This window comes from Hippoglossus hippoglossus, chromosome 14 (genome assembly GCF_009819705.1).
Source record: "Hippoglossus hippoglossus isolate fHipHip1 chromosome 14, fHipHip1.pri, whole genome shotgun sequence".
Lineage (NCBI taxonomy): Eukaryota > Metazoa > Chordata > Actinopteri > Pleuronectiformes > Pleuronectidae > Hippoglossus > Hippoglossus hippoglossus.
Genome location: NC_047164.1, coordinates 20,961,729 through 21,015,137, shown reverse-complemented (window position 1 = coordinate 21,015,137; position 53,409 = coordinate 20,961,729). Strand labels below are relative to the sequence as shown.

The 53,409-nt window shown below is 40.8% G+C and overlaps 2 protein-coding genes across 3 annotated transcripts; one reads left to right on the top strand and one right to left on the bottom strand.

Moving 5' to 3' along the window:
• The first annotated feature begins 16,122 nt into the window (after window positions 1-16,122).
• On the top strand, window positions 16,123-41,838 carry LOC117774236 (galactosylgalactosylxylosylprotein 3-beta-glucuronosyltransferase 1). Its single transcript, XM_034606479.1, has 8 exons — window positions 16,123-16,388; window positions 28,109-28,372; window positions 35,149-35,227; window positions 37,453-37,595; window positions 37,779-38,290; window positions 38,485-38,781; window positions 39,076-39,181; window positions 40,469-41,838. Exons 4-7 carry the CDS (start codon window positions 37,484-37,486, stop codon window positions 39,160-39,162), a joined length of 1,008 nt encoding a protein of 335 aa, XP_034462370.1. The 5' UTR covers window positions 16,123-16,388; window positions 28,109-28,372; window positions 35,149-35,227; window positions 37,453-37,483; the 3' UTR covers window positions 39,163-39,181; window positions 40,469-41,838.
• Window positions 41,065-50,073, bottom strand: LOC117774234 (beta-galactosidase-1-like protein 2). Of its 2 annotated transcripts, XM_034606475.1 has the most exons (19): window positions 49,808-50,073; window positions 49,086-49,271; window positions 48,939-49,007; window positions 48,420-48,515; window positions 47,821-47,929; window positions 47,636-47,728; window positions 47,415-47,496; window positions 47,241-47,305; window positions 47,034-47,118; window positions 46,283-46,420; window positions 46,014-46,094; window positions 45,825-45,934; window positions 45,581-45,727; window positions 44,742-44,813; window positions 44,530-44,608; window positions 44,338-44,425; window positions 44,140-44,251; window positions 43,925-44,041; window positions 41,065-42,107 (listed from the first exon to the last, which is right to left on the bottom strand). In XM_034606475.1, exons 1-19 carry the CDS (start codon window positions 49,915-49,917, stop codon window positions 42,021-42,023), a joined length of 1,926 nt encoding a protein of 641 aa, XP_034462366.1. In that variant the 5' UTR covers window positions 49,918-50,073; the 3' UTR covers window positions 41,065-42,020. The 2 variants fall into 2 exon arrangements, with proteins under 2 accessions (XP_034462366.1, XP_034462367.1); XM_034606476.1 differs by lacking the exons at window positions 41,065-42,107; window positions 44,338-44,425 and having other exon boundaries at window positions 43,923-44,041.
• Window positions 50,074-53,409: the final 3,336 nt, after the last annotated feature.

Genomic DNA, 53,409 nt, shown 5'->3' with positions numbered 1-53,409 from the left:
AGGAGAGAGAGACATGAGGAGAGACATGAGGAGACATGAGGAGACACATGAGGAGAGATATGAGGAAAGACATGAGGAGAGAGACATGAGGAGAGAGACACATGAGGAGAGATATGAGGAGAGAGACACATGAGGAGAGATATGAGGAGACACATGAGGAGAGATATGAGGAGAGAGACACATGAGGAGAGACATGAGGAGAGACACATGAGGAGAGACATGAGGAGAGAGACACATGAGGAGAGACATGAGGAGACATGAGGAGACACATGAGGAGAGATATGATGAGAGAGACACATGAGGAGAGATATGAGGAGAGACATGAGGAGATAGACACATGAGGAGAGACATGAGGAGACACATGAGGAGAGACATGAGGAGAGACATGAGGAGAGACACATGAGGAGAGACATGAGGAGAGACATGAGGAGATAGACACATGAGGAGAGACATGAGGAGACACATGAGGAGAGACATGAGGAGAGACATGAGGAGAGATATGAGGAGAGACATAAGGAGAGATATGAGGAGAGACATGAGGAGAGAGACATGAGGAGAGAGACACATGAGGAGAGATATGAGGAGAGAGACACATGAGGAGAGATATGAGGAGAGAGACACATGAGGAGAGATATGAGGAGACACATGAGGAGAGATATGAGGAGAGAGACACATGAGGAGAGACATGAGGAGAGACACATGAGGAGAGACATGAGGAGAGAGACACATGAGGAGAGACATGAGGAGACATGAGGAGACACATGAGGAGAGATATGATGAGAGAGACACATGAGGAGAGATATGAGGAGAGACATGAGGAGATAGACACATGAGGAGAGACATGAGGAGACACATGAGGAGAGACATGAGGAGAGACATGAGGAGAGACACATGAGGAGAGACATGAGGAGAGACATGAGGAGATAGACACATGAGGAGAGACATGAGGAGACACATGAGGAGAGACATGAGGAGAGACATAAGGAGAGATATGAGGAGAGATATGAGGAGAGACATGAGGAGATAGACACATGAGGAGAGACATGAGGAGACACATGAGGAGAGACATGAGGAGAGACATGAGGAGAGATATGAGGAGAGACATGAGGAGAGACATGAGGAGAGATATGAGGAGAGACATGAGGAGATAGACACATGAGGAGAGACATGAGGAGACACATGAGGAGAGACATGAGGAGAGACATGAGGAGAGACACATGAGGAGAGACATGAGGAGAGACATGAGGAGATAGACACATGAGGAGAGACATGAGGAGACACATGAGGAGAGACATGAGGAGAGACATGAGGAGAGACACATGAGGAGAGACATCAGGAGAGACATGAGAGGAGACACATGAGGAGAGATATGAGGAGACACATGAGGAGAGACATGAGGAGAGACATGAGGAGAGACATGAGGAGATAGACACATGAGGAGACACATGAGGAGAGACATGAGGAGAGACATCAGGAGAGACATGAGAGGAGACACATGAGGAGAGATATGAGGAGACACATGAGGAGAGACATGAGGAGAGACACATGAGGAGAGACATGAGGAGAGATATGAGGAGAGACATAAGGAGAGATATGAGGAGAGACATGAGGAGAGAGACATGAGGAGAGAGACACATGAGGAGAGATATGAGGAGAGAGACACATGAGGAGAGATATGAGGAGAGAGACACATGAGGAGAGATATGAGGAGACACATGAGGAGAGATATGAGGAGAGAGACACATGAGGAGAGACATGAGGAGAGACACATGAGGAGAGACATGAGGAGAGAGACACATGAGGAGAGACATGAGGAGACATGAGGAGACACATGAGGAGAGATATGATGAGAGAGACACATGAGGAGAGATATGAGGAGAGACATGAGGAGATAGACACATGAGGAGAGACATGAGGAGACACATGAGGAGAGACATGAGGAGAGACATGAGGAGAGACACATGAGGAGAGACATGAGGAGAGACATGAGGAGATAGACACATGAGGAGAGACATGAGGAGACACATGAGGAGAGACATGAGGAGAGACATGAGGAGAGATATGAGGAGAGACATAAGGAGAGATATGAGGAGAGATATGAGGAGAGACATGAGGAGATAGACACATGAGGAGAGACATGAGGAGACACATGAGGAGAGACATGAGGAGAGACATGAGGAGAGACATGAGGAGAGACATGAGGAGAGATATGAGGAGAGACATGAGGAGATAGACACATGAGGAGAGACATGAGGAGACACATGAGGAGAGACATGAGGAGAGACATGAGGAGAGACACATGAGGAGAGACATGAGGAGAGACATGAGGAGATAGACACATGAGGAGAGACATGAGGAGACACATGAGGAGAGACATGAGGAGAGACATGAGGAGAGACACATGAGGAGAGACATCAGGAGAGACATGAGAGGAGACACATGAGGAGAGATATGAGGAGACACATGAGGAGAGACATGAGGAGAGACATGAGGAGAGACATGAGGAGATAGACACATGAGGAGACACATGAGGAGAGACATGAGGAGAGACATCAGGAGAGACATGAGAGGAGACACATGAGGAGAGATATGAGGAGACACATGAGGAGAGACATGAGGAGAGACACATGAGGAGAGACATGAGGAGAGACACATGAGGAGAGACATGAGGAGGGGGGGGGGGGGGGTAATAGTTGTCACAGCAGCTGTCTGTTGTCAAGCTGCCGATGTGAGTCCTGTCCGCTTCTCTGGTTCTTGTGTTTCATTCCACTGATTACACTTCACTTTGAAATCACTCAGCACAGCGAGCTTGTTTGTATTAGAGACATCGTTTTCTCAAATTAAAAGAGGCTCAGAGCTCAAATTGGAGGTGATTGTTTCAACACAATGACTCACAACAACATGATTGTTGCTTGAATCATACAAACCAATGAGTGGATGTTACTGAAAAGACAGAGCAGTGTGAGCTGTGCATGAGGCTCCACATCCTCACCACTTTCCAGGAATGGCAGCTGATAAATGTTGTGTGTGTTCCAGCAGAAAGCCACATGCAGGAGGAGGAAAAGATCAGGTTGAGTCTGTTTCCACCATCGACAGCAGAGTGGTTTATGAAACAGCAGGGGATGTTTGTCCTGTCGAAAAGAACCTGCTTCTCAACAGCTGATTTCAAACCACGTCCTGTCAAAATACTGCAGCCTTTTGGTGTAGACTGTACAAGTTAAAGATTAAATGCTCAGAAGAGAAATATATCATGTACGTTACGGACCTGTTTCTCTGAAGTGCTTTTTTACCTTTGCCAAGGAAGTGATGTTTTGCGCAGGCATTTGTTTGTTTGTTTGTTTGTTTGTCTGTTAGGAGGATTAACCAAACACTACTCAACCGATTTCCATTTAATTTGGAGGAGGCGTGGAAGAACCCATTGGTGTGGCTCTGTTCTGCCTCCTTCCTGAGACGTTCTGCCTATGCATGATGAAGTACTGGTGCTGCTCTAATCTTTGTCTGCTCAGGGTAGTGGATTCACTGCTGATGCTGACTATCATGAGGTTTCTTTTCCTCCCTGCTACCATGTTTTCACCCCTGTTCATTTGTCTGTGATAACAAAAACAACTGGGCTGATTTTTACAAAACTCGATGGAAGGATGGGACATGGGATGAGGAACATGAGAGAGTGAGTGTTATTCAACATTGTGCTTGATTTCTCAGACAATAGTTCATGGATTGTGATTGAAAATATCAGGCCTGTTTAGTGGACTGATGTTTGTGAGTGTGTCCAATTTGGTGCAGATCCAACTCAAATTCTGGTTCCAGTGAATTTAAATGTGTTTTCATAATGGGATGGTTGTGTTTTGGCAGATATGGGTTCTACAAAAACTATGACACGAATTAACATGAAACTTGGTGGAAGGATGTGAGTCAGGGAGGAACCGGCTTCTTATCACTTTCTTTGACATTACGAGATAGGAGAACTCTATGGATCACATTTAGGAGACTATAATGTATGCAACTTGGTGCAGCTTAATTGAATTTAAGGGGACTGTTGGCCCTTGGCGGAGGTATGCGCTCTAGTGATATTCTAGTTGAGCATGTGGGCAGGTGTTATTAAAACAAACAAGGAAAACAAAACTCTTATTGAATCCTCCTCATTCAGGGGCCCTGCGGCTGTGCACTGCAGTTTCTCATTGCAAAGGGCCCGGACGACGGTGTAAACCTGTCTGAGGTAATATACTTTCGGCTCTGCATGTGGGAAGTAACTGTATGAGCTGTCAGAGCGTAATGATCACACCTCCCTTTCTTTTTGCTCGTGTTCATAAATTATCAAGGCATAGTGATTTACTGCGGGCTGTCACAGTGGCACCAAGTGTGCAGCGGCAACCGCTGGAACAAATGCTCTTCATGCAGATTAACACGTTGCAAAGTTACAGCACTAAATGATCGGTTATGATCCCACAGTGACGACCGATCTGTTTCTTTTTTCATGCTAATGATTAAAGTGATCAGAATGTAAAGAATGCATTCTTTGTGGGTGACTTGCATCTGTATTTGGACCCTTCACTGCATGAAGAGCAGTGCAGTCGCAGCTCTCGGGTTAAAAAACAGTTTCCTGTTCCCCGATGTGTGAGCAAGCATGTCAAACCAGGCAGCAGTGTCAATTTAGGCAGAGGAGGAGGTGGCGCATGTGGCGCTGGAATGACTGTGGGGGTTCTCGGGAGGTCTCAGTGAGGAGTAACGCTCAGCTAATTACTGCCATTATTTCTGCAGTCTCCTCCAGAGATAAAGGTCTTCTCGCTCGGGCTCGCATTATTAAAAACAAGGTTGTTTGTCTCCTCATGTTGTGGGAGGACGTGGAAATAAAGGCAGAGGGTCTGATTAGATGTGGTGCTTCTTCACTTTGTGTGCGTAACCCAGGACAGTTAAGGAGTTGAGCCTGGATACTGGATGTAGTGGCCGTTTTACTTCGTAAAGTGTTTTTTAAGTCTAACTCGTGTCCAACATATATACCTTGCCTTGTTGTGAAAACCGAAAGTCGACACACTTCTAGGAGGCAGGTAAATCTTGAAAAGGGTTTATTTTCCAGTTCCAGCACAATTTACAGACACACCTTATATCGATCCTTTACCGAATTGGCGATGCTGTCTTTTCACGATGTCACGACGTCTTTTAACGCTGTCACGGTCAAAAACTTATTGCGATCCACTCCTCAGACTTCGCACTCACCACAATGTTCATGTGGTCAATAACAACAACACGCATGTCCACTGAACTGCATTATGGCATCCTCAACTGTCGCAAACAACACCCAAAACAGAATATAATTAAATACAGCAGACACACTATACAAAATATATTTGAACTGTATAAAAATAAAACTACAAACCTGGATAATTTAAGAACATATCAAACCAACATTAATATTTATTTACACACACGCAGGCTGCATGGTGGCTCTTACACTGGATGTTTGATGCTGACATCAAAGTTCACATTGGCCGAGGTTGTTGGATGTGGATCCTGTTGTGTAGTGATGATTTTTGAGATTTTGTTGGGGTCTATATGGAAATGAGCTCTTAGCTAAATTTGTAACTATTGTATCTTGTATTTTCCCCATTTTTTTAATCACCTTATGTTCTGCGCAAAAAGTTTTCACATCAGACATTATATAGGCAGACACCCTTATATCTGTGACAGGCTGACAAAGACTGGTGGACAGGCGCTTGCACGGTGTGTATGTTTTTGTTGACTGGTAACAAAGGGTGACACGAGGCTGGTGCACTAAAGCTGCAATGTAAGCAGATTTAAACACAACTACACTATTGTCAAACTGCCTGTGAAAGAAATTGTGTATAAAAATTAAATTATGATGAAAAACAATTAATGCTGCCTGTTCTCTCATGGTCCCTGCACAGTCTGTCATGTTTTAGGGATAGAGTTTACATCAACCTTTAAAAAACCCAATAACAAAATAAGTTGAAATGAGGTGATGCCTTTAGAGGAGTGTAGGAGGTGTAAATTGTTATGTGTTATAACTCAAATTTTGCATCAATCACGCCGGGTGATGCGAACCTTGCGAAGGCTGTGAACATGGATGTGAAATTCGTGTAATTCCCTTCACTCGTTCAAGTTGAAATATTTTAACTCACAAAAACTTTGAAATGGAGAATGCAGGTCATCAAACCGGCCACTGGTCAGCCTGGCACTGGAAACGATAGTCATCCAGAAGCACCTCCTGGAGACGACTGGGGAATTCCCAGAGCTCCTCCAGCGTTTGCACAACATTTACAACTCAGCAATTGTAGTCACTTCACTCAGTAGTCCTCCTCTCCTCTGTCGGGGAGAACAGGTGAATAGTCGTGAATTGTAATTACTTGCATTGCCCGTGCGAGCACCACAAGTAAACACAAATACGGCCAGACTTGCATGAGGAACACAATGTGAACATTGCTTCACGTTTGGTGTGAATGCAGCAGTAGAGTGATCACCCTTGAAGTAAAAAAAATTCAGCAGATGTGAAATGTAACGTGTGCTACAGTATCCTGTATGTCCTGTATTTTAATGCAGTACTCATGTTTTATAATTTATTTATTTCATCTTTCTGCACTTGTATATCATTAACATACCATCCATGTATATTTTCACACAGCATATTGTCAGTTGCGTGATTTATGTGATACAATTACTTTTAAACTGTGGCCAACAACATGAAGTAATACAGTCTCTAAGTAGTTCTATTCTGGAGGAGTTCCACGCAGAGTTTCTGCCCATGTGACTAAGCCTGTCGCTGTTAGCTCGATTATTCTAAGCTACATATGGCACAAGTGTAATCCATCATGTGGAGAAGCAATGATTGGACCTGATTTCTGCTGGTTTCATACACGTCAGAGTAGGAATGTGGGGGACTGATGCAAGTCAAGTCGGTTCGTTTTTACAAAGCTCCAACTGCTTTACAATCTGTGCACCGTTTGTCATCATGTGTCGTTACACCCGTGGCCTGAAAAGGACAAACCACCAACAAACTGAGACAGACAGAGATAATAAGTAAAAACGCTCAGGGTGGAGGTGTAAAAACAAGGAAACAGAGTTGAAACATGGACTGACACACAGAGAATTCACAAACTTACATTATACATGTTCACGTTTAAGAAAGGTGTGTGAGTGTGATTTCACATACATAAGTGTGACCTTTTAAATTGTTTCAGTCACACGTTCCATTTAAATGCAGTTTTTCAAAGTTCAGTGTGAGCGAGAGGTTCAGTGAATGTTAAAAGGTCCTGGGACCTGACTTTGTAAGTTGTGTATTTAAAAGTAACCAGAGAACAGAGGTTACATGTGCAGACTTTGCAGAACAGCCATATAAATAATCATCTCATCTCAATGCTGCTCCCTAGAGTTTGTTATGGACCATCCAACATTTTCATCTGAGAGGAAATGGTGAGAAAAGTATTACCTGTGATGAAGTGCAGTGCACTGGGATGCTGATCTTAGGACTACACTCTTCTGGAATGAGATCTCACATGTTGTTACTGGAATCTGCTGGAGACGAGGTTTGGTTCCCAGTCAGGGCGTGACAAGTTCAGTGTGGACTAAAGGTCAATAGGGGCTCGGTCACACATAGGGGCTCGGTAACACATGCCCAAATATACCAGTGGTGAACCTTCGCCTCCCGTTGTCTTCCAAGGAGGAGGCATATGTGTATACTAGCAGCCTTCCTCAGGCATGAGTGTAACGGTGAATAGGAGAGTCATACCTGCTCAAACATTGTACGGGACAATAAGGTCCCGTTAGGTAACCCGGTGGAAAAGTGGGCCACTGGAATAGGAATATATGGACTAGCATGGAGAAGATTTGGTTTCATTGTAACCTTGGTTCCCAGAGTGAAGGACTATCTCTCCATTCTTGTACATTAAGAATATACCTAATGGAGTGGAGAGATAGTCCTGATAGGATAGACAATGGAATATATATATATATATATGGTTTATTTTGTATGCCCTGAGGTCATGTGTAATAGTAAAGGTTAAACTGGTTTTGTTTGCTCATGTATGAGATTGCATTTGCTGAATCCAGCACCAACCAAGATATCTTGAAGAATGTGTCGGACTTCAATGCACACAAAAGTCTCCATGTCTGCAGGAAAAGAAATGTAATACGTGTTTACAGTGAAGTTATGTCACATTTATGCCGACAAACAAAAACTGACGGACAGTATTTTCATTGCTTATTTTCAGATTAAAATTTTTAAGTCAGATCTAGTAGATATACTGCATTTCACTGGGTCACTTATCTGTCAGGAAAGTGTAATCCAGTGTATTTTGTATTATCCAGAAGAAGGAGTAGAACTACAGGTTGTTGATTTTACAGCAACTCAGCATTTTGTGGAAATGGAACAATCACAACAAAAGATTTGTAGCTTCATTAAAACCTTTTTCAAAACGTATGACCAATGACAGGGATCTGAGGGGAAGGTAGTGAGGTTCACGGGCTGCACAACATCAAGTATTTATGACGTTCATGCAAAGCAGTGACAACACCTCTCTTCGGTATTCTTTATATTTAAAGCCTGTATATTTCACATGTATTATTGAGGAGATTTTAGTGTATAATTCATAGTAGGTGCATTCATAAAATGCAAGGCATGCAAAAGTGAAGTACAAAAAAGTGTTTCTGATGGGAAAATAATTAACTTTGGTGTTTGTGCACTCTCTCAAATGTGCCCACACTATATGGAAACACAGGATGATGAGATTTATATTGCAAGTTACTAAGGTAATTCAGGTGTATAGGTCTATAAAGATCCATATAAATAGCTCATATATATATTGTGTAAAAGTCTGATGTAAAATCAAGCATGCATTGAAATGTGGAGATCTGTATATAGACATTTATTTAATCTGTATTTGCAGGCTCCATGTTCCTCCACACTCCCAGTGATGTCCTGTGATATGACACATATAAATAACAGTAATGACATTGTGATGCAACATTTCAAACAAAACGCTCAACTGGATGAGACAGAGCTGAGCCTCATGTACAGGATGCCCCCAGAACAAAGAACAGCTATAAATGAATACTGAACAAGAGTTTTCTTTAGAGAAGTCAACAGAAAATGATTTGACTTATGACCCTCATCCAGTATATTTGTATTGATCATTGCACAAAGGTGTATTTGTGTGATGAGATTTGCTATTTGGCACTAAACACAAAGTACAGCTCAGTCTGATGGGACTGTAGTTTACAAAGAAGTGGATCAGCCAACCAAGAAACACTGCTGTACCTGCAAACTAACGAAACCGGTGGAAATCTGAAGGTTAACAACAGAACATGCACCAAGGATTTCATGAATATGTTAATTTCTCCTCTCAGTCCAAACCTATGGGCAGCGAATGAGAACAGAGGGCACACAGGGTGCATTGCACAAATACCTGTTTTATGAACTGGTTCACATTAGGTTTAGTGTACTTTTTGGCTACTTGCAAAAAGTCAAACATCACTTGTACTATTCAATGATAAACAAAACACAATAGTCAAAGGTTAACGTTAATCTCTCCCTGACACTAAGTGTGGATGACTCTCATAATTAATGACCAGAGAGAGGAAACTGGAGTTTGCAGAAAGAAACAATCACCATTAACACCAGCAGGACACATAGAGAGCAGCTTCTATCATGTATCTGTACTTTACTTAAGTAGATTTATATTCAGGTACTTTTCACTTTTACTCCACTACATAGATCAACAAACTCTACTTAGTCCACTACATTTTTTAAATGTTCACATTTTTTTCATACATTTAAAAAAAGTAATCAATAACAATCCAGTCAGAGTGGGCAGGTAGACCCCACTTCCTTCAACTGGAGCAACGCAGGTCTGCAGCAGCAGCATCACTGGTGAAGAAAACTGATTCTGAGGAGGCCTCGATGATGTAATAGAGCATTGAGGCTGCTGTATATTACAGGATAATCAGGCTTTTAGACCCAATTTGCACAATTGCGGGGGCGTTCCAAACTGAATGTCAATCTGTGCCAATTTTCTGACCAAATAATCCTGAAGTGTGGGGAGTTTACAAAATATTAAAATAATTAAATGATAATGCTACTGATTGAGTCGGACCCTCCCCGATCTCGAATCGTAAATATCAAACATAATCGGCTCCGACAGAAACCCGCAGAGAGAGAGAGAGAGCGAGAGCTGACTGGGAAGCAAAACCTGATGTTGCGTACTTGTACAGCTGTGACTAAAACCAACAATACATTTCCTACTCACCTCCAGCTCGTGCTACAAAATGTATACGCCTTATCAGCCATGACTATATCCATAGTTTTTGGGGGGGTTTTCGCTGCAAAACAGAACACGATGTCAGTCCTCCTCCATGTTTGTTTCTCTTCTGAAGTCACCTTTAATCATGCGAGTGTTCCACATTCCATTTCAGAAGGTGGCGGTAATGTACCTAAAAATTTATTCCGTAAATAAACTGAAGAAGAAGAAGATATCACGAGTTTCTGTGAGATTTCAAGTCTGTGGAAATCACCACTGTGAAATCGTTTCCTACAAACGCAGAGTGTGTAGTCTGACGTTCTGGCCAAATCTGTCAAGAGTTGAAAATCCTCTAGTGTGCAGCAGCCCTTCGGGAATAGGATACACTCAGCAAGTACTTTCACTTTTGATTAAGTACATTTCGAAGCAAGTAGTTACTTTCACTCAAGAAGGAAAGTTAACGTGGTGCATTTACTTTTACTTACCAAAATGTTTTCTTTTAATTTGTACTTTTACTTTAGTACAATGATGAGGACTTCCTCCACCACTGGCGTTTAGAGACACATAGTTGCAAACATACTGTAAATCAGAACAGGAAAACTCAGAAATGACACTACAACAGATTTCCAACCAGCAGGAACATGATCTGATGATGGTGACAAAGAATGAACTGTTTATTTTAGTAAAAGATAAGAATTCAGATTGTGTGTGAGTCTAATTTTTAAGTCTTCATTAATACATCAACTGTTTTTGATGGATTTTAAAATTGGACCCCCACCCGTCATCATATTTTCATTATACTTCATGATGATAGATTTATTGTCAGGACATCAAATGTATCATTGCTTCACATTTTCACTTGAAGCAGAACAATAAATGGTCAAGTTTAATGAAATGAGTTCTTTTGCTGAAGGGAAATCAGTAATCTTTAAAATTTATAAAACCAATGATCACATGAATTCGAAAATACAGATTGCAAACTAAACAGGATTCACAATAAAAAGCAATGTTCTCTCTTCGTTTTTTTCCTTCAGTTAAATATTGATTGTCTCCAGTGACGGCTCTTACTAGATTCTTCCAGAACCCTAAAACCACGACGCATCAACTGAGACAAGACACTTGTCCTGCGCCCTTTGTTATTGAATAATGAAGCAAGGCCATTTGGTTCATTAATAATTCATACTACACTGTGAAATAACCTTGAGCCAAGCCTTGGCTCAACATATGAAAATAAAGAAACATCTGAATGCTGGAATATGGTTTTACAAATGTGAAGTTTGATTAAGTTGCCCAGATTTTTCATTTTTATATATATATATATATATGTATCTTTTGTGAGAGTTTATTTGAAGAATCCAGTTTAGCTTGCTTGGCTGTTGCAGACATATTTTAAAATAAAGTGCAATTCTTTCTCAACAGTGCAAAGAAATTCAGAGACCATAAGACAAGATACCCACTTGCAGAGTTTAATTTCTCTTTAACATTTCAATAATTTCATAATTCCCTAACATCTAACGCTTGATGTCCTTGTATACTGGATCTAAGTGAAAATATGTGTCAGTGTTTCTGTGATTGTGTACGCATCATAGCTGCCTTACTTATTTTGCATCTGTTAAGTACATTGGTTAAGCACGTCCTCAGAAATTAACACTACAAGTCCACAAGATGCAATACACACACGAGCAGTCGGCAGTGTAGAGGCAAATATTTGCCATTGTCAGGATGTGGTTGATTTAAGTTTCTCTCATGCAATCTACAATGGATCCATCAATTGCTTAATCTTACATGGTCTCAGAAGAAACCACAGGCGAACCTCCTCCAATGTCGCCACTTTTTCTTATTATAGAATGCAAATTTGCATGTCCTGAGATCTGTGGTGTTTCCTCACATGTGTAAAACAGGCGAGTACAGAGCAAGAATGCGAAGAAGCTCAGAAAGCATCTTGTTTTCTACGTGAACGTGTGGCTTCAAAGTATATATCTGACTCAACTCCTCGTCGTCACATGTCCAAGGTGATCAAGAAATTCTGATTTGTGATTTATGACCAAACACATTGCTTCTGCTTTGTTATTGTCCTTGTCCTGACACCACACCACTGTCTAAACCCTGGATGGCACTCTAAATATTAATCCTGGTCCCTGAGGACAGGTTGTGTGCTCTGTGCGTCTGCCATTCAACCCCTGGTGACTGCTGCGGTTAAATCAAGGAGGGCTCCCTTCATTGTTCATGTTTTATTGTGTTATTGTTTTTGTATTATTTTGACGTTACATGTGTGTATCTTGTTTTTGTATTATTTTGCCTGCCTCAAATTGAATTGCCTTAATAAAATTGTATTGTATTGTTTTGTGCCAATGAACTAAATCCAGCCACTAACCACTTTCCCTACAAACCCTACTCTTGCTGTATTGCTGGGGGAGACAAGGTTGTTCACAATGCATATAGGTATAAAAAGTCACCTCTCAGTAAGTGAAGTACACCTACAACTTCAATCTGTTTGTTATTCCATGTGTTCATTTCACAACACAAAGACTGGAGAATCAGCCTTAGAATACCAATTGAGCCGGGGAAGTGATTTGTTTGCTGGTTTGGGAAAGCCTCGCTCCAAGGCTCTTTGTGAAGAATGAATTAACACACATTGTAGGCCGCCCATTGAGACACCCGGAGACAAAGCCCCCGACCATTCAGCTCGGCTGAGCCGTTTTATTTCATGCGACTTCCTCTTCCTTGTTCTCCCTCCCTCAGCCACCATTGCTAAGGTTTGTGCAGCTGTTGTCTGGAAACAGTGGCAGTGAAAAGGTAGATGATGGTTTCCCATGAGACATCAGCTGCTGTAACTCTACTGTGCTTGAGACAACCTATAAACCAAATAAAGTTGAAATCCTCTCATGAAAACATCAGACTCCTTACCCCATCTATATATCAAGCTCTCCTTTTATTATACACTATATACACCATTTCATATTTACAGTATTCATGTCTTATTAATATATGATGTGTGTTATATACTGTATATACTGTATACATTCATATTCCCAGTTTTCACATGCAGTAGCTGCAGGAAGGAGACGACTGTGAAGGCTTTGCCCTAAATATTGCCTCCGCCCCTCTGGAGACTAACTTCCAGGAGATCTGGAAGTCTGTCAAAAGGCGTACAGGGTCCCCAGGCACATTGACCTACTTGTTTCTTTTGCAAGGCAAACAGTGGAGACGTAGAGCAACAGAAAACTGTTCGCAACTGTAAAGCATCCAAACATCACCGCCAACACTCGGATGAAACAGAGCGATGCAACGGGGTGTTATCTAGCCAAAAACTTCCCACAGCACATAGATGTATTGCGTAATGTGGGTTACATGCCCACAGATGTACCATTTGGAATTAAGAGACCATCATATGTACAGTCCCTGTTCTAATAACACCTGACCTGTGCTCTCTGTATATGTTTGTAGTTTTTACCCTTCGAATTTCATGCTGATTGAGAATCTCACAGACAATTCTGGTTATATATTGATTTACATTTACTTCTGCTTTATTAGGAACATCTATACACCTGCTAATTAATGCAATTATCCCATAGTTGTACAATATATACAGTAAAATCACACTGCTACAGTTCAAGAGCTGATGTTCACATTAAACATTTGAATGGAGACAATAGATACCAGAGGGTTGGTCTCTGTTGCAGATCATCATCATCATCATCTTTGTTAGTTTCTTACTTCCTTCGTTGTTTCACAACATGAAATCTGATGTGGTTTGTGAAATACTGTCATGACTGTAACATTGATCCTATAGTTCAAACATTCATGTGTTTTCTGTTTTGTAATGTCACTGTCAGAAGTTCGTTTGCTGAGACGTAGCCTGTCATTCTCGGCTCTGCTCAGGACTTCTGAAATATGAATCTTTTAATTCCGAAGAGTCTGTCTGGCATCTTGTTACCAAGTTTAAAAACACTGACACGGATGAAGAAGCAGTTTGATATATGAAGACGTCTCACTCCTGAGTGATTCAGGTGGAATGGAAGATACTTATCTGTCACACCAGCAGGAAGTGTATTCATCTCATCATTAAAAATAACCATTTAAAAAAGCTCATCTAAAAAAAATAATAATATACAGAAAACATTTCATCAATACAACTTGTTCAGAGAGCATGCCAAGTGTTAACATGGTGTTCCTAATAAACTGCTCAGAAAACAGACAACATTGTTTTGCCTGGTAATTCCAATAACTTTAAATAACAATATTGACATTATACCGTGTATATTTTGGACAATTAACTTGGACAAGTTTCTGATATTTGGCAAAAATCTAAATTTAATAGAAACTTTGTTTTGTATGATTAATTCATTTAGTATTTGATTTATTGATTGAGATGAGACATGATGCAATCATTTCACTTTCCAGCTACAAAACAAGGAAAGGCGTAATAAAAGTTTCACTTACTTTTTCTTTCTTCACAATTTGCAACCTTTCTCTGAAAATAAACAAATAAAAGACACCGCTCACATCCAGCCCTACCTATAAATTACTGTTATGGGGGACAACATTTAAAGGTCACCATTTAAACTTTGAAAGGCCACAGCTGCAGCACCTTCGGGTCTCGTCTTGATGAAGGTAGGAGGGAGAACGCATCTCGTCGCTCACTGGCTCGAGGGAGGACTGCAGCATGAAGCATATCAACACAAAAACATGTTTATTTACACATAATAATCTGCTTACACAAGCAGGCACTGATCTTTCCAGTGCATCTGACATGCAATCTGCTATATACCTTTTTATAAGCATTTGCTTTGTGCTTTTATGATGGACGATACTTAATATAATGACATGGGCTCTTAAAGAGACGGGTATAAAGCACTTCCACCCTGTGGTGTGGAGGAACGTCGTGAAACAACTGGAGCGGAAAGATTCAAAGTATGATTGATGGCTTCAGGAGGTGGTTTCACTTCATCACTACTTGGCTGAGTTGCACGTCTGACTTAAAACAACACTGTTTTCTTACTATTAATCAGTGTAGTGCATTATGGAGTCTCCTAATGTGCACACATACTGTGGCTCTACTACTGCTGAGGTTTTTCATGTATGTTTCTAATTACTGAAGTGTCACATGATGCGTATAGCCACAATCCATTATTTAGTAAAGGTTAGGTGCAAGTGTTGTGTGTCGCCCTCAGTAGCTTAGCGCTTCTGCTAAATGTCACACCTTTCAAAAACAGGAAAAGTAGCACTTAATGGTTCCTGAGGGGTGATCACTCAGCGTCATAAACTATAATTACATCCCCACTTGTTTGGACGGCAATTGTGTGCTTATTTAAATCAGTGGCTTTTCCATTTGGCCCGCTGCATATAGACATTTGATCATCTCTCCTTAATCTATGTGCGTGCGTGCGCGCGCACGAGAGAGAGAGAGAGAGAGAGAGAGAGAGAGAGAGAGAGAGAGAGAGAGAGAGAGAGAGAGAGAGAGAGAAAGTCAGACACATGCTAAAATCTTTCCTCCTCATCCTTTTGTACCATGTAGGTTGCCAATCCCTCTCCAGTACGGGCCAGTGGCTGCTTGTTTCACAGAGGATGGGGGTTGGTCCTGTCCTCAAAGGCAGAGACTCCCTCAGTCCCATATAAATACACTCAGAGTGTCTCTCCCTCACACACAAACACACACACACACTCCTGCTGGAATCAGACAATTAATACAAACAGCAGGCAGGAGGAAGTCGATGGAACTCGTTTGGTGCAAGAGCCGAACAGCAGCAGAAAAAAAGGTTTAAGTGGAATAAAAGGAGAGAAAGAGTGACAGAGAGAGGAAGAGGGGAGGGAGGAGAGTAGAATAGAGGGAGGGATGGAGGGAGGGTTTAGTGCCAAATAAGCTGCCCCCTCTTCTCCCACATCTCAGTCCGTGAGCACTGGAGCAGAGCCCGAGCTCTGGCGTGCATTCCGGACATGTACACCTGTAAGCTCTATTCATTCATTCATTCATTCAGGGACGCAGCGTTCACATGTGAGTGGCAGCCACACCATTGAGACGTTGACGGCAGCAGAGAGCATTTTACATGTGTTTATGAGATCAGACTGAGCTCGGAGGCAGAGGCAGCAGAGGAAGAGGAGGAGGAGGAGGCGTCGTGCACAGTCTACATCACAATTAAGGTCTGAACCTTTTCCTCTTCTTTCTGTCAGCACATTGGAAGATTCAGGAGAGACAGACATGACACATACTCTGCTTGACTGTTTGTTGCTTTGCTGGGTTTGACATCATACTGTAGTGCACGTTGACTAAAACTCAAGCTACAACAGGGATGAGTTTGTCCAACCAGCTCTCTGCGGCTCAACTACACAGAACTTTGATGCTGATTTATAGAAAGCTAGGATCGTGGGTTTTTCAGATATGTTTAGCATCTTTTTAAGCATGAAATCTGGTCTCGTTTGTGAAATGCCTTTGTTCCCTGTCATTCTTGGCTCTGCTGAGCACTATATATGAACACGAAAAATGTAATTAGACTTTGGACGATCTTCAAGAGTCTGTCTGGCATCTTGATACCAACTTGCTACACAAATACATCTCACTAGCGAGTGATGAATGGAATAAACCTAATTGTCACCGTAGCAGGAAGTGTATTAGTAGAATTAAAATGTTTGCTTTTTGTCTTAGGTCAGGTTTTTTATTCAATTAAGTTTAATATATATTTTTTTAATAACATTTGACTATTCGTTGACTATTTGCACAGCTTACTCAGACAAATGCTTTACATCAGTAATTTCAATCACAATATGTGAAGTGTTGGTTTAAGGTTATGTCTCTCTTCACTAAAGTTCAGTATTTCTAAATATATATATTAATTGACAATTTGTTGACTATTTGCACAGCCTCCATAGAAACACACTTGAGCTATGCACAATATGTTTGGATTTTAATTGGGCTCTATCTATCTATCTATCTATCTATCTATCTATCTATCTGTCTGTCTGTCTGTCTGTCTGTCTGTCTATCTATCTATCCATCCATCCATCCATCCATCCATCCATCCATCCATCCATCCATCCATCAATCTGAAACAACAAAGCACTAAAACAATGTTGTTTCAGTGGTATTGATACAATCGCAAACTCAATGACTACTGGATTATTTACAAAATACAATTTTCGGACTTTAAGAGCAACATTCATTCAACTGCTGAATCCACGTCTCTTTAAATGCTCTATAAGTCTCACTGTTCACTTGCATATGGAGTATACTACACTCAAACCTCCCCCAGAGTGTCCAAGTGAGTCAGTAGAGCTAGATGTTTTCCATACAAAGCACGGCATAAACTGTGGGGAGCCACAAGCAGGATAGACAGTGAGTGGATGTCTTACTTTTATGTGCAGAGTATGTTTCAAAAAACAAATATTCTGTTCAGAGTCTGTGCGGAAGTCACCTCAGTGTTTGTCAGATAAATAATCTTTGACTGCAACAGGATTAGATCATAGCTAAATTATATTTTATAGATTGTTAAGTCTAAAGGAGTTGTTTGGTAATATGTTGCTCATAAGTGCTTCCTGTTGAATAGTTTGATCTAGAAGGAAAACCTGTCTGGAGATTCATCAGATGAGAATTTCATGGAGAATTTGAAATCCTTTCCAAACATTTGGATTCTGCATCAGTTCCTATGGAAACCAAATCAAATGCATCATAAGCTCAGAAGGAGGTTCAAGAAAAAATCATTACACTTTGGACCAGCTCTGCGCTCTTGCCATTTTTTTTACCTGCATACTGTGCTGTGCACAGTACGTTACAAAAAAGTGCCTTTGAGTCAGATTGTTTGAGGTTGTTTTTGCCCACTTGAAAGCTGGTTAGGATCAGAGGCGAGCTCTCACTTTAAGCGGAAGGAAAAGCTGTGTGAGCAGATCAATACACAGAGCGTGTCCTCGCTCAACCAGCATGAGCAGAAAAAAAGAGTAGTAAAGATTACACTGCATCAATCAGCATCGTACAATGCAGGAGGCTGAGTTCTCTGAAGTCAACATCAACTCTGCTACAGATAGACTTGGCATAGTTTGGAAACGCTGCTGGCCCTGTTTGAGTTTGAAAACTCTGGGCTGCATTTTAGTCTGGATGGGCAGAAACTGAGATGTTGGAAAAGATGACAAACGCTTGCTGATTGGGTCTTTTAGCTCAAGTGGTCGTCACTGATTCATCGGGTTTATATCAAGTGACTCCCTTCCAGTAGAAAACAATCTGCATTGACCTCTGTAACCTTGTAGTGTAGCACACAACATAGATTATCAAGTACAAGCGTTGCTGGAATAGAATGGAATAGACAGTGAGTGTAAAAGACACACTTAAAAGTCAATCTGTATTAAAAATTAAATTAAATGTAACGTTGCCTCTGTCCATTTTCATTTTTATTAATTGATGATGAGATGATCGCCGGACGCAAATTTCCAAAGGCAGTATTTGGATAAACTGTAAACTAAGTGTTTTCTTCTCACCTAAATTTTTTTAGAAACTTATCGAAGTGATACAATAATGTATAATAATTTGTCCATTGACAAAAATGTATTCATGTACTGCATTCTGGAACACTTAACTGCCCCAAGTCCACACAAGGAAGCTAATGATGCATCTGCAATGGAAGAAGGACACACAGGAAGCTTCTGAAAGGTGAAAATGATCCAATCTGTTAAGCTGAGGTTAAACATTTGAACATAATATATACATATTTAACCAGGTTGTGAAGTGTGCATTTGTTGAACTGATTTACATATGTTCCAATTTTGCTTGTTGTTTGTGTGTGGATTGGATTAGACATGTGTGAGTACTCAAATTTACAAATCATTGTTCTCTTTGTATATCTTTATTTTCAGTTGTAGATCATTTGTAGATCCATCATCAAGTGTCTTTTATCCAATTTGTAAAACATCTATATTATTAGAGTCATAAAACACAATCTGGAACATTTCTGGTTGAAAAACGCTGATTGGCTCATTATAGTTTATGTGGTTACACATGTTCAGGCTGATGAGGCCAACTGTTAGACCTGTTGGAATCTGCAGTACGTTATACACCATGTAAATTTTCACATATCATTATAAAATATAAGCATGCCAGTACAGTACAGTTATTGTGAACTTTATATAGGACCTTTCCCTGTTAATGTGAATGAGAATGGTCTTTTCTCTTTGCATGTTGGCCCTGTGATACACTATGGACCTGTCCAGGGAGTACCTCACCTCTTGCCCAATGTCAGCTGGGATTCGTGGTGTTTTGTATCAGCTGTGGTCTTTGGTTGTTCCACCTGCTGACACTGGAATGAAGGGCGTTGCAATAGACAGGTCTGGATGAGATCAAAGCATGGATGACCTTCTCTAGATGTGCAGATGAAAGTAATGACTTGCCCTTGGTTAAATGTGTCAGATGAACAAAGCAGGATTGTACAACTTTAGTCTCCTGACAACTCTGAGTTGAAAATAACCCAAATGCCTTTTTTTTTACATTCATAGATCTTAGATTCAGAGGCAAAAAACATTAGATCACACATCATGGTACCAGGCTTTGTCTGCCCACGAAAGATAACATGCTTATTATATCAAATAAAATGAGACCTGGAATAGACCCCTGTGGGACCCCACAGAAGGGGAGCGTGAGAGGAGGAAGCGTTCCCAAGGTCTACTTCACAATTTGGCTCATATGGAAAAATGGAAAAAGAAGTGTCTCTTATACACTTACACATGCACACTCATGTTTGTACAGCTATCTTAGTGAGGACACTCATTGGCATAATGCATTCCCTAGCCTAACCCTAACCATCCAAACTCAATGCCTAACCCTAACCCTTAACCTAACCTTAACCTTATTCTAACCCTAACCCTAAAAACAAGTCTTAACCCCCAAACAGTCCATTAAAGGGGGGTCACAAAGTGAGGACCTCACTTTCCCAAAATGTCCAAACTCCGTAGGCCATAGACTCAAACTGGTCCTCACAAAGATTGCTGTACAAGAGAAAACACACACACACACACACACACACACACACACACACACACACACACACACACACACACACAGTAGACATCTGCTTGATAGGAATGGACAAACACATCCAATCTTTGAAGAACAACAACAACAACAAAGTGATTGCTGACTATGAGTGCACTGACCCTTGTCCTGCTTCCTCCATCAGTATCATTGGCTGACTGACAGAGAACGAGCAGCAGTTGGGTCTCTTCAACTAAATGAGACATTCTGGTGACGACTGGACTACTCAAATGTCACTGCACTATTTTTAAAGTGTTGGGAGATACTTTTTCAACAGCTGAGAATATGTTAACATGTGTTGTGTGTGTTTTTTCAAAGAGGATAGTTACATTCAGAATATGGTTGTATAATGTTTGATGGTAGCCACACTGACTGTGTGGCTGTATGTAATATAAAGCCCAGCAATTCACTTCATCCCTGATTGTGGTTGCTTGCTTTGTTGTATATGTGGCTGCGATTATGTTGCATTTGTTTTTATTTGTGTTTGATGATAAAATCAGTTTGCTGTTGCAGCTGTACTTTATGTGAATCAGATGCATTGTTGTTGTTTTTTTTACTTTAACACAAGGTCTCTCAAAAATAAACTGTACATCTCCTATTTGTGAATATTGCCACATGTCTTCCAAATGTAGAGGCAAAAATATTCCCTGACTTCAAGGCAAAATGAGAAGCTGCTCCATTAGCTGTAACTACTTACACAGAATTGCTGTTTCTTGCTTTGATCATGAGAATAATTGGATTAAACTAATTACATGCCCAGCAGAATATTACACTTGTGCTCAGCAATCGTGTATACACTCTGATTTCTGATGGAACTGATTGTCATTTGCCTCTGGCTGCAGATTTAAATTCTGTCATAAGAATGCAGTGGTTACAACATGGCCGTATACGCATATTAACATAATTATTACTTTGATTATGGTCATATTTAGTGAATTGATACCGGGATGAGATATGAATTTTGATGAATGTTGATCTCCTCAAGGGAAACAAGCACATATTTATTTACTCCATCAACAAATCCAGTATGCAAAATAGCAAGAAAGTGGGAATAGACTGATCAAATTATTCTGCAAGTGTTAAAGTCCAAGTGCATGCGATAATTAGATTATAGTGTGCCTATAACCAAATCCAGAGAATGACAATGTGTGCAGAACGTACCCCCGGTGATTTTTCCAGGTGCACGGGTTCGTTTTTTGTTCCCGAGCAGTTATCTTAGTTGAAATTAATGATTTTAGTTTGACATAAAGTTCAAAACTTTTAAGTGTATTCAATTAGTCTCTGGTGTTTAAGAGTTTCAGTTGAGCGCACAAGATGGAAAATGGTGAAACAAACAATGACAAAGTCTACATTTAACAGTTAGGTGACTTGGACAATGAAAGTAGATCTTATTGCGGAGAGATTGGACTCCTCATGCATGAAGGGAGAGGGTAGTTCAACGTGACGTTGTTTTTACTTCACACCGATTTACAGTAGTTTACAAGTAAAGGAACTTCTTGATTTTACTGACCATCACATCACGACTGAATATTCATGGCTTAGTATGGGTATTGGCTCATTTGAATACAAATACAATTAATAAAATAGCTTTGTAGCATTTTCATTTGAGCAATTAATTAAGCTGTTTTTCAAAATCAAACTGGGCAGTGTTCAAAATGTGCTTGCCAAAGATATTTTTTTTAATCTTTTGACTTGTATGTGTCAGTGTCCAGCTGATGTAGAGGCTGGTTGGCATTTGAAGATGAGGAGGCTGACAGTCAGCACGATCCTCGCTCTCACGTTGCTTCTGTTCCCACATGAAACGTCTGCTCTCAGTTTTCTCCTCTGCAGTTGGATCTTTTCTTCTACGCTTGGATTTATTTAATGCAGCAATATTATAGCAGGTGTAGTGTTGCCCCGCCTTTTTATATACAGTCTATGTGTCCCGCCCATGTTATGGGTATATGTCTCTTAAGCCGTTTTCAAACGTGACCTGGGATACAGATTTTATTCGCAGTTTTCTTTTCACACATGCAACGAGAGGTTCTCTGCACAGACGCGTTCACAACAGCAACAAATCTCCACATTATTCAGACGGGAGGTGGAGCTGCAAGGTGCAGCAGGCAGCGACAGGAAGTTACGTATTAATTCTGCTGCAGAGATCACCGGATTTTGTTCACAGCACATTGACAACAGCATTTTTTCTTCTCTTTTTTTTTTGTTTGCATCTGACTCGTGATCGAAGCGTCATTTGAGTGTGAACATTGGAAAATCTGAATAGGAAAATAATTTTGCTCTGGAACTGAAAGACCACACTCTTGGATAAAGATAAGAGAAAAAACATGACTTAAAGGACACAAATCTGATGCCAAATGCTCTACAGCAATCAATGCAATCTCTATTAATTAATGTGCTTCCACAGAAACACATGCTTTTTCATTTTTCATTTTTCATGGAGGAGTGTGTAGTTTGCTAACATTAGCTAAGATTTGCCACAATTAGCTCCTGGTCACACCACAATGGCTTTAGCTGCAAAACCCCTGAGTGCGCTGAGATGACCAGGGCTGTGTTTCATGCTTATCACTATAACTTTTCATTTATAAGAAGAAAATGTATTATTTCTTGAACAAGTCTATATTCGTTCTTTAAGTTGTTGTTTTAGACTAAATAAAACATCCAGCCTCTGTGGTATTTAGTGGCCAAAGATGTTTATCAGATCTGTTCATCATGGTTCCAAAGTTATGTTTTTTTTAATCAAGCCATATGCACACAAGATGATCGTACTTACCAATGCAAAGTGGACTGTAGGTGGGAACATTTTCCATGTGGGAGCTGTGAAATGCTTTGTTGGCACAGTGCTATCTGGTACTCATTAACACATTCACTGAAATGACTTCACACTGTCTGTACTTGTGAATATCTTCACAGTAGAAAGCTGTAATTGCATATGCCAATATATTAAATTATTTAACTATTTCTCACTTTAAGTTCTTTTTTATTTCTCACAAACTATATCTTTAAAGTCTATTTCTAAAGCTTTTAGTTATAGCAATTAGTTTTTAAACCAAACTTTAAGCTACTCTGTCAGACGGTCTCTCTTGGATGACATTCACTGTGTTGTTCTCTTGTTGGCTCATGTGTTGCTCACAAATGGTTGTGTACAGTCAATTTTGGCTGTTGCCTCGTCCATTATAGACAATTACTTTCAGGACATCACGGTTCACCACAAATCACTCCAATACATTGATGATGCTGCAAGTCCTGGTGTTATGACAAATTTATTTTACATCTTAAAGGGGACATAGCATGCCCATTTTACCACAAGTTGATATGGTTCCTTGGGGTCTTAATGAAATGTCTGTAACATACTTTGGTCAAAATACCACAAGGATCATTTAAAACAGCACCCTTTTTACCCTGTATAAAACAGCCCTCCACAGAGTGACCTGTTTTGTGGGGGGTGGGCCAAGACCATGTAGGGAGACTTCCAGTGCCTTGTTACGACACAAAACCCAGGAAGCTCAATCGAGTCACTCAAGCATGACGTTTCTGACTTAGAGGAACCATAACAAAACGCGCGAGAGTTTTGGGGTTGGTAGACATGCCAGATACCCACATTAACCTGTAGAAGCACTAACAAAGTGGAATTTGCATGCTATGTCCCCTTTAAATAATTTTGAATTTGCAACATATTTCATTCAGCAAATTAAGAGCTTTGTATTTCACTCATCTTAACATGTTATCTTAACACCACAGGGCAAGGACGAAGCATTTATTTTATTTATTTATTTCTTACAAGCTCTTCAAAAAGATCCAGAGAACGTTTGTTCTGCTGCTGTAATGCAGCGTCCCTTGCCTCCTCCTATTCAGCCTGCTGTTTAAGAAGGGCCAGCATGCTGCCAGCGTGCTTTGGCCTTTTCGTGGGTGGCTGGGACGAGGTACAGACCATGGGCTCTGGCTCCTCCTCACTATCTGTGTCCAGCTGTGCACATGTAAATGAGGAGATTTCAGCAGCAGTCTGGCCAGGGTTTGGCACAGAGCATGAGGCAACAAGGATGAGAGGCAGAATGGACGGCCTTTCCCCTAGTGCCTCCCGATGGCATCAAACATGGCCAAAAAGCTGCTGTTGCCTCACCACTGTCTGTCCCTGTGCCGTTGGGGGGGATTATTCAACTCCTACTCACGCCATGAATAACAGAACGTTAGACAAAAGGTAGTTGAGGCAGAATGCCGGGTCACCTATTATGGAATTGTCAAAACTGTTACAAAGGGATTCTGCTTTGTGGCTAATAATTATTTCTTTGTGACTCTAATAATGGGCGGTTAATCAAATTACCTTTTTAGAACACGTTTATTTATATTCCATTTAAACAGCAGGTGTAGCCAATGTAAGCCTGTATTAGCTGTACACCATACTATTTACAGTGCACAACCAAATTATGGACTTTACCTTGTATTTGGTTTTAAGCTTGTCCCACTTTTTGGAGACAGTCACCTGCCCCTCCAGCCCCATTTCCTGAACCACCTGCCTTCAGGTCTGAAGCAGCTTGATTAGAAAACAACACTAAAAATACTAACAACATGTTAACTCACTGATGTACTTACTGCGCGCCAGATAGGCTGCATTCCTCTTCCCACTGAAGAGACGATCCAGTTTAACCCTTACCTTTATTGAGGCAAGAGTTTCAGCATCCGTGACAGCATGGAAATTAATCAATGATTATATATATTTAATGCCCTAAATACAGATGCAACTGATGCAACCTTCAATTTGATCATTTTACATCAGCAGCATTACATTCATTGTTCGCCTGTGAGTATGACATACTGTTAAAAGAAAAGGTCCCTTACTGATCAAATCATTGGCAAAGCTTTAAATGTCAATGTTTAAATGTTATCGTCTCGTAAAGGATGGTCCGATGTTTCCTATGCTGAAGGAGATGAGTTAGGAAGCATTGAAGCTCCTTTCCTTTAGAGAATTCGAACAGCTCATATTATTGCGGCCGCTGAAATACTTCCAGGTCATTTCACTCAGTTAGGAAGATTCCAAAGCAAAATGGACTTTCAGAAAGCAGCCAAGCTTACAGCCAAGCTTTCATCGTCTTTTTTTTGTTTTTGCAACCCAGCCCTAGTACCCGACCAACTGGACTGGAAAGTGTTGAATAACTAAATGTATCGTTCCTGGAATGTGCGTAGTCTAGAGTCAGCTTGGTCTCACATTTTTGGGCTGCATGCGAACGGGTGGATGGCGACATTTACATCACAAGGACCATAGTGGACCCGGGCAGACTGGCCTACGCAGAAACTGAACTGTGCACCTTAAACAAATGTATGCAGCATCTGTCATCTTATTGTCTTAATACCATTTCCAGTCTCAAAGCAAACACTCACATGTGTACAAGATGTATCCAGTAAATTAAAATACAACGTAAGTGAGAGAAATGACACCAGCGGAGATAGAGCTGTTGCAGTGAAGCCACTAATTATCACCAGGCACATTTCACCTGAAAAGGTTTTCCTGACGTACACATTAAAGCTGCCAGATGCAGGAACTATAAATTTAATTAGAATTGTAATGATTAGCATCTTAATATCACACCTATGCTTCTGCATGTGACACCTCTGAAACTACATCATTAATCACCCATCTGTCAAACACTGAATGGCATTTCTCTGAGCCTCAGCACATTAACAGATGCAGACAGAATATTGATGGATCGACAGAGGTGATTAAATAGCTGAAGTGTGTGAGGACCAGAGGAACTACCAGAGGATGACGTCAAAGCCCTTCGTAGAGGGGGCACCAGAAAATACTAATTTGTCCCCAAACCTCTGATTCATCTCAAAAAGTCTCTTGCAGCATGTGTGGGCAACATGAAGCGTTCAGTAAGTCAGGTGAGGACAGGGCAGCATAATGACACATTGGTTAGAGATTATTCCTGTTTGGGGAAACTGGAGCTGAGAGCAATTCTTCTTCTGCTATCAGTCTATTTACAAGCACACGTTATTTCAAATAGCACTGCAGATAATAAAGCAGCTAATACTCTCGGCCATGAAAGGCTGTTTATATTATTCTTCTGCCTATTAACATATGCATGGGTAAACAGCAGAGAATAGATTTTCTGGAGGGAAATGAGGCCGATGCAGGTGATCAGGTGCATACATATCCAAAGAGTCTTTTTAATTTCTAAGAAACGTTCTAGATGACTGATCTGAATTATTCACTACTGAGATAATAATAACCCAGGAGAAAGACGTAAAAATGGGAAATGGAGGTTGGGCTGGTTCATATGTGAGAGCGAGTGGAAATTGAGAAGTAGCTACATATAGTTGCATTCTAAGGATGAATGCTGTTCAGTCTGTGGTCTGATCCCTTTAGAAAGAGGCAGAATGCATTGATGCCATGGTGGGATGTGTGATTCATTTTTAAATTAGACTTGATTTGTTGATTACTGTGGGGGCAGAGCAGCTCAAAACAATATACAAACACACCTATTACCATCATATTATAGCTGTTCATTTGAAATTTGCACATTTCAACCAGTGATTTTCATAATATTACAACATTCAAATTGATCACATTATAAAAACCAATATGAGCCTTTCCTGTTTTAACTATATACTATTTCCCTTGAATGAGGTGAACTAAAGTTGTAAACTGGCTCAAAATCCCCCACACTGCTCAGTAACAGCAGGATTTCACTATGTCTCAACCCAAGACTGATTAGAACATTATCAGGTCATAATAATGAGTTTATTCCTTGATTGATCTGTTCTCTGAGCACTGGTTCCTAATTCAAAGACGAGTAATAACAATTGAGAATAAGTTATCAGTTATACTGTCAAATGTTTTTACAATAATGATATATAACAAGCTATGGTATTTTGTTATAACAAGAAATGTTTATTTCTGTAATGTGATAAGTTTATACATCATAATAACGTGAAAATGTCTTGTTATAATAGCCTATCACAGTTTTTATGAAATAATACTGATACATTTTTTATTTTTCTGGTGCGGCCACAATAAGCTTTGAGGTTAACACATATTCCAAGATGTTTCCACCACTGCCTTTCAGTTGGTGTATCGTGTATAGAAGCTATCTCTGAGTTTGGAGCTGTAAATTAGAAGCTGACATGAATATCTTTTACCACATGTTGGAAAGATATGAGACGAACACAGTGTTACATCTGTGATTTTAATTGTGAAGAGCTTTTATTAAGTGGTTGTTAAGATTCACCATTTAGTCTATTTCCTACTGTCAGAGAGCCATTACACTGGTCAGCAAATAAACATTTCTCCGACTAATTGAGAGTCTAGATTTGATCGTAACTAACACAGTTACATCTGTTATAGGCAGTGTCATTCACGGCCCCTGCTTTTCACCATCCAGCAACCTCCTTACTTGGAGACATTGTTGTTCTACCTTTCACTGCTTCCTCTGCTAGCTCTAAGAACATCTTCTGATCAAGGCATATTTTTACCCCGGCCCATTATTGGACTTTTCAAGCATAGTGGTCCATTCAGAATGTAGTCCTTTCATATGCCTTTCAGGAAATGAAACCAAAGTGAATAGAAATGCTCTTACTGTCTGACTAGTGGACCATGTGACTTAGTGTTTATGCGTCAGATAAACAACCCCCATGTTATGCATGGCTTGCTCAATTTCTCAAATCCTGCCTCATCCCAGAGCAAGAATTCCATTTATGGGGCTGTGACATTTTTTATGTGATTTATTCTATTGTCCTGAGTCCTCCGGCCATGGCTGCCCCTCCGCCCGTCCCCTTGCCACCAGCTTTGACAATCCCAGCCTTTGTTTTTGCAATGAGAAGCAGCATTCTTCCAGAGGGATGACCTCCTCTGTCTCTACAGGGGCTGGCACTGAGGACACAACCCTACCCAAGGATTGGATAGCATCCACCCGGATGCAGTGAACAAAATCCGTTAGTCGTCATCCCAACTCTGCCGCTCGTACGTTCACCAACTGAGTTCTCCTTCACTAGGAAGACAACTTGATGGATGCCTGCGTTCATCCCAACTGACACATCAAGGCTCAGCACCATTATCAGCGCCTCCATCATTAACACAGCACAACAGTATTAGACGGACGGGGAAAGTGGATCATCGTTCATTTATGTGAGTAACATTTGATTATTTTTACTGTAATTAATTGAACATTCTAATTGAATTAGTTAAATTGAGAGTCAGTGCTCATTGATATTATGATTTTTAAAAAGCTGTCTAATAAGAAAAAAATAAAATAAAATAAACTTTTCTGTGACCCAAAAAGCACAAATACATTTTGAGGAGCACCTGCAGGAGAGAGGCAGACATGAGAGGTGCTGAAGTGAAAAACTATTTCAGAGAGATCTCATCCTTAAAATCCCTCCTGAATATTAAAACTCTAGCAGAGCAGCGACACCTTGCACCAGTTGAAAGGGACTGTGTCAACATATATAAGAGTCATATGGAAACACAAACATTAACACATCAGACATTACCTGCAGCCGTCATAAACAATCACATGCACAGGACACAGTAGGTGTTTATGTTAATGCTAACAGCTGCCAGGATATACAGTTCTCCAAAGTTCATCATAAGCTTCTTCTGCAGTGAATTTAATTGCAGCCATAAATCGTATATCCATCTTTGACAGGACAAAAATATATTGCAAAATTTATTTATTTAACAGCAATGACTTTATGTGCTTCTTTAATGATAAAGTTGTAATTATTTGAAACAAAATTCATCATCTCCCTGATGCTAATGTGTCTTCAAGCAGAGAAATCTCAGGAGCAGCTGAGAATCCTGTCATTTATATCAACAGTTTCTCTCACATCAGCCTTGATCGGCTAACTTTAATTATCTCGTCTTCTAAACCAGCATCTTACCTCGTGGACCCTATTTCAACAAAGCCACTCAAAGGAATTGTGCCTTTTAGAAATAGTACTTTACTGAATACAATAAATCATCATTAACATCAGGTTATTTCCCACAATAGTTGTAATTAAAGCTACTAATCAAAAAACTCACCCTGAACCTGGAGGTTTTAGCCAACTATAGACCAACCTCCGCTTTCTTTCTAAAATCCTTGAGAACTTTGTTGCTAAGCAGCTGCGTGCGTGGCTTTCTCCAGAATAATTATATAAATGTATAATATATAATGTGTATAATGTTTGTATATGTTATTATTTTGTTAATGTGCTCTAGTACACGCGTCATCTATCGCACCTCTGTCTGTCCTGAGAAGGGGATCCCTCACTTGTGACTCAGGATGTCACACCTTGTAAAGTCCTGTCAGGCAAATTGGGATTTGTGAATATGAAAATATGATTATTTATCGATTGATTGATTGATTGATTGATTGATTGATTGATTGATTCATTGATTTATTTGTTTGGTTGTTTGTTGTTTGTTGTTTGTTTGTTTGTTTGTTTGTTGTTTGTCTGTCTGTGACTGTGTCCGCCACCTGCCTGGATGACTGTCCTTTGTAATGAGGATTTGTGCTGGACACAGTGTTTGGAGGTTGATCACAAAGGAAAAGCATGAAAGGGTGTAGTCATTAGTGTTGAATGTCTAGCTAAATGTAGCTGTATTTACATTCCACATCATAGGCCTCACCTATCTTTTGTTCTGCGCACTGTTCTCCAGGCGTGTTGCTCTTTAAGTGGATCATCTTTCATCAGCCTGCCCTCAGTTTGGATCTGCCTCATAGCCCCCAGCAGCCCCTGCCATTTGACTGTCATTAGCACTCACAACATTAGTATGGATTTCCCAGCTGAGACTGGATTTAAAAGACACGTCTCTGCCAGGTTTGATATCAAGAGAGACCTAAGTAAGGATCTTTCAATCTTTTTAAGTGTTAAGTGAGGCTGGCAGCACTTTCCACCCATCCTCCCTCCATCCTGCCTCTGTGATCCAGCTCTGTCATCACTGAGCACTGGCTGGGAATCATTAGATTTGTAATGTATACACCTGAGTTTTTTTTCCAGCATCACGGCAAGATCCACATGTCTCTGTGGGTGTATTCACTCATACAGTACACTGCCTGTGATGTACTGACCTACAGATGTGTTTAATTATAGCTGCTTGGTCATTTCTTAGGTCTGCTGCAGTTGAAATACCGAATAAACAGAATGACACACTGTGTGCCAAGAAACCAGCTTTGGAAAGCACAATCACAGCATTGTAGCCAAGTAGACACAAGTTCACTGTGCAGTCACAGTCAAATAATGATGCACAGTAATTGTGTGGAGGTCGGTTCTGTGTGGTTTCCCTCTGGGCAAACAGGTTGTTGATTGTTGCTCTCATTATTAGACGCCTGTCTTTACTTGTGCCTTGTCAGCTGATGGGATTAGATACAAAAAAACACCTCTAAACATAAATGGAGCTACTGTATTTTAATGTGTGACTGTTTTAAAATATATTTCCCTTTCCCATTTATTTTGAGCAATGAAATTGGAAAGATAAGTGATAGTGTTACCATCATACGTTATGCATTTTTGGTTGAAACACTATATCAGTGTTGGAAACAGATGGGAACTGCAGATTTATATCCCCTAAAAAAAAGGGAATGTGAACCTGTGTTACCTAAACATTTGCATTGCATCTGCAACATTGTCACTGGCCCCCGTTGCTTTGGCAAATGTAATGCTTGTGGACGTGTGCAATGAGCTACTGCTATAAAGGATCAACCAACCAAATAATTGGTGTCTAGAAAGCATTGACACATTACATCATATGAAATTCAATGTTGCAGAATAGTAACCAGACATATGTCATCATTATAATTTTTCTCCATAAATACTATAAACAATTAAATATCATCATGATATAAACTGTTTTATACTGAGAGCTTTTGATTGGCACAGACTTCAGGGTATTTCTTTCTCCGCGATTTATTTTCAGGTAGTCTGAAATGACAAAGGATGTCACTGTCAATTCCAACTCTGGTGTGAATCTACAGCTTCCTGTATCTCATACACATTTAAAAGCAACAGCCACTAAAACCAGATTTTAACATTTTTTGTTTTGTTGAGTTGTTTGTTTTAAACTAATGTTTCATTGAAGGCACTGATTTTGCCTCTTTTTACACTAATCTTACGGCACGTGCTGTTCTATTCCAACAAACATCATCTCATGGTATCGGTGGAGCAGCAGCAGAGATATCGATAATCAGCCGGACAACACTATCTGCAAAGAACAATAGACATGAAACAAAGTGGCTGTTCAAAATGAAGCTACTCATACTGCTCATTTAAAATTGAACACGTAACATAAGCAACTATTATAAACTCATGACTCTGCAGTCATTGTAATAGGAAGTTAACTCAGCTAAGACCACAAACATTGTGAGGGTGATGATAAACTTGTGCTTTAAAAGAAGCCATGAAATTAAACATTTATCTTGTTGGCCAAAACATAGCAATATGTGGGTCCTTTACAACAGCAGCTGAAAACCAGATCAATCTCTGTCTCACAATCCATAATGGGAATGGGACATAATCAAATTCTATTTTCTATATTGAAATATAACTGGTCGGTTGGTTGGTTGGTTGGTTGCTGTCTTTATTTGAACAACAGACTGAAACAGATTTGCTGGTGAAGAACAATATGTTGAGTAGAGTGTTTTAACTATCAGCATTAGTACATACCATACTGGCATCGACTGTAATCTAGACCATCAGCCAGTTTGATGTGTTGGGACTTTGGGTATATTTATAAATGTGTTGAAGCGACTGGATGCTAGTGTGAACAGAGTCACTGGTGCCAACCAGATATTCAGACAGCCAGACGTGACCAACTGTAACAATCAGATCCAGTCAGAAAGTTCACTGCGTTTGATTGACAGGGAAAGTGGTGCTTCACTGCAGCACATCTGTCAGGACGACAGTCTGGTTATTGTTTTTTTCCTCATTAATTAATTCCACCAAGAAGGTTTCGTTTGTGTTCCACTTTATCTGTTCCTTCTTTGTCTGTTAGTTTGCAGGATTGCTGTCTGAACAGATGGAGTTTAGTGGAAAGAAAACAGTGATTAGGGTTCGAGGCCGAGAGAACTTTCCATTTTGCTGAGAACCCTTGAACTGTTAAATGTAGTTAGACTTTGTTTTGTCTCCAGACTAACGACAGCCAGTGGACGGAGGTATTGTGTTTTCTGATTGTCCATCCATTCATGGAACAGCAGGGGATATCTTCAAATTTTGTACAAACATTCAGTTGGACTCAGGGATAAACTGATCTCAGGGACATTTGACGGAATTTCTTAAAATCTAGTACAAATGGTCACTTGACTTAAAGAAGAACTGATGTGTGGTTGGCTTTCTTAGTTAAAGGCCAAAGGTCAAGGTCACGGTAACCTGTTCTTGACAACACGATATCTCAATTAGGTTCTGAGGAAATATCTTCAAATTTGGTGCAAATTTTCACTGCGATTCAAGATTAGATTTTGGTGGTCAAAGGTCAAGGTCACTGTGATGTCATGTGGTTTGGAACGTGTTCCTGATGTAACGTGAATTTCAGTACATCTGGCACAAACATTCCCTTGGACCAAAGGATGATGCCTCAAGAACGCCTCAAGAGAATCCTTTCAGATTTGACACGAATGTTCACTTGGATTCACGGATTAACTGATTCGATTTGGGTGGTCAAAGATTAAAGCGGACTGTGGACTCTTTGAATATGAGATCTCAAGTCTGCCTTAGGGGAATTTCTCCATATTTTAACCAGTTGTCAGTTGGACTAAAATGATCATGATACATCTAGAGTGCGGTATTTCTAGTTTTCTCTATTCAGATTGGTCCAACATTATCAATAGATCATTAAAACTTCATTATTCATGGGATTTTGTCATTGCATTTTTTTACCATCTCCGACAGGAGTATATTCACAAAATCAAATTTAAGAAATAAAGTATATTTGGATACATTTAAAAAGTGTGTTTTGCACGTTTCATCCACTGATTACCATACCTGCTGACATGACCTCTCTGTCATAAATGGCCATAATTCTTGAAAACATTGTGCAAGTAGAACCACATTTAGATGATAAATGCTCATATCAACTCAATCCCTGCAGCTAAATTTGATGGCATTTTGTACAGTGCAATATTCCCTGGATTTAGCTATTTTCCCCTAATCAGCTTGCGACATTATGATACTATTCCTAGTGATACACACAGTGTTGTTTAATTAGACTCTATGTATTCACTTTACGCTGCCTCGCCCGTTTTTCTCCTGCGGTTTGTGGTGTTTGCTCTTTTTTATCGTCTGGTCTCATATTTGTTTGTTCTGCGGTTGCTTGCAGTCACAATGCTAATTCACCTTAAAATGGTGATGCAAAACGTTGAAGAGGTGAAGAACGCAATGTGCATGGATAATTAGCTTGTCTACACCAATGCCATGCTGTTTAAACATGACCCTATTAAACCCATCCTGATGTGTTAATTATCCCGCACAACCTTTGATCTCAGACTGAGCTTGATCCTTTTTAATCAGGGATTAATTAGGTCTATAGACTTGTGATTAACCAGCAGAGGATCTGCAAAAAAGCACACAGAGTGGTTGGAGCCTGTGTAGTTGTGATCACAGATGTCTGCGGTGTGAAGACTGAGGGCTGAACGGCATGTTGAGCAAATGGAGAATCAGTAACCTGAGAAGGAACATGTACATACATGTACATTGTGTAATATGTCTGCATTTCTTTGTAAAGAACCATCCATTGCTGTAATTTTTTTTTATTGTTCTTCCCTCCACCCCTCATTAGAGATCAAGCATTTGTATCCCTTATTACAATTACTGATTTAGAAATGGTAGAAAAGTTAAATTGATGAAGATTTAAAGCCTCAGTCACCATGAAGCCTCCACAAAAGTGCATTCAAATATGTCTCATTTATTTTCCCATCAACATACGTCTTGTACTTGACATTAGTTGGTGTGATATCATATTTTCCCTGTGCAGCTTTAAATCAGTCCTTTTTCAGTTGTGTGTTTGTGTTAAAAATATCCAAAGAGGATGACACATGAGGACAGTGGGCATGTCTGGTTCAGCTTTTACAAGCTAAAATCCTTTAGACATACTGTGTGTGAGCTGGTCCAGAACAGTGCCACATATATTACCAAAATATGTGACCCGGTGTGACCCAGTGTTGTCATTACTAAATCTGCACAGAGGGTTCTTCTTAAATAAACAGAAACGCATTGATAGATTTATTTTTTTGTTATCACATTATTTGACAACTTAGTTTATTTCCTTTTTTGAAGCAACTGATCAGTTGTCAGTTTGACATTAGTATCATGGCTTTAAGTCATCATGGGCTGTAGAATGCCTGAACATACCAAAACACAATGACTTTTGTAATGAATCACATCAGAACCCCACAAACATGTAAATTGAAACAGTTGCTTCCACATTGAATGTAAAATATTCATCATATATATAGACTGTATATACTGTAAGTCTCGTGGCATGCGGTTATAGTATCATCAGCATACACACTTTACTTCTAACTATGCATATATAGCACATAGCATTGATACTAATATTCATAATATACTTGCCTATATACTTATAACAGTCTATACATAGCATATATATGGATACGTTTATTTCAATATCTCTTATACTAATGCAGAAATACAGTATGCATCCTTGTGCAATCAGCCTGTGCCACTGCACTTTAGTCAAGTATGTTTCTCTACAAATAATATTCTTCCCTCTGTAGTGAAAGGTTTATATTAAGCACATTTTGTCTATCTTATTTTTTTGTCTACCTCATTCTGACTACCTGCCGCCGTAACAAGGGAATTTCTAGCAGGTCACATGGCCAGCAGAGCAGCTTCAATAGTCTTTACACCCTGAGATACATGACATGCTGTCTAATGGATTCTCTTCTTTCACATGTTTTCTCTCTGCAGGGAGAATCGAGTGAAGTGAAGGTGTCTTCAACAAAGTATCAACCCCTGGAATGACCATGTCTGCTGGGTATAAATTTAGGTAAGATGGAATGGAAACAGACTGCATTTATACATATTACTCTAGTGTTTTATCCAAAACTGCTGTACTTTCTGTATCTCAGGTCGGCACACACACACACACACACACACACACACACACACACACACACACACACACACACACACACACACACACACACACACACACACACACACACACAATCACTCAGGTTTGTGCAGCTATCCTTATTAGTACTTTGCACTGGCTTCCATAAAAAACGAATCCCTAACCTTCACCATGACCTCAGAAATGATGTCTTGTCTCATTAGGACCAGGCTTTGGTCCCCGTGAGGTCTGCTGGTTGTGACGAGTTCAGTGTTTATGCTGAAGTGGTTAAGAGGTAGCAAAAGAAAATACACACACACACACACACACACACACACACACACACACACACACACACACACACACACACACACACACACACACAAACACACACCAGGCTGGTTTGACCATTGGGATAAATTTGCTGAAGGACACTTAAACATGTTGAAGGACATGCTGGAGGCGGAACCAGTAAATTTGCCTCCTGAGTCACAGCGACTCTTGTATTGCACCGTAAAAATCAAGCAAGTCCCTGAAGAGGCCTGTTGAGAATCACCTGTAGCCAACTGTAGCAGCTCACATGGTAAAAACATATACAATTATTTCCACTGCACTTACTCCATCAATGCAACAACAAGGTAATGGTATACTCACCACTCTGCTGCTCTGACTGTCTCTCTTATTCCCCAAAAAATGTTTGTCTTCTACTTCATCTCCATCATCTCTTCTTTGGTGTACTTGGGTTGATAATCTACTGTCAGAAAAGTTTTTTCACAAGGCCTACCTATAAAGTATTTAAATGGAAAAATTCTGGCAGAAATGTTTTTATATTTTTATATTTGGTAAATTTGCTGCACTGGCACTGATGGAGTTCAAGCTGTGGGAATGGACTGAATTCAGTCAGCTTTACTTGGTGATCTTGGAGGAGTTTGCATCAACAGAGGAAGATTTAGAAATAAAGCTCTGATCATCTCTGGGTAAATAAAGCTCAGTATAGAATAGATGGACGTCCTCCAAGTAGCAGGCTACTTGCATCTATAGAAGCCTATGTCTGTGTCAACCCTTTCAACCCGCTGCCTTCTTCCAATCATGAGCTCAAATGTTCTGTGTTGTACACCAGCACGCTTTCAAATGAGACAAAAAAGAAAGCTCAGAGCACTTTCTGACCTATTTTCTGTTTGGAAGCAGCTCCAGCAGGCGGAGAGTGCTTCTGGACAAAATGCCTCATCCCTTGTTGTATGAGCCTTGCAGCTACAGCATGTTGCTGTTCGTAGAGGGCCACCATGCAGGGACGTCAACATGCAAATCACTTGATTTGAAAATTCAATAGACAAGCTCATTCACAGGCTGAAGATATATACTAAAAGCATGTTCCATTTAAAGATTAAGCTCTATATGGAGTCTGGTGCAGACATAATTTTGTCACCATGTATCTCTCTATCTGAGAGCAAACACAACATCTATTTGACATCACTCTAAACCTGGAGAAGCAGCTTTTACTCATTATGCAGCAAAGCACTGGAACCAACTGCCTGAAGGTCTTCGTAATGCTCCATTCATTGCAATTCTTAAAACCGGGTTTACAACTTTCCTTAAAGTTCCTTTAACTAAACAATTTTGCAAGGTCATGACCATCATTGTATTTTAATTTTATTATTTGATACAGTTCTGTCTATGTTAATTTCATCATTTTTTCCTTCAACTTGTTCCTTTTCAATATCATACAAATGTATTCTTTTAATTTATTACCTTTTTTTATTCTACTCTTAAACATTGTTTTAAACTGTGCTTTCTGATTCAAAGTAGTTGTATTTGTCCTTGTACAGCACCTTGAATGTACCTCTGTGTATGAAATGTGCTTTATAAATAATATAGAGATATATAGATGATGAAGAAAATTCCTAAAAATGCATTCATTTAATTTATTGAATTGAGAAAATAATGAAAAATATAAAAGAAAACCATAAAAAGTAAAAATATATATACATGAAATACAGAAAAGTGTGTCCAGCAGTATTTAAAACGTGTTTACAGAAGATGTTTTGCTGGCTTGTTCTCTTCTGTGAGATGTGAAGGTGGTTGTTGGTCATCTGCAGCAGCTCATTTCACAGCTCTCCTCCTTGTCATAGTGCAGCATGTCATGTGTTCATGTCTCACAGGTAGTGACATGACTCAGGTCTGACCCTGGAGATGCCGAAGAGACGAGACATTGTCGCCATTGTGTTGATCGTGTTGCCTTGGACTCTGCTCATTACTGTTTGGCACCAGAGCAACATGACTCCTCTGCTCGCCGCTCGAAACGGTGAGAGTAAAATTGACTGAGAGTTTTTCCCATCAAAATTCATCATGGCTGCAGGATGCAACCAGAGGCCCTTCAAAGGAATGTGTTCTTACCTGAGGAGAAAATGCTATATGGCGCTGGAATGCCATGCGGCCATATGTACAGAGGGTTAATTCTTGCATATGATGTTTATTTTCCTACTAGATGACAGACGAGATGGTCGCTCCAACTCCAGGAATACTTTTGCTTTCAAGGAGTCCTGCTCCCTGCAGAACCGGGACATCGTGGAGGTGGTGCGCACCGAGTATGTCTACAGTCGGCCTCCCCCCTGGTCCGACTTCCTGCCCACGATCCACGTCATCACTCCCACTTACAGCCGGCCGGTGCAGAAGGCGGAGCTGACACGCTTGGCCAACACCTTGCTCCACGTGCCCAACCTGCACTGGATCCTGGTGGAGGACTCTCAGAGGAGGACCCCTCTGGTCAGCAGTCTCCTCGTGGAGACCGGACTGAACTACACCCACCTCAACGTGGAGACGCCCAGGAACTACAAGGTACGTGGGGACACGAGGGACCCCAGAATACCACGTGGCACCATACAGAGGAACCTGGCCTTGCGGTGGCTCCGGGAGACCTACAGCGTAAATAACAGCCTGTCTGGGATTGTCTACTTTGCAGATGATGACAACACGTACAGTCTGGAGCTGTTTGAAGAGGTGAGGAGTCTAATGATAATAGCTTTATTCATAAAGCTCCTTTAAAAACATGGTTTACAAATGACTTTGACAGACAAATGCTTGAGTGTTTCTTCCTCATTTTCCTTTCTTCCTACTTGTTGTGTGTTTTAGGTAAATCTACATTTATGGAGCTTAAAAAGACTTGTATCTCTGTCTGTGTTTCTCACTGACAGATGCGTTCCACCCGTAAGGTGTCGGTGTGGCCCGTGGCTTTTGTGGGTGGCCTTCGGTACGAGTCCCCTAAAGTGAACAATTTGGGCAAGGTTTACGGCTGGAAGACTGTATTCGACCCTCATCGGCCCTTCGCCATCGACATGGCCGGGTTCGCGGTGAACCTGCGCCTCATTCTGTCCAAACCTCAGGCTTATTTCAAGTTACGCGGGGTGAAGGGAGGATACCAGGAGAGCAGTTTATTAAAGGAGCTGGTGACTCTCGGCGACTTGGAGCCTAAAGCTGCAAACTGCACTAAAGTAAGAGAAGGAGTCTCTGTGTGTGTGTAACCCCTGTGATCCGGCAATAAAACAAGTTGCATGTGTAAATGCTGGTTGTGTAAGGAGGACTTCTCTTGATGTACCTGGCTGTCATAACAAGTTGTTCTTAAAGTCAGTAAACTGTCAGCTTACAGCCAACCCTGCACCCTTACAGCTCACATTCTGCCTCTAGATATTATTTTAGCACTGCGCAGCCTTTCAAACCAAAATTTCTGTCTTAGTATCTCATCACACGACTGAATTTCTGTTCCGTCCTCGTCTTCCTACCCACAGGTATTAGTATGGCACACGCGGACAGAGAAGCCTGTGCTGGTAAATGAGGGCAAGAAAGGATTTACAGACTCCAACGTGGAGATATGACATACTTCATCTCACGCAGGTAATAACTGAGATTTTGAAATGCAAATTACAGCCTTTCCAGACTCCAGTGATTATTTTGGGAGGATTGTTCAAAGGAGAGCACACATGTGCACCGTGAGATATGGACCTTACCTCAAACACATGCCTGACCTTGTATGAAATGTGAAATGAGTGTGCCGTGAAAAGTTGAAGGCAGAAGTTCTTTCTCTGCCACACCATCACTTTGGTTCTGATTGAAATGTCTTAACAATGTCTCAAGAGGATGTATTTTTTCCTGTAATCAAATAGATTCAAAGTTGAATATTGGAACAGCTATTGGATTGGATTTTGATGGTGCTCATATCTAATTGATGTTCGTGTTGATTTTAGAGGAGTAAAGGTTCCTGGTTCAACTTTACCTACATCCAAGGTGCATGGAGGAGGGAAAAAAGTCTGAACATGTTCAAATTTCAGCAACACTTGCAGTATATGGAACAACTTTATTGTCAGGCCGAGGTGTTTTGCCTCTGAGCCTTCATAACAATCACAGAACGTAGCTGATTTTAGTGCTCACCTGACTTTGTCTCTGGTATCATTACAAAGTGGGCAATTTCTGTTTTCTAATATCTTGACAACTGTTGGATGATTGCCATGTAATATGGCACAGAGGTCTATGTCTCCTATTAGGATCAGTTCTTATCATTTCATTGATTCTTTGACCCATCAGGTCAACATTTTTATTTTGTCCAATAGTTTTATGGTTTATTATCAAGATTTAGAATTACTGTAGTTTGTGTTTTGTGCAGATAAGCACATGTTAGCATGTTTATCAAATGTGGTAAATAATTATACCTGTTTTGCAATAGCATGTTGACATTTTCATTGAGAGCATGTTTGAATAGCATTTAGCTCAAAACTCCACTGAGCCTGTTGCTGCATTCACATTATAAGGATGGTAGGAATAGGAAAGAGACCCATGTCTTGACTTCTAGTGTTCACACCATCAGGCCTATATTATTATTATTAGTAGTAGTAGTAGTAGTAGTATTGTTATTATTATTAGTAATAGTATTGTTGTTTTAGGGATTAAAAATACTGTGCAAAAAAACGCTATATCCATTAAATTTGAGTTAAATTTATTTAAAATATAAAATAGTCTCTCGTGGATGTTAATTGTCCTTGTTTTGTGTTCAGGTACTTGTTGTAATTAAGACTTAGAGTTGACATGATTTGCAATTCCTAAATTCGTAAATACGATAACTCCAGTATGAAATGAAGGGACCATGTTCTTTGTTTGTACTGATTAAATGTAAACTTGTTGTTTCAGGGGACTCCACGGAGCTCATAGGAGCCAGAGTCGAAAATATTATCACAGCACAGTAGCTGTTCTTCAGTGCAGCCTAGAAATGGAGGAAACACCCATGCACCCCAGGAGGCAGCACAAAGCCATGTGCGTGTACCGACCAGAGTATCAAAGCACAACTGCACAAAAACAAGCCTGCCTGTTCTGTGTCTGGAGCACAGGCCGATGTGAGACCCCGGTGGTACTTGCCAAAAGGAGCCCAGCGAGGTCTGCGAGGACAAAGGATGTTACATGATTTAAACTTCAAGAAGAGAAGGCACAACGAGCAATAAAGAGCCCTCTCAGCACAGACATCACCAGCCAACCCTCCAATCAGGATCAAATAGGACCCTTTTGTTCCGAGGCACGCTGGCTGTCAGGCACAGGGCTGCACAGAGGAATAAAAGGGTTTCTTGTCATAAGTGAGACAGACTGCACTGGGGGATCTGAGCCCTCCCCGTTTGTACTGTACAACACTGAGCTATTTAGATAGCACCCTGAGCCCAGCACTAATGAGGACTGGTACTCCTCAACACACATTAAACATGCTCAACTGCACATTATTAGTACTCAGACACACATGCACTCAAAAACACAGTGATTTATTATTGTGCAAAAACAATGACATTCCATACAGTCTTTTACTCAAGGAGTTTCTTTTTTCCTGACATGCTGTGGTACTACTGAGCTCTACTCATTTTAAAAAGAAGTTTCAGCATTCAGGCTTTCTTAATAAGCTAATATAAAAAAGTGAACTGAATGTTTCACTTCAGAATTATTTATTGTTTCAGTGTAACTGGTACTATTTACTTGTGAGTTGTGAGAGACAATGGGATATGAAGCCATTAGCCTAAAAACTGGATGTGCATCCTTTCAAATATTACAATGTATAATTATTCCCACCATGGATGGCTGGCTGGCAAGCGATGATTTCATACCCCACTGACTTGCAGCGGCACTGCTCACAAACACTAATTGTTCTCTCAGACTCTCAGACTTGTCACTTTAAAGTAAGAGTCTGATGTCACCACATTGCTGCTTGTGTTTCATTTAAAAGCTGTTCACACCACTTCTGCCTCCACCTCATGTTTTTCCCACAACATTTTTGTTTGCAGTTGTTGTTTTACAGGCTGTTTCCTGTTCAGTAACTGCTACGCAACACATATTCAAAATATTCACACAAGCAATACAAATCTAATTCTATGACATATAACAGCCATCCTCAAACAGAAACTATCCCCCTTTATATGGGAATCCAGAGGAAACGTGATGTCCACAGTGATTCTGCTCTATAGAATATGTCACTGGAACTAAAGGTACTGTATGTACATAGCTATAAACTGCTCTCATACAAATATGTCTCACTGTCTTCGATGCGTGAAGTTAAATGTTTGGCTGTGTCTATATGTGCATTTTAAAGTATTATATAAGAAGAAGAAGATGACTTAAGCTGTGATGTTTCTGAATTGGAAGGTTTGATGTGATGTGATAAACACGTTTTACACAAATGCAAGGTTCACACAGGCGCTGATGACGGTCACTGGATGTCTGCTGCCATGCCAAGATCAGGTGTGTCCTCAAATTGGACCTTGTAGTCTCCCTCTTGCTCCTCAAACACAATGACCTTATTTATTTGAACACAAAGTACAAAGTATACAGAGGGCCTGCTGTGTTCAAACACTGTCAATGTCAAATTCATCTTCTAAGTCATTTTTAATGCAAGGAAAAAGAACTTCAGAGGAATAGTTTAGCATTTTGGGTTATGCAAGATCAATATCACTCTCATGTCTGTACTCTAAAAAAGCAGACCGCTTTTAGATGGATAGAAACATGAACGTTATTTTTCCTTCCTCAAGGAAGAGGACAAAATACACAAATGCATTGTAGCCTATTTGGTGGTGTGAGGACTTCTCCACATCAGTAAATTCTAATTCTAATGTCCTGCAGCGTCTGCTTAATGTCTGAGAAAGAGTCATTTCATATTAAAACAATCTGCTGACTTCAAGGACTGTTGAGCCTACAATAAATATGTGAGTTGTGTTTAATTGTTCCATTACTTTATAGTGATAATTGGCACAATGATAGATGAACTTTGATGTTTGTCTTGCCTCACACTGTGTAGCCACGGTGGAGCAATAGGGCCACTTAAAGGGGAACAAATTTGAGATTTCAAGAATACAGGTTTTATATAACTAGAAAAAAGGCATACATTTATGAGAATAAAGAAATATCGTTACATTATCATAAGTATCAGGACTTTGAAAAGATTGTACAAGACACTGTGTCTATTCTGAAGAAAGAACCACACGGACTTGGAGGAAATTTCCTCTTTTGTGGAGGATGAAATGTGTGTTGAAATGTCTGTGTTCTCTTCCAAGAGATTTCATAGTTTCTCGAGAAACAATGAGATTGGTAAATGGAGCGACGCATGCGAGCTAGTTCAGGCAGCCAACTCGAGCTGCGCTGCTCCAATCATGTGACATACATCATGTGACATACCTCACTCTCCACAACCATCTATAATACACATCCACCTTATCAGGTGGTCTATTTAAGCAGAGAGAAATTTCCCATCATCCCCTTTGCTCGCACTGCTGCTGCAGTATTGCTACCAGTTGCTTCAGCCCCTCCACCACCCCAGCATCCACCTGTAGGCTCCTACGGGGGGTTACAAGTATTTGCTCATCACTCCCATCATTCCTGTGTAATCATATGGGGGAGTGATTAAGTTGGAGCCTGGACGCCAAACACTAAACCTGTTCTACTGCTGCAATAAACGTTTGAACGTGAGTTGTCTGACGGAACTAAGATTTTGGAAAATTCCAGCGAGCAGGAGATTTCATTGCAGCTTAAATCCTGAAAAATTATTAGTTTTTCACTTTTTTCTTGGTATGACTTTTTTTTCTCATTAAATTACAACTTTAGTCCCATCTTATTGTGTCTTTTTTCTCATATAATTTATGACTTTTTCTTTTAATATTACAACTTTATTCTTGAAATCTCGGGTATGTTTTTTCCCATTAAGTGGCCCCTATGCTCTGTCTTAGTGTCACACTCTCAGCAACACTAAAATAACATCATTGTTCTATGTGTGCGTTAATAAGGGATATGAGCAGATTAAAGTAATTTAAAAGTTACTTTTCAAGGCACTTATCTGTGCAACAACTCAATTACTTTTGAAAGAATTGACAAATGACTGTAACAATTTTTTGGTTTTCAAACACTGATAATGTACCAGGGTATTTCTGAGCCTGACACAGTAACCATTGATTAAATCAATGACATATACAACGTTAATTTGTGATTTCCCAAGGTGCTGTTGCTGAGCTAATGGTAACTTATCGTGTGGACATGAGAACAATATCAATCTTTTCATAAAATTTTTGGCAGGAAAACAAATCAGTGTATTTCCAAAAGGTCAAACTGTTCCTCTAGCTGTACCTGGTTGATTCCACTGTTGAGAAAGGGACTGGGGAGGTAGAGAGCCTGCTGGGGTCCAATGGACCAGTATCGGCCCAGATTCAGCCCATTGATAAACACAACCCCTTTCTCCCAGCCCTGTGGACCCAAAGACAAGGTCATTGCTTCACAATGCATACATGAAGTAATTGTACAAAAATGTACAAAAAACACATCATGTGTTTGCTGTGACTTACTGGCAGCTTCACAAAAGTGTCACTGGGATACCCGTACGCAAACATCCTCCCCATGAAAAATCCAGGGAAGCTGGGATTCTCAGGAAGAGATTTCCATGGTGCCTGATAAAGACTGGAATAAGGCATACAATTCAAATACACTATTAGAACAAAATGAAAGTGATATGCAGCATGTTAGATTTAATAAAGCATACGAACCTATCAATAAAGCTGGGTTTCATATCCAGACTGTATATTGTAAAATTCCGCAAGGGAATATTGTTTAATAAAATGTCTCCCAGAAGGCCTGTAAAAAGCATAAATCAAAATTGACTTGTATACTATCCACTGAGTGCTTGAGTGGTTTAATGGCATGCAATAGCAATGAACTACATATTGTCTGTCAATCACCTTTATGTTGTTTGTCAAGGTCCCTTCCCTGGTGAACTCGTCCACAGTTCTCCACCAGTAAACTCAAGGTTCGCCGCTCCTGTAGGGATTGTTTGCTTTTATGTCTTTGGCAAGTTTTAACAGCCAGCACTTCAGATTCCATCACCTCCAGTAAAACACTGTGAATGACGTTTATTGTACATCTGCCTTCGGTGACCAACTTGATGCCATACCTTACCATCAGGAACCGCCAGCTCCATGTTCTGGCGCTTGAAAAGGCCAATGTAGTTTCTGTCAACAAACACCTAGGAAGACAAATATTGCTGTAGATGACATTGTTTTATAGTAAAGAACAGACAGTCTGATTTGAATGAAGAGAATGTCTCAAGACTGGTCTTAGGCCCGTGAGATACTTGCTGTTTAACCACACACACACACATGTTGGCAACCGGCTGCATCATGAACGTTCAAGTTTACGTACTTGCTTAGATGCTACGCGTGTTACTGGAGGATTCCAGTAGAGGGCACACCCTCAGACTTAAGATTGTAGGGCTCTCGGTTCTATAATCTTTGACTAAGATGGTGACACGCAAGGAGATCAATATTTGGCTAATGTTAAATTCAACACAGGAAGAGCAATGCAGATCGTGCATTCGTAGGTGGTATGTCAGACCTCTAAACGTCATGACAACGACAAGTTCAATTCTCTTGTTCTGCCAATGCGGCTCCACCCTTTCTGTTGCTGATGCTGACCCACTGACCCTGTTAAGGACTCGCTCCTGCCCTGACCTTTATGTGGGTATTGCATCTTGCGTATGCATCACATTCATTTTCTGCCCAACCTACGCACCAAATGTGATGCGAAGCAGCCATCATGCGTACAAGTGGGTAACATCTACTCTAACTCTTAAGGGAACATATTTTCCAACGTGTAAAACTGTTTGTTGCAATTTTGTTGCAACAGCTACAAATATATCGAGGATCATAATGTATCAAATTGCAGTCCACCACATCCATACTGCATAAAGTCAGAGCGAGTGAAATCATGCCTTCATGCACATCGAGGACTCACTAAGGCTCTGTCTCGGACGTTGTCTCCAGACTTCAAGGATCCTCCGCTGGTGATGGTGGTCTCGTACAGCGTGTACCCAAACGACTGGCCATTCCCGTTGTTCACAGGAAGACTCTCCATGTTTACTGGCCTGACTGACTTAAATGGCTGTGGAGCAAATTGAAACAGTTAAGATACCTTGACGGAGAAGCACCGCTCTTTTCGTTACACATGTAGGCTACAGATAATCTTACATAGAACATACTCCCTCAGTGAAGCTCAGAGCATCCCATAATGACAGGTGCTGGTACATGATAGCTGGTTCATAAGCCTCTCTGTAATGCAGGGCTGGCAGGTCAGGGAAAGTCTCACCTCCTGAACAGAGAGGTCACAGACGGTATCAAGCCGCGGGGTCAGTCACATCATCACTGTTTTCTCATCTATATCAACTTACTGTTGAGGCGGTGGAGTAGATCCCTAAGGAGATGGTACTTTGGAGTGTACTCCCCAGCTTCAGACAAGGGAGCATCATAATCTGGAAAACATGGTGTGACAAACCGTAGATTAACTATCATGCACTGCCACCTGCTGGGTGTTGAGTGCAATGCTGTTCTCTCGACAAGTGGGAAAACACGCCAGTGCTACATCAATATAATCAAATTTTTTGCATAAAAGACACAACTGATTTGCTTGTGACAGAGCACCGGACACAGAGGAACCAACCATAGCTGGGGACCAGTGCTTTGTAGGACGGATTAGTGAGTGCTCCACTCATGAAGCCAAAGCTGGAGCCTCCATGGAACATGTAGAGGTTGACAGACATGCCTCGTCTCAGGATTTCCCTGATGGTGGACACCATATCTGACAACAAGGTCAACGTGTGCTCTGTTAACAAACTGACTCCTTTGAAATACAGGTCCCTGCAGCAGGGAAAACATTACATCACATTTACACCTTGAATGTTTTTTGCATTAATCATTTTTGTCAGTTGTATTTGCATCGTTGCCAAGTAGCTGATGTTCCTCTGACAAAAAGCGAAGCCGTAGGAAAATATGTAAAAAGAAATGAAACAGAAATTATTACACTGGCAAATAACAATTACACTGGCAAATAAACAAAGGATTTTAAGTGATAACTAAGTATCTCTGTTCAGGTACAGAACTGGATTCAGCTCATACAGGTTTTCAAATGTGAATCTGCTGTATAGTTATTGTCAAAGTCAAAAGAAATCAAAAAGCATTTCGACCAATGGGTACTAATTTTGTCAATAGAATCGTTACATATATTAATTGATTTCAGGTTCTTAAAGTTTGCAGCTGCACGTGAGTCCTCCGCAAAATTGCACTTTAGGACTCTTCTCAGCAAAGACCTGATATTTAGTAAAAAGTTAAAAATGAATGTGTCAAATCCAAACCAATAATATTCTTGATTCTCATTTATCTTGGGTGAAATATTGTAGTATGTAAATTCTTACCCTCTGGAGGAAGCACATGGTGGAGGTCCCCCCACACGTCATACCCGCCAGTCCAATAGTCCATGACGATAGCAGGGCTGTTGGGCTGACAGTTTGAGTGCACAAAACACACCATCGGTTAACTTACACTGCTGATTAGTCCACATTCAAGTGTGTCATGTCCTTTGTGACAGCAAGTGAAACAATGTAGACAGGTGAGCTACACACCTGGATAGCATTCAGATCCTGGATGTCTCTTTGACTTAGCTTCTGCAGCTTCACTGATCTGATGGCTACAAAATAGGAGATCACATGTTCAGCCGTGTGTGTGTGTGTGTGTGTGTGTGTGTGTGTGTGTGTGTGTGTGTGTGTGTGCATGCATTAGGGCGCGTGTGTGTGTACCTCCAATAACACCCCCCGACTTCAATGCATTGCGGTTGTCTGATGTAAGTAGGAGCTCGCTGATCCCTCTGGACTGTAAAGCCTTTCAAAATTAAACAGAATGTCAAGCCCTGGTGTTTTGAACATCATCAGGATGGTCAGTTGTATCACTATCCATTCTACATCTGAGTTTATATATGACTGAAGGGGCATTTAAAAAAAAAGAATTTTAATCACATTACCTCTTTGATAAAAAGCATGTAACTTTCATCCTTTGCAAAGGATCCATACTCATTTTCCACCTGCACTGCAATAATGGGACCTCCTTTCTTAAACTAAATCAAAAACAAACATCATGTTATAAGAATGACAAGTGGAGCTACAACACACATATTTCTAGCATCACTGATTTAAAAGAAACATGGACCTGCAGTGGAACCACTTTTGGTATAAGTTTGTCAAAGAAAGTGTTGACAGCCTGAGTGAAGCCTGGGTAAGTCGTCCTCAGTCTCATGCTGTCGTCTCGGAGCAGCCAGCTGCAAAGACGCAGACAAAGAGATGCTTATAGGTATGACGAAAACCACAGAGCTGCAGGGACAATGTAGGCACAGTACGTCTAGTATACTGAACAAAGATTTGCATACTGGACCAGTCCTCCCTTTCAGCAAGATTTGACTTTTTCACCCTGGTTTGCACTTAATAAAAAAAAAGTGTCATATTGTGGTTCAGATTAAGTGGCTTCTGTGCTGTCGGGTAAATTCCCTTACAAACTTAATTCTACAATATTTATTCAGGGACATAAACACTTTGGAGCTCTAACAATAACGTATTACACAAGCCTTGGTTTAAAATCGGCATCATGCATACACAGGGTTTGTGCATTCACTTGACAGAAGGAGATACAGCAACAAAGATTTCGGGGGGTGAACCATGTGGTATATGCATTTACTATTGGACAACAGAGGCAGCAAGTCTATACAATCTAATGTACTTCATTTCCTCAAATATTTAGAACACAAGCATTACCTCGGCAGTCCTCCGAGGTCCAGCTCAGAGGATATGTACGGCCCTGGACGTAAAATTACCCACAATTCCAATTCAGCAGCAAGGCTGATGTAGGCTCTGCAACCAAGACAGGAAAAGGAAACAACAAGAGGTTTCTATTCGCACCAAGACATTAAGTTAGACTCCATATCCCATTATCTTAGGAGCGTGTGCTCTGCAACAACAGTGGCAGGCCAAGGTGTTATGTGCCTCGTCATTCATCCTCGCTGTGTGCTTGACTGCTTGATAAGTTGCTGTTGCCATGGAGATCCCACTGTTGTCAGGTGGGACTCTAGCCTCTATCTTCTCCCCCGAGCACCAGGAGAGTATTCCCAATTCACCTTGGGGCAGGTAATATTGTTAGTGGTGTATTTCTTTCCTTTGTCTTTTTAAGGTCAATATTTGCATCGATGAAAGTATGATCTACAGATACAGGACCAGCACATGCTTTGGTGATAAATGAATATTTTGTTTTCAAGTCAGATGCAAACTACTCCTTACACTAAATCCAGCTGTGTTTGGAAGTTGAAGGCTCCTCTCTCTGGTTGGTGCAGACTCCATGGCACATACCTGCAAGGATATTCGTTGTTAATGCTCAAATGTTGGCCGGGCGTGCGACACAAAAAACACATGTAACGGGATTCCTACGTAGTAAGTGTGTTGATGCCACAGGCCTTCATTTTCATCAGCCGGTCCCTCCAGTAGGCCCTGGGCACACGGAAATAGTGGATGGATCCCCCGATGATGTGGAAGGGCTCTCCCCCCAGGGTGAACTGCGAGGCGTTGGCGCTCAAGCCCACTTTCCTGCTTATCCTCCATCCCCCTGCTGGCACTCTGGAAGGGGAGTTGTTGTTTATTGTAGCACAGAGGCCATTGTATGGGAACTGACCACATGACATGCTTGGTAGGAATTTGCGGACGCTTGTGTTGGCAAGCAGCAAGAGAATATTTGAATTTTAGTGGGAGGACAGACAATATATTTCTATATTTTTCCCGAAATAACAGGAATATATAAAAATATAAAAATAATAAAATCCTTCATTATTAATGTCCCCAAGGCAAAAACAATATAAGCAATATTTAGAAATAGAGTAATATTGTTGCACTTAATAATAGCTTTAATAATCTATCCTGCCATATTTTCCTATCCTATTTATAGAGATGAATTATAATATCTGTAGTGTTTAGTGTCTTTGAGTATTTTCATCACATTTATGGTAAAGTATTACTCTCTAATGTATATAATATTCTAATATTGCCTTGACAACATAATGGATTATTCATTCACAATAAGGTATAACATTTACCACACAATGCCTCATAATAACTTTAACTGAAATATACTGAACAATAGCAAGAACTTTACTTACCTGAGGTGTCTGTAGTACATGATGAATCCAACAATGCACAGACAGATAAGTGCATATTTCCTTTTCTGCACATTTCTTATCCTCAGGACAACCATGGATGTGTGTGACATGGACAGTGGCAGCAGGGTGAAGTGTACAGCAGCATCTGAGCACAGACGAACGCATGATGCAGGCGTGAACAGTGCACCGCCTCGTGGGTGTGACCCTGCACAGCCATAGAAATCTGATACACCTCATTAACAGGGTGAAGCCTTCGTTTGTGTCTCCCTATGTCTCCCTAAGGAAAACATATACTTTTATACTACAGTTACACTTTTTTTTAAATTTGGATAGTTTGTCTTAAAATCCAATATAGTGTATTTCAGTCTTATAATATGACATCATCATGCACTTCATTCGACTGCAGTGCGTTGAGGTTTCAAGGCTTTTGTAAAGTATAGTATCATATAAGTAGAAAGATTTACCTATACACAATTTTACGAAAAACCCTTAACAATCAAGCCCCTTCATATATCAAAGAGCTCATATATCCCCATATTATCCAAATAGATCACTTCGCTCCCAAAACACAGGCTCTCTTGTGGATCTGTAAGAGTCGAGGTCGAGCCTTCAGCTACCAGGCTCCTCTCCTGTGGAACCAGCTCCCACTCTGGGTTCGGGAGGCAGACACCATCTCTACATTTAAGGTTGAATACTATAATGTGTTAATTGATCAGAGCCATGAATCCTGTATCTATATTCAGAAAGACATACACAGGTAGATGTTACTTTACTTGTTATATTTATTTACAAGATTAACAATATATATAATATTCACGTCATTAAAACATTTATGATATTTACATATGCCCAACGGGGGAATGGGGTGAGGGGTTTGTTTTGAGGAGGAGAAAAAGGGTGAGGTGAGAATAGGTGAGACCTTCACTGTCCCCAGCTGCTGCTCCTCTCTTCTCCACATCCTCTCAACACTTTCCAGCTCATTCTCTGTCTCACTCAGCTTTTCAAAGAAGGCCAGGTAGGATTTGGAGGAAGCACTCATGATGAGCTGGTCCTTGTTTATCAGCTCATCCTCCAGTCTCCTCTGTCCGACCTTCAGCAGGTTGACCTGCTCCTTCAGAGCCTGGTTCTCCTTCTCCACCTCCTTCTTTCTGCTCCAGCTCGTCTCTGCCTCCACCTCTCTGCAGCTCAGTCTCTCAGTTGGAGTCATCTCCTGCTGCAACTTCACCTCCAGCGTCTCTGCCCGACTCTTCTTCAGCTCCTTTTCTTTGGCTGTGAGCTCGGCCAGGCAGTCAATGTAAGCATTGGTACAAGCTCTCCTTTTCTTGGTTTCACTCATGATGAGCTGGTTCTTGTTTATCAGCTCATCCTCCAGCCTCCTCTGTCCAACCTTCAGCAGGTTGACCTGCTCCTTCAGAGCCTGGTTCTCCTTCTCCACCTCCAGCTCTCTATTCCAGCTTGTCTCGGCCTGAGGTGGCTCCTGGTGCAGACTTGCCTCCAGACTCTTACACTTGGCCTGACACAGTGAGCTCGACCAGGCAGACCATGTAGGCTTTGCAGCGAGCACGCCGTTTCTTGGTCTCTTTTTTTACGAGACCATCTTTGTCTTTCAGCTGGTCCTGCTGCTGCTCCACCTGCTCCTTCAGAGACGAGTTTCCATCTTTGAGAGCCTTATTCTCACCCTTGGCTCAGAGGAGTTCGGCTTTGAGGCTCGTCACAGTGTCTGGTTCCTGCATGGTTCACAACGGCTTTCAAGAAGCTTCTGCTCTCGTCTGGATCTTGTAGGCAAATGAAGTTTGTCTGCAGGTGACATGAAATAGTGTTTAAGATTCAGGTGAAATTGATCTATTGACAGACATTCAATATAAAATAATTGACAGAGAGAGAGACACAGAGAGAGAGAGAGAGAGACAGACTGGCTGGTTTAAGAGAGAGAGAGAGAGAGACAGAGAGAGAGACACAGATAAATAGACACAGATAAATAATTGCAACAGCAAAAAATAATAAACACTTCAATTAGATAATTTACATAAAAACAACATTTCTCTCTCTCACACACAGACACACACAGACACACACACACACACACACACACACACACACACACACACACACACACACACACACACACACACACACACACTACACTCAGTTAAAAATGAAAGACCAGTGAACCGTCCTCCTCCAGTGAACAATGTCTGATCCCCCACTGAGACCTGAAAGCTTGTGTTCTACTCTCAGGTGAGCTACTACCAAACCTTCAAAACACTTCACCACATCTGTCCAGCCTTCACCCAATACCTGGTTCTTCCTGCTCTTCCATGCGGCCAGTTTAGCCATGCCAAACAGGAAGTTCATCAGGACTAGTGGTGCTCTGTTTCCTTTATAATATTTTGGCCCGAAAACAAATAACGGGACAGAAAAGTTCTCCCCCAGAGCCTCCATCTACTGCTGCAGTAATTTAAACAAAACCTCTAATCGAGGACAAGACACCACTAAGAGAGAGAGAGAGAGAGAGAGAGAGAGAGAGAGAGAGAGAGAGAGAGAGAGAGAGACTCCCTCATCAGTCACCATAGCAACCAGATGCTATCACGTATAGCTCATTCATTTAAATATAAGCAGCAGAAAACACAAGACATGCTGTCAACAATATTCCCACATTTGTCATGAAAGCAACCACCCTCTTGAAAACCAGTTGGTGCAACTCAAGGGGTTTGTCTCATTTGAATAAATACATTTCACAACAACCAGCACAGAAACCAGCACATTATCAACATTTAACAGCAGCAGGTAACAGCAGCAGCTTCATTAGTAGCTTAATTTCAAACTTTAATTATGAGCCTGAATTGTAGAGGTTAGCATGCTGGATAAATACAGACTTCAACAGAGTGAGACATGACCTCACACAAGGTCAGAGTGCAATAACCAACTGTCTTAAACTTTAGCAGTATTTAAGGCTAAGTCAAAAGGACAACAGCCAATCAGAGGACTCCTGTCAAAAGGTGTCCAATCAGATTCGTCCTGTTGTCACAGCCACAGTGGAGTTATTGATGGAATGTAACTGTCAATCAAAATCAGCTTCAAATTCAAATCTCAGCATCTGGTTGCTATGGTGATGAAAACACCTGCTGATGAAGGCATGAAGTCCTCCATCGGCAGAGTGGTGAGTAGATCAGTCATTCCCAAAGTGTGGGCCGCGGCCCCCTGGTGGGCCGTGAAGCCACTGCAGGTGGGCCGTGAGAGGTCATCAGAAAATAAATAGATACAAAAGTTTCAGATTTGTAAGTAAGCGTTGATTACCACAAAAAAATGTATGATTGATTTTAAAAAAAGTAATCATCACAGGTAATGAAACAAAGACATGAGATATAAATTCCACGTTGTTCTTATTTTATCTGACCTATATAGCAGGTGTCATTGTTTTTGCTGACCGTCACATTAACACTTGAACGCATCATTAGCGGGAGAATCACAGGTGAGGGAGAACTTTGTTGTGAGCTGGGTCGAGCAAGATGGAGCCGAGGAAAGCTGCTGATGACGAAGGGGAATCAGAAAGTCCAACTGAACCATTCAAAACTAAAAAGAGGACTCGCAGAAAGGACTCA

Excerpts from the sequence above, each read along its gene's own strand:
- LOC117774236 (XM_034606479.1), top strand. The coding sequence starts at position 37,484 with ATGCCGAAGAGACGAGACATTGTCGCCATTGTGTTGATCGTGTTGCCT. Across the intron at positions 38,291-38,484 it reads GTCTGGAGCTGTTTGAAGAG|ATGCGTTCCACCCGTAAGGT; the intron begins GTGAGGAGTCTA and ends TCTCACTGACAG. Across the intron at positions 38,782-39,075 it reads AAGCTGCAAACTGCACTAAA|GTATTAGTATGGCACACGCG; the intron begins GTAAGAGAAGGA and ends TCCTACCCACAG.
- LOC117774234 (XM_034606475.1), bottom strand. The coding sequence starts at position 49,917 with ATGTCACACACATCCATGGTTGTCCTGAGGATAAGAAATGTGCAGAAA. Across the intron at positions 49,272-49,807 it reads ATGTACTACAGACACCTCAG|AGTGCCAGCAGGGGGATGGA; the intron begins GTAAGTAAAGTT and ends CTCCCCTTCCAG. Across the intron at positions 47,119-47,240 it reads AGGATCTGAATGCTATCCAG|CCCAACAGCCCTGCTATCGT; the intron begins GTGTGTAGCTCA and ends TCAAACTGTCAG.